The 72089-nt window shown below is 37.3% G+C and overlaps 1 long non-coding RNA gene across 2 annotated transcripts; it reads left to right on the top strand.

The window, feature by feature from the left end:
- Window positions 1-30052: 30052 nt before the first annotated feature.
- LOC119231313 (uncharacterized) lies at window positions 30053-47129 on the top strand. 2 transcript variants are annotated; one of them, XR_005121904.2, is made up of 4 exons: window positions 30053-30226; window positions 40344-40392; window positions 44216-44426; window positions 45987-47129. It is a non-coding gene; the product is annotated as an uncharacterized LOC119231313 (long non-coding RNA). The 2 variants fall into 2 exon arrangements; XR_005121905.2 differs by lacking the exon at window positions 44216-44426 and having other exon boundaries at window positions 45987-47128.
- The last annotated feature ends 24960 nt before the right edge of the window (window positions 47130-72089 follow it).

The following is a 72089-nucleotide window of genomic DNA, read 5'->3' as shown; positions in this document are numbered from 1 at the left end:
TTGGAGACTCAAGCTTCAGTCTGGGGCATGGTCTCATTATGTATGCAAATTAATTTACATAACCAAACTACTTAATCATAAGAACATGCATTACTACTATAAAATGGTTTGATAATGAACACAACTGATAGATAGCAAGTACCAGGTTCAACAGGTAAAGGCTAAAAAGGGGTTTCAGAAATGGACAACCCCTCACAAATCCTTAGCTAAGAAGTGACACATTGTCCTTTCTATGACTTCTATTGGCTAACATAAGTCACATCGGCAAGTGGGATGTCAGTGGGGGTGGGGAAATGCACATTTTGCTAGATGGGAAGAGGTGTGAATAAATAGTTGCTGAACATAATACAATCAGTCACACTCATCAATAGTGCAAATTAAAAATTAACATCAAAGGTGGACCGGTTAATCAGATATACTGCAAATTAATACAGACATCAAACAAGAAAGTACTGCTTCCAGCAGGCTAAATACAAATGGCGAAGTGTGTTATTAGAAATGATGGATGGCACAATTCTGACTTCTCTCAGAACTGGAGCCTTTTTTTTTTTTTCCTTTTCAGGTATTGAATTTTCTTTATAAACCACTTCTATAAGCCATTTTCTATTATTTCCATTTTTCTATATTCCACTATAGAAGGAAATCTAAAGTATTCTGAATGGATAGTCCTTCTAGATTCTCACTGCTTCCCTTTCCTATTTGAATTATTTCACCTATATCTAACTCAGCGCTAGCCTTTTTTTTAACTTTAGTGAGACTTTTCAAAGTACTCAACGTAGCTTTTGTAGAAGCAACAATTTCTCTATAGTTGTATGTGATTAATTTACATAATCAAACTACTTAATCATAAAGACATATATTGCCACTATAAAATGGTTTGATAAGGAACACAACTGATATATAGTAAGTACCAGATTCCACTGGTAAGAGCTAAAATGAATTGCAATTGCCATAATGTTTAGATTTCCTTCCCGTTAATTAAAATGGGAATTGAAGTGGTTAATCTAGTGAGTCACTTAGGTAGAGAATATATACTCTAATTTTAATTTTTATGTCTTTGATTGCTAAAAAATGTCAAATATTTTTCAAAATGTATTAGCAATATATATTTTCATAAGGAATTTACTATTTTGTTTATAAATGGAAAAACATTTTATAATCAAAAAATTCAAATAATATTATATACCCAGTTAAAGGAATGATCTGAATGAACTTCAAAGCCAAAATATATCTTGAAAAGATCATATTAATGATTCAATCATCAGCACCATACTTTTCTTTTTTAACATTAGTATAGTTAAGTTTTTAAGTCATGTTTATTGAGATAATGTTGGTCTACAACACTGTACACTTTAGGTGTACAAGTTCACACCTTTTCAAACATCTGTTGTCACACCATCTCCTCCACCAAAGCTCTAATAATCTCCCACCAAATTCCACTGGACCGCTCTCCCTTTATTTCTCATTCACTCCTCTCTCTTTACATCCCACCTCACTTTTCCAACAACCTTAGTTCTACATTCATATTTCTTTTTTTTATTTTATATATTTTACATCATTTTTCATTTTTACACAATGTATACATTTTCGTCGTGGTTATAGTCCCCATACAATTCTCACCCCCCTTGTTTTCATCCTACTCCCTCCTCTGCCCCACCTCCCCCCCATACTGTGTCTCTGGTTCATAGTTGCTTGTTGATTTTGATTTTTACTTTATTATAATTAGTCTTTTTCCTGGTCCCTTATTTAGGTTCTCTAAATTCCTGCTATGAGTGAGACCATCCAATATTTTTCTTTTTCTTTCTGGCTTATTTTACTGAGCATAATCCCTTCCAGTTTCATCTATGTTGCTGCAAATTGCATGAATTTACCTTTTTTCATTATGTATATGTACCACATCTTTTTGATTCAGTCATCTATTTTTGGGCATTTGGGTCTCACTCATATATGGACTACAAAGAACCAAAGCAAAGGTACAGACAAAAAAGCAAGCCAACTTTTCGTTTGTACCTTTGCTTTGGTTCTTTGTAGTCGATGTATGAGTGAGACCATTTGGAACTTGTCTTTCTTCTCTGACTTACTTCCCCTATAGCATTTTTTCAAGTGCTGCTGGCCATCTTAAGTTTGCTTTGGCGGAAGTAACTACTTAGTTCTTCAGCCCATTGTTTGATGGGGTTATTTGTGTCTTTTTGTTGAGTTGTGCAAGTTCCTTGTATATCTTGAATATCATACAGCTGCCACATGCATGCTGTACAAATATTTTTTCCTACTCAGTAGAGTGTCTTTTCATTTTAATGGTGGTTTCTTCTGCTGTGTAGAAACTTTTTAGTTTGATCTAGCTTCATATGTTTATTTTTGCTTTTATCCCCTTTGCTATTAGAATCAAGAACCCCATAGAATCACTGAAAACATTTTGGAGTGTTTAACCTACATTTTCTTCTACATATTTTATGGTTTCAGCTCTAGTATCCAAGTCTTTGATCCATTTTCAATTCATTTTGTGCATGGTATGAAATAGTAGTCTATTTTCCTTCTCTTATATGTTGCCATGAAATTTTCCCAACACATCTGTTGAATACACTTTCCATTCTCTATGTTCTTGATTCTTATGTCATAAATTAACTGTCAATACATGTGTGTTCTTTTTCTCAAATCAAGTCTAGTGGTTTGTTCTATCTTTATTCCATTACCGTGCCATTTTGATTACTACCAATTTGTAGTATAATCTGAAGTATAGGTCATTAATACTTCCTCCTTTTGTGTCAGAATTGCTTTGGCTCTCAGGTTCCTTGTGATTTCATGCAAGATTTACTAATGTTTTCTGTGTTTCTCTGAAGAATGCCAGTAGAATTTTGATAGAGACTGCACTGAATCTATATTGTTTTGGAAAAGATAGACTTTTAACAATGTTCAATCCATGAGCAAGGAATATCTTTACATTTCCTTATATCTAGCATTTTTAACAATGTCTTATAGTTTTTGTTATATAGGCCTTTCACATCCCCTGTAAGATTTGTTCCTAGGTATTTAGGCTTTTTTAATGCAATTTTAAATGGTATTATTTCCCTAGCTTCTCTCTAGTGCATTGTTTGCATGTGGAAATGCAACAGACTTTTGTACAGTGATTTTGTACACTGCCATTTCACCTCACTGATTTACTGCTTCTAATAATTTTTAGTGGAGACTTTGGGGATTTCTATGTATATTATTATGCAGTCTGTAAATAGTGATACTTTCACTTTTTATAATTTGAATTCCTTTTATTTCATTCTTCTGCCTAATTGCTTTAGGTAGGAATTTCAATACGATGTTAAAGAGATGTTGACAGTGGGCAACCAGGTATGCTTAGTTGTACTGTTGTTTTCTACAGGATTTTGTTTTGATCCATTAGTTAAGGTGAATTCTCTGATTCTTCATTGTGTTTGATGCACTTTGTTTTTGTCTTGTTTGTTTGTTTCCTGTGGATTAAGCTAAACAGCTTTCCTTCACAGCCTTGCTATGAAGGTCATGTGATAAAATTGAAGGTCATAGGATGTTAGCCTAATGTGTTGGCCTTGATGCTGTGTGAATTTCTATTGCTATTGGGCAGAGCATCTGCACTAATGTGGAATGACTAATCAGGATGACTGGAACTCAAGAACCAGTGCAAGGTCATAGTTTAAAAATCTAATCTACAGGGTAGGGTTTGAGGTAGTGGGAGACATGGAGTTTGCCTCTATAGAGTATGTAGGGCACAAGACTCTTTTAGAGCTGTAGTTGCTTGAGCTGAGGAAGGGCTCTTGTCAATTCATGTCAGATTCATCCAGAAAGCCTTCCCATAGGTTTCATGCTGTAGTTGATCCCTCAAGTGCAGTCTAGCTCTGGTCTTAGAGGGATTGCAAGCAGAGCTGTTTTTTTCCAATGTGGCTCAGACAAGAGCAGAGTGGCTGGGTAGTGTGGTCATGCTGTAGGCAGATAACATGGGTGGTACCATGTCAGCAGCAGGCAGGGTGCTAGTCCATCTGCAGAGCTCAGACAGGAGAGGGGTGGTGTTTTGTGTGACATAGAGTTAGTGGAAAACAAGACCATCATCTATTTCTAGCAGACTCCACAGACAGAGATTTCCCTGCATGCTGGGCATCCCCAGCAGTTACTATGGGCAAATAAGCCAGAAATTCCACAGGATCACTGTAGAGAAGGGGTGGAGGAATGTCAGAGTCACCTAATAATAATTCCTGGGCTTACACAGCACAAGTTAGTTCCCCAGCCAGGGAGCAACCCACATAGCGCAGCAGACCTGTCCTGACTCGCCCACTGCTCCCCTTAGCAGTGTATTTTACTCAATCTGCCTGTTCTGCTCCCCACTCTATCTCTGGTGAATCCTCTCACCCCCCCATACCTCTGGCCTGTACCCCAGTTCTTGTATGAATAAATAAATATTTAAAAAAAAAAATTCCTGGGCTTTCTAGCTCTAATCCCAACAGGCCCTGAAAGCAGAGTTTTTCTCCTGAGACTCAGGCAAGAGCTATATGGTCAGGGGTGTAATGGGGTTCTACAGGCAGGCACTCTGGCGGGCACTCAAATAGAATGGTACCATTATGTGGTAGGTATTCTGAGTTGTACATATATGTTGGGTTTAATAAATCTGCTCATTCTGATGAACATTAACGTAGAATAGGTATCTGGTGAAGAGGACAACGACTCATTAACAGGAACATTTCCTGAAGAACCCCAACTTCTTCTCTTGCTCTGCTCTTTCCCTCTAGCTAAATAAGTAGTTCTTTCCTTTTTCCCTAAAGATCACTGGTTGGCATCAGGACTTCTTTCATGTTGCTGAAGCTATGCTAACAGTAAAGGTCAAGAGGCAGTTTGGAGATCTGCTAGAATCAAGAATCCATAAGCAAGGCTATTCCAAGAGCAGCTACTATTCCTCCCCAAAGAGGGAGGCAAGTGTCAGACATGGAACTCCTGCCAAGTTAGGTTACATTAATCTGAGTTCTATCTGACTTTTCTAATGGTAGGTAGCAAAACTGAGCTTCCAATTCATCATAAATTTCTCTGGGGTAAGAACTGGAAAAGAGGAGCCGCAGTGTCAAGCTATTTATGATGATCAGACTTGATAGGATCAGGTCAGCCTGAATACATTTCTGTTTCACCTCTCATAGATTATTTTGCTCACTACATTACTGAAAGCCGAGACACTAATAGCCCTTGTATTAAAACAGGGTCAACCAGGTCTAGGCTCAGAGAAAAATGAAAGGTCTGCAATTTTAAGATGGGTTGCACATCTTTACATAGACTAGAAGGGATAGTTAATTACTCACCTAATAGAGAAATACTGATTTTGTTGCTGGAAAGTTTTGGATGACAGAATGACTATTTCCGTTCTTTGTGTTTATCACAAGTAACTAAAGCTGGTGAATGAAAGGAAATTGGGGTGGGGGAATCAGTTTCAAGTAAAGCTTAGGAAGCCATTTCCACCCATGAAGTAATTTAGAAGTGAAATGAGTTTCTATATAAGCTCATGACAGTCATTTCAATGAAAAGCCCTCTTGGGAAAAGTATCTGCCCCAATAGTCAAGCAGTAGCTGATTTTTGAAGTTTTGGAAATACAGTCCTTTAGAGGCCAGGTATCTTCTTGCTCAAGAGGTAGTCAACAAGGTCATTTCTTTCATTTCAATGACTACTACCACTCCAGAAGAAAAAAGGAGGATGTCAAGGGATTTTAGAATTGCTTTGCAGGGATCACCTATGTTTTTGCTCTAATTAGAGTGCTTCATGCATATTATATTGGGGAAAAAAAAACAATTTAACAAACAAAAGTGTAAAACTCAAAGGATGAGAGGGAGTCACTAAACAAGCCCATGCTTGGCTGCACCCCACACACTACTGGGCTAATCAGTGTTCTCTATCTAAATCCAGTTCTGTGAATTTCTTGGAAATGAAAGTGCTTTATTGTTAGAAGTCACACAGGTTAGTGCTGTCAGGCCACACCTCTCTTCTAGGTGCATTTGTCAGAGAAACCATTGTGAAGACTTTAGGAAAGCCTGACATCAGGCTAAGGAAACTCTTGACTCAGGCTAAAGACCAATGTTTAAATAACAGCATCTAAAAGAGAGAGGCTTTCCTTTCAATGTTCTCTGTGAGAACTTAATGATATGTGACTTTGTTATCACTGCATTGCAATAAAAATCAAATCAGTGTCCAGTGTTGCCTAGCAGTAAAGAAATTTCAAGCAATAATCCTTTGCCAAAAAAATTACTTTTCTCTCTCTTTGTCTTCTTCAATTTGTATTAATTACATCTATCTTGATTGTCTGGTTGGCATCCACTTGCATTCCGGAATAAATCTCTTTATGTCCAGTTTATTTTGAACTTCTCTGCAAATTATGTCAACCATCATTTCTTCATATAGTCAGTTCAGAATTCTGTGAAAATACTTGCCATAGGTGAGTTATTTAGACTCATGCTCTCTGTTCTACCCACTATTCAGGAAAACGTTTCTCAAACAGAGATTTTCAAACTCTTGGGTTTCCAAAAACATATCCTATAGTTTAAGAAAATCTCCACAAGCATTGTGTATGTGTTCACTTTGATGATTATCTTTTAAAATATTAAATATCAGCATAGTCTTGATTTTCTAGATGATAAATTTATATCAAGTACAGATCCATGATTTATGTGTCCATATTTATTTTATGTTATTGATTGGCCTAAGGGGGCAAGTTCTAGTTCTAGGTTGGTGTTGACTGAGTTATTAAACATTTGGTTGACATTAAGAGAGCATAAAGTATGTCAAAGTGACAATAATGAACCTACATCCATCTTTGTCCTCATGTTATTGGGTATTGGGTGTTCTTTTGTAAGAGTCATGCATAACTGAAAGACATTTTTAGAGACTAGGACTAGTTCTTTAATAGACTGAGAAAGATTTGTCATCATGAACATAACACTAGGAAAGGAAAGGATGGCTTGCCCTATAATGGATAGAGGAAGGTTGTATTACCAGACAGGGGAGTAGACTACTGGAATTTTGACATAAAGACAGGGAGTTAGCACATCTAGCTGTGCTGGGGTGAAGCTGTGCAAAGGAAACCCTTGCAAAGATGTGGATATAGGAGAGCATATTCTCTGCATAACAGTTAATAAATTTTAAAAAGAACCTAAGTGATTAACTGATACTTTATCCAACAACCACTTGGTAGTCAGTTTATTGTTATTATCTCATATGCATATGGGGAATCTGCCGGTCAGAGAAGTTAAGTGACTTGGCTTGCATCACACAGCTTACAAGCAGCAGACCTGGAGTTTGAAGCCATATGATTGCTATTTTACTGATCATTTTTACTAAGCACATTTTACTAAATGTGTAAATTTACATTTAGTAAATGTAAATCACATTTTCTACTCCAGTACTTAAGATGACTTAAAGAACATTCTGCTTTCCTAGTTTATCTCTGTCCTGGTTACCATCCAACCATGTAATGGACACTATTAGGTAAGCAATTATACAAACCCAGATGCTTTGTGAATTAAAAACCTGTTGGAAAGTTAATGATGAGCAAAATCCAAAAGACCAATATACATCTAGTGTCTATTCTATTTCAGCAACTTTAGGAGAACTGAGCTGACCAATGCAAAAGTGCTGAGTTCTGTGTAGAATATACTTATATTACCTCCCATTTTACCTGTTCCATTCTGCATGTTTATTTGACCACTCTTTGCCCATGTGCTGGATCCTTATTCTCTCCTCCAATGCCCTTGATTTAGAAGATGTGCTATATACTGACTTTCCATAGCGAACCTGATATCCTTCTGTATATTCTGGTATTACCTGGTATATTTGACCTCTTGCACAAAGATTACTGCTCTGACCCTGGGAAACTGAATAGAATGTGCACTTCCTGCTGGAATGAGCCATCAAGGATATCATTTACATAACCAAATGAAAAACAAGTAGAGGTAGCTCTAGAATGGAAAAATTTACTGAGTTCTCTTTGGGAAGACACAAATATCTGCTTGGCTAATTGGCTTTGAGTCTGCCTGGAAGATTTCTCTTCTCATTCTTATCATTCTTGGTGTCATCATATCATTTTAGTGGATTTCTCATACATAAGTCTGAGTTTTCATCCTGTATCCATTTTGAGGCTATATTCATATCTTGTGGACTACCATCTCCAAAAATAAGTCATCAGAACAAACAAAAGCTTTACTTCCATGAAATTTTTGTGAATGCTATAGGTATATTGTAAAGCATGTGGAGGGAAATAAAAAGAAATTCAAGTGATACATTAAGCAGAAAAACTTAAAAGTTGTTTAAGTATATTAATTCACTCACCAAAGTTCCTCTCTGGTGGTGAACCACCTAATTAATTTCTTTTCTTTTTCCCTCCCCTTTCCTCCACAGTCTTAAAAAACCCTTTCACTGCTTAGGACATTCTGAGAAAGTCCTGTGGTTATACAGTCATGAACTTGGGGACTTTGTACTTCTGAGATGACCCTCCAAACTAAATTATCAATTACTGAACAATATTGGGTATGTAGAGTTACAGGGATGGCAGCAGTGCTGGAGAGGATTCTGGTTTTAGAAGAAACAGAAAAATGGTCCATATCTTATTACACTGATATAGAGAACAAAACTAATTGCATTCTCAGATTTTGATCTGCCTTTTGATAATACAGAAATAAGCTTCTTGATATTTTAATTAACTCACTCTAGGATTTTGTACAAGAACATTCAGACTTAGTAATAAGAAACCATCCAGTGCCTAACCAGCACAATAGAATATAGATGGAAATAAAGGGATGTCTCAGGAACTAAGGATTTGCCGGGGAGAATTCTTGGCACATTTAGTGTGCTTCTATGCACATGAGGGAATCTGGTCCTTAAAATAACCCAGCTAGGTAAGTAAGACAGGTGGTATTATATTTACTAGTAAGAAAGTTAAGGTTTACTCAGGTTATAAAACTAGTATGTGGCAATTGGGAAAGCTCAAATCCATGAAATCAGTGGGTGTGAGAGGCTCAGATAATCACGAATGTTAGTTACCAACTATTATTGGCTTTCCTTCTCCTGGACACAGTAGGTTTGCCCTTACCGACCCTACTTGAAAACAGGCAATGTGACATGCCTCAGCCAAAGAACATGGGTGAAAAATATGGATCATTTCTGGGAAGAAACTTTGAGAACTGTGATGGATTCTCTTCATTCCTGGCCATTGTCTATAGTGATGGAGGAAGCATGTCCCAAACTGGGCCCTTCAAAGGTCTCATCCCTGAGAATCTACAATAAAAGGATACTTCTACCACTCCCATTAGATACATAATTTGGAATTTCTATGATATTTTGTGACATTAACATACTGTGATTTGGGATTTGCTTGTTGCCAGAGGTTAGTCAAGACTACTCTGAATTATATACTTTTGACTTCTACTCTTTGTCCCTTCTCATGCAAAATCTTCATATAGTATAATGAAATCCATAAAAGTCAATGGGACTATGGATCTGAATCACTGAGTCTAGCATCTTGATGTTGTTACACTGGCTCTTACCAGTACCTCTAGGTAATTAAAAGAATTATCCTCTTTATTTATAGAATAGTAATTCTTTCCTAACATGAAAGAACAAGAACTTTCACTATAAACAACTTGTCAGTGGAAAATACAATGTAATACAACATAACTAAAATCATCTGGGAATCACCAATTTTAAATATTCCCCCATAGAGATAGGCACAGATAGGGCACTCTCTGAGAAGAAAGATGGTAGCATGGGGGCAATGAGTTGTTAAAGAGGAAAAACCAGACATGTCAGCTATCACTCATTTTGGGGAATACATGTGTAAAGCACATAAACTTTAAAATTAGACAATTTCAGCTGTATATAACACTAGCTGTTTTCATGGCTTTCCCTCATATAGTACCACCATTGTTTCACTAAAAAGAGATCATAAAAGAGGGCCTCCCTGGTGGTACAAGGAGTTAAGCACGGCACTATGAAGCTATCTGCAGCCTCTTTAGCGCGGGTTCAATCCCAGCCGGCCGGCGAGAATCCCACATGGCGCAGCAGACCTCTCCTGTCTCGCCCACTGCTCCCCTCAGCAGTTTATTTCAGTCAGTCTGCCTGTTCTGTTCCCCACTCTGTCTCTGGTGAATCCTCTCACCTCCCACACATCTGGTCTGTATCCCAGTTCTTATATGCATAAATAAATAAATCTTAAAAAAAAAAGAGAGAGCAATCATAAAAGAGAAATTTCATAACACATGGGACCATTTGCTGACAACACTGCAATCACCATGACAAAGTCCTAGGGAGAGTCCAGTGAAAACATTTAATTAGACTCTCACCTGGGGAGTTGAGAACCTCAGCATCAGGTGCTAATCTGAGAATCTCTGGCAGTAAATGGCTTCGATGGTGTATTCACACAATGAGGCTTAGGTGAAAGCTACTATGGAATGCTCCTTGACTCATCCTATGTTGATCACTGCTACTGTAAGCAATGGATACTTAGGTTAGGAAATGGAAGATATATTTAAAATTGCTACCACAGTAACAGGAAAAAGTTCTCAACCAACACTAATGTTACCAAAGAAAATAGCACCCTAGAACAGGAAATGTGGACAAAGAGAGACAGATTCTGAAAGTGTAGAGATATCCCACAGGGAGGGGGGCGGTCCAGGAAGAATCCAAAATTAGTAACACTGCTTAACAATTTTCCTAAAGCAAAACCTTAACTTTTTATCATTAACTTTTTATGAATTTATCTACATAGAACCTCTACTATGCCACTCCTCCACCTGTCTAAGCCTGTGTCACCCAGAATCCTATCGCTCCTCCCCATGCCACACCTACACCACTTTACATGTCTTTTTTTCATGTTCTTGTTCCTCCTCTTCCATTATAAGTGAAAATCAGAATTAATAAATAGTCGATACATTCTAGTACTCAATGGAATAATACTCTGATTTAAAAAGATGAAATAGTGCCTTTGGGGACACTCATTAGTTTTGAGGTGATCAAGTGAAATAGTCAGAAAGGGAAAGATAGTTATGCATATTTGTGGAATAAAATAACCAAAGAAAACAAACTGGAAAAAACCCCACAAAAATATTGCTTAGAGTCTGAAAAATACAGTGTTTACCAGACGGGAGGTGGGGGGGCGGAGGGAATAGAGTACATTTGGTGGAGGGTGAGTGAAGCATGTGCACTTGATGCATGATGTTGTACTCCCCAAATTTAAAAGTTTTGTAAATAAACAGCAAATTAATACAGTTGGATTTAAAAAAAATTAAAAATCATATTCCTCTTTCTTCAAGGCCCAACAGATAGCCAGGGAACCTTTTTCTGATTCCATTTGTCTCCATTTCTCTTGCCTTCACCACCTATATGTTAGTACAAACCATCATCCCCGCTGCATGGTTGCAAGATCCTTCTAATTCCCTTCACCCTGCACTTCAGTAATTGTCCCTGCATGGAGTAACCACATGATATTTTTAAAGTATAAGTTAGATTGCACCAATTCCCCTTCCTCAACTTTCTCTTATTCTTCATCACACTCTGTACTATCTTGACCTGGGATGCTCACCAGAATATCCTATCGATTATTTTTTTACAAAATAGCAAAGTCTGGGGCCTCCCTGGTGGTGAAAGGGGTTAAGTGTCAGCACTATCAAGCTATCAGCAGCCACTGCAGCATGAGTTTAATTCCCGGCCAGAGAGCTAACCCACGTGGCACAGCAGACCTCTCCCGTCTTGACTATTGCTCCCTTCAGCAGTGTATTTCAGTAGATCCACCTGTTCTCCACCCCACTGTCTCTGGTGAATCCTCTCACCCCACACCTCTGACCTACACCCTAGTTTTTGTATGCATAAATAAATAAAAATAAATCTTAAAAAAAATAGCAAAGTTTGGCCCCATCCAGACCAATCTAAGGAAGTACCATTCACCTGGTAAATCTCAGCATAGCCAGATGTGCAAGCCTCCTCTCTGCATGGCTGGGCCTGTGCCACCTTTTGGGTTCTACAGCACTTGTTCCTCCTGACCCTTGCACTGCTCTCTCCTTGCCATTATCCAGGTTCAGCTTAAAGGCCACCTCCTCAGGAGGCCAGCTCTGAGTATGCCTCTGTAAAAATGCACTGAAGCTTGCTTTTTCTGTTTGAATTTACCTTGCTAACTCATGTTGTGACCTATCCTACCCCACTCCAAAGACCCACAGGTCTCTTTCACTGTGCCTGGCCCAGTATTGGCAATTTATTCAGGAAACATTTCTGAACTAGCATTGAATTAATTTCCAAGGCAGAACTAATTACTTCCTCTTTTATATACTTGAAGAACTTTAAAGATTGCTCCATTAAAGCTCATGTCCTTAATTTATCCAGTTGTATCTGTGCCTATTTCCTCTCTAGATCTAAGATAGTTGAGTGTGGGAGTGATGTCTTATTCATCTTTCTATTTTTATTCCCTAGCATTGCACTAAATATATGGCAGGTACTTAATAAAACTAAAATATTACCTTTCATTATTAAGATCAGAAAATTATGAATAGTGGCATACCAAGGATGTACAGTTCATCCTGGTTCATCAGTAATCTCAACAATTATTTAAAAATTAGACTCAACATTTTTGGAGGAGAATTTTAACACAGGCATTATTTAGAATTACTGGCACATGGTGATCATAAAAAGCATATGGAGTTAGCCACATTTATTACTGATTTTTAATTGTCTACAGATAATATATCCCCTGGCGTCTGCTCTCCATGGTGACTACTATATCTTGCCTTTAGTATGTCACTATTTGGGGAAGCACAAAAATTCCAATGCACAACTACTATCTTCTTCTATCAGAGCCTCAGAAAATTAAAAGCTGACTCCAAAGTAGAGGGGTCCTCTTGGCTAAGTCTTAGCAAACAATTACATATGCATCTGAACTTGAGATTCTGGTAAACCACAATGAAGCTAATAACCAACTTGTTACAAGCCTGTGGATGTTTCCATCATAAAGAGAAGCCCAATTCAGCAAGAATAAAATAATACTATTTGCTACACTGCATTTAAAGAAGCAGCTCAGAGTTATTGTGTATGTGATTTCATTTATACCATTGGGTACTTTTTTTTAATTATAAAAGTAATACAATGACTGTTGTCAGAAGGCAAACAAAATAAAAATATAAAAAATTAATCATCTCTTTCTTAAGCCTCCAGTCTAGCTCTAATACCCCAAGGTGATCTATGTTGATTTGCAATTTGATACATATCTTCTGTACCTTTTTCTGTGCTCTTACAAGAAAGAGAGATAGAGATGATAGGACATAAACATATACACATAGGCAATTTCATGTTTTTTATATAAATTGGGTTATCCTATACACATTTCTATAAAACTTGCTTTCTGTCAAGAGTATATCCTATTTTCCCCTCTGGGCCATTACATATAGGTATAACTCATCTTTTAAATTCATATATTCATTCATCAAATATTTATTATGACAATCTATAGACATCAGTCTTAGACACTGAGGTGAACAAAAGAGACAAAATTCATGCTTTTATGGAATTTGTATTCTAATGTGGGTAACTGATCATAAATGTATAAGAAAGTAAAATCACAGCATATCATATATATAGGGCATTGAGTATTATGGAGAACAAAAAGCAGGGGGCTCCAGAGAAGGGCTGTGGGGGAGACCTGCTACATTTTGAAAATGGTCAAGGAAGGAGTGTGAGCAAGGCCTCTCCAGGCAGGCAGGACAGAAAGTACAAACAGCACTACCAAAAATATCCTGATAACCTAATGCCAATTAATTATATGCTAAGGTGTCTTGAATCATTGGTCAAAGGAGTAAACACACTAAAACTTGCTCCAAATCACTTCAGCGGCAATTTACATTCCTATCTACAATATATGAGAATGGCTCTCCCACCACAAACTGATCAGCACTAAAAAATATATGATCATTCTTTTTAACGTTCACCAAATTGATGTTTTGATTTTCATTTTTCTGATTACTGGTAATGTTAGGCAACTTTTTATCTCATGTTTTGGCTGAAAATAGATTCTCGGTTCCAGCTTTTACAACATTGTGCTAACATTATCATCTAAGTCTGATTTTTATGCACTGAGCAAAGCAGGAAAGACTCCTCCACATACCACAATTAAACTCAAAAGCCAAAATCAGCAACCCCTGGAAAGTAAGCAGATAACCATCACATACATTTTGAGCAATGGCCTGGTGGTAGGGGTTGGAACAACCATAATGGCACAAGACTGCGGGAGACATTTTGGCTGAGGACTTGGCCCAGGGGAGGGCATCACAGAGGATCCTCACCAAACAACCCAGTTACCATAGACCCATAGGAAGCTTAAACCCTTGAATCACTGGAGGCAACCTCCCAGGGCCCTGCTCACCATTCCTTCCTACTAACACCCTCACCTACAACAGCACCTTAGCCATTTGACAGCTACAAAGGCAACAACAGTCTGTGAAATCATAGAGACCTAAAGATTTGGGGTAGAAACCTAAAATTATACACAGTTTCTTGCAGAAGGTGTATAAAATCAATCTATTAAGAAAAGGTAACTCCCTACTATACACCATAAAAACTGAAAATAAAGAGACAAAAAAACATCACAATGCTAGAGTAAAAAACCCTGAGAAAAAGCTCAACCCAACAGAATTGCAGAATATGAGTTTAAGGTAACTGTTACAACCATGCTTGTTGAATTCAGAAAAACAATAGTTAATGTAAAGCAGGAACTCAATGAATATGAGACTGGTATGACTAAAACAAGTAGAGCTGAAATATACTATAACTGATTCGAGCTGAAATATACTATAACTTATTCTAAAAATACTATAGAAGCTTGCAGCAGCAGACAAACACAAGCAATAGGGATAATCAGTGAGCTTGAAAGCACTGTTGTCAGGAACACACATACAGAACAACAAAGAGAAACATGAATAAAATAATGAAAACAGTGCAAACTTCTTTGGGATAACCTAAAGAGAAATAAAATCTGTATCAGGGGTTCCCAGAAGGAGACAAGAAAGAGAACAGCATAGAAAATTTACTTAAAGAAACAATTGCTGAGAAGCATTTCAATGTGGGAAATAAACCAGACCAACAAAATTATATCAGAAAGACACACTCCAAAACACATTATAATTAAACTTTTGAAAACCAATGACAAAAACAGATTATTAAGGGCCTCCCTGGTGGCACCAGGGGTTAAGCACTGTGAAGCTGTCGGTGGCCTCTGAGGTATGAGCTCAATCCCCGGCTGGCCAGGGAGGTACCCACATGGCGAAGCGGACCTCTCCTGTCTCTCCCGCTGCTTCCCTCAGCAGAGTATTTCAGTCAGTCTGCCTGTTCTACTCACCCCTCTGTCTCTGGTGAATCCCTCACACCCCATACCTCTGACCTATACCCCAGTTCTTGTATGCATGAATTAAAAACCTCAACCTCTGGGAAAAAAAAAAAAAAAAGATTTTAAAAGCATCAAGAGAAAAAAAAAAAAGAGTGCCTATAAAGGAACACCTATTAGATGGTCTATGGACTACATAGTAGAAACTTTACAGTCAATAGAATACTTTCCCTTACAAGAATACCATTCAAGCAAGAAAAAGAGTATGAAGCTCTATTGAAAAGCAACACCTAAAAGAGGACATTAATACCACGTCATACCTGAAAGAAGCAGTAAAGGGATTATTTTAAAGCAACAAGAAAATAAATATCTAGGCAACAGACATTCAAGTTATATAATGTGAGGAGGAACAGAGTAAAAATATGGCCCATCAGAGTGAGTTTGAGATCAGATCAAAAAGGAACCACAAAATTAACCCACCACATATTAACCTCAGCAAAAGCTTCAAGCAAATCAATAGACATAACACTTAAGACAATGGCACCTAAACAAAACATAAAAGAGAATCTTTTTTCTTCATCAATAGATAACACTTGATAAATCTTGTTTCTTCATCAATAGATAACACACTGATTTTCAAATGTGCATGCAAAAAGTTGTAATTGATACTACCCAAACTTCTAATTCACCTGGGCAGAACATCAATGTAATTTATCTTAAACACATGGAACAGTTACTAAGAATCTAAAAACTTCAAAGCGGTCGGTAGAAAGTCAGAATTTAGCCCTGGGAAAACAAAAAAATACAAGCACAATCTCAAAATGAAGGCTTGTTTTGTAAATTTAATAGTATTAGCCATAGCAAAAATTTCTCTAATCACTATTGTTTTCCTCAAAGATCAATGAAAAGATCACTATGGTTTAGGAGAGTAAATCTGGCATCAAAGGACAGGACGAGTGCTAAGTAGCTAGAAATAGAAATCAATGGCACTTGGGTCCTAAGAATGAAAAGAAACCCAATCACTGAAAGCAGAACTGCAGATCTGAGACTTCCTAGGAACACAGCTTGCTTGACACTGATTGTTGAATATTCACTGAGAATTCACTAGTGCTCAGTGTCACTAAGAATCTACCCCATGTCCTACCATGGTAACATCACACACATGCACACAGAAGAATTCATCCCAGCATAGAGATCAGTTCAGAAGACATCTACTGATTTTTTTCAGAAACTCGCTGTATCTCCTGTCTAATCCTCCTATGTTTCCTTATTCATTCTGAACCCCTTTTAGAATGTCTCTGAGCCCCTGGGAAATGTTCCATGAATCCTTGACTCCTGCTACAGATTTCCCTTTAGGCTTACCTAGCAAATGAAATCAACACACTCCTTCTTTGAGTGATTAGTGTCTGATTCAGAGGTGACCTGGCCAACATCAGGCTTGGGTCAGTGACTGTGAACCATTGTTCCAAATGATTAGACTTGACTTTTCCATGTTAAACTGGCAGATGATACTTGCCTTTGTATTCAGGCTTCATCCTTTATAGCTCTATGACCCTTGGAGTGTTGTTTATCTTCTCTCTGTCTTCATTTTCCTTGATAAAATGGGCAGACAAGATGAGGGTCTCTTAGGTTTCTTGCTAGGGCTATGTGAAATAATCCATGTAAAGCTTTTAGCATGGTATCTGACACCGGAAAGTATTTAATAAAAGTTAGCCATTACTATTATGCAGGCTATTGTTATTTTTTGATATTTACTGTTAAAGTGTTTGCAAAGATGAGCTCTTAAACCTGGAGTTTCAGTCCAATCTGTGCATTGAGCTGCACAGAAAGGCCTTAATTTTGCTCATCAGGTGGTGATTGATGCTTGTTTGCTAACACTGAAAATGCTGGCAAAGGCAGAAAGGAGGTCTGGCAGAGTAGTTGCACTAATTACCAAAGGTGCAAATTCAACATGTAGCACTCTTAGGAGACATAATGAGCCTTTGCTGAGGTGAAACGGGAGGTTTGTTAACATTCGTTGGAATTAGATACTATAATTGCTTAGCATCCCACATGTGAATGATTCCTTGAGAAACTGGAGAAAGCAATACACTCTGCCTCTGCATGACAACAAGAGTCCCCTTCAGCTGGCTGATAATCAGGGAACCAGAACATAAGGGTAATATGGTCAAAGTAACAGTTGATTAGATATACTGCTATCTGTCTTCAAACCCTGCAGGGAGAAACACAGGAGTGTGATGAAGGAACAATGTCCTTTATCAAGGAGAACCTATAGTGTGTCTTCATTTGTTAATGAGGGGATTGGCAGTTGGTCAGTCCCACTGCTATTTGGTTAAAGCACTGCAGCCAGGAGGTGTAGGATGGAGGGGGGTTGAACCAGGCGATCCATCAACCACAATAGGATTTAGAACACATTTTGATACTTGCCTATAAGGGGCATTATGCATTATTCCAAACAGGCTCCAATAAATCATGTTTAGAGTTTTTAGATTCTAGGACAGATTTCATGATGTTGACAGAATGCTATTTATTTAACATAGTAATTAAGTCACTTCAGTTGTTCCACAGTGCCACCTGTAGGCAAACAGATGCCCAAGGCACACATTTATACAGTTCTACATGAGAAGTGTGCCAGGAGAGAACCACCAGACTCCAACACTTAGCAAGGTCTTTTAGATCAGACAAAAGTCTTAATCCTAACTCTGGCTTTATTACTGGTGTGGATTTGCACAAGCCTTTCAACCTCTCTGAGTTACCCATTGTCTTTCCACCTCCAGGGACAAGAATCCCATTTTTAACAGTCTATCCCATCTTTGGAAACTAATAACACTAGGGAATTCTTTATAGAGTCACCCAGCTATCACTTTATTTATTAGTTCAATTTCTCTCTCTTGGGTATATTAAAAAACAACTCATCCTTTACCCGTAGAGTTCTTAAAATATTGGAAGACAAATACGGGGTCCCTTCTCATATTTTACCTTCTGCAGGCTTATAATTATTAGTTGCCCTTAGGATCATCCATATTATACAAATAAAAATGAACTCTTAACACTAGCATCAGTGGTACTTCATGTGCTACAAACATTTCTCAGAACTTATTTCTCTTATCTCTTTTGTGTGTGTGTTACAGTGGATCTGAGGTAAGTGCATTGTCCAAGATGACATAGTTAATACTATCTTTTAAAACCAAATTTAGATATCATCATATGCCTTGAGGCAGTATCCCACTGAAATTTTATGAAATAAATACTTTTCCAAATTAGTGTAAATTAATAACCCTACACATAATGTTAAACACTCCTGAAACCCCATCAGGTCCTTAGCACATCTACCCAGACCTAAGTTTAAAACTCCTACTTTAGGGCCTCCCCGGTGGTGCAGGCAGTTGAGCACACAATGTGAAGCTGTCCCCGGTGCCTCTGCAGCACCGGTTCAATCTTGGCTGGCCAGCGAGGGTCCCACATGGCATGGCAGACCTCTCCTGTCTTGCCCGCTGCTCCCCTCAGCAGTGTATTTCAGTCAGTCTGCCTATTCTGTTCCCTGCTCTGTCTCTGGTGAATCCTCTCACCCTCCCGCACATCTGTTCTTGTATAAATAAATAAATAATAATAAATAAATAAATAAATAATAAAAAACCTCCTACTTTAAAAGAATAAAGAATTGAGTCTGAATTCTATCCTCTTACCCCCAATTTCATTTTCTGTTCTTCCTTGGCAAATATCCTAACTCCACAAACTCTAATAAAATAAATAAATCCCATTGTGGCTATTCTCATACTTGTGAGAATAGCCACCATCGAAAGACAAAAAATAACAAGTGTTATTGAGGTGTGAAGGACAGTAACCCTCATTCATTGTTGATGGGAATGTAAATTAGCCCAGCCTCTATGGAAAACAGTATGGCAATTCCTTAATCTCCAGTAATCCCACTTCTGGGTATTCACCCAAAGAATATGAAAAACATAATCCCAAAACACATATGCACCCCTATGTTCATTGCAACATTATTCATGATAGCCAGGAGAGAGAATCAACCCAAGTGACTGAAGATGGCTGAATGGATAAAGTAGATGGGATATATATACGCAACAGTTATACTGTATTTTGTCAGTCCGCCTCTTCTGTTCCCCGCTCTGTCTCTGGTGAATTCTCTCACCCTTTCATGCATCTGTAGACCCTGTAACCCTGCAGAGCCTGTACCCTGTACCCTGGCTTTTGTATAAATAAAATAAATCTTAAAAAAAAAAAAAAATAAGAGAAGAAAATTCCTTGGTTTTCTTGACCTACAAAACAATCTGTTGTACACACAATAGAGTAAGAGTCAGTTGTACACACAATAGAGTAAGAGTCAGCTATTTTTTTTTTTTTAAAAAGATGCAATCATGCCATTTGTAACAATGTGGATGAACATTGTGGGGACTATTCTAAATGAAATAAGTCAGTCAGCAAAAGAAAGATAAATATTGTATTTATCCATATAGAAGATCTTACTCATCTGGAACAAAAGAAAACAAAGCACAGGAACAAATAAAATGATACCAAAAAAAACCCAAAACCTCAGACTCTGACAACAAAATGTTAGTTGCCAGAGGGAATGGAAGGGTGGCAGATGCCAAGAGGAATGGAGACATGGTAGAAGAGAGTCAACTGAATTGTGGTAGACGTTAATTAGGCCTTTGGTGGTGGCAAGGTATGGTATACATATTTTTGAGGTGTGAAGCTGTGCTCCTGAAACATGTAATATGGTAAACCAATGTTACTTCAATAAAAACAAATAAGGGGCCTCTCTGGTGGTGCAGGCGGTGAGCGCAGTGCTGTGAAGCTGTCCGCAGACTCCGCAGTGACGGTTCGATCCCCACCGGCCTCAGAGCAACCCACATGGCCAGCAGACCTCTCCTGTCTCACCCGCTGCTCCCCTCAGCAGTGTATTTTGTCAGTCTGCCTCTTCCGTTCCCCGCTCTGTCTCTGGTGAATCCTCTCACCCTCTCATGCATCTGTAGACCCTGTAACCCTGTAGAGCCTGTACCCTGTACCCTGGTTTTTGTATAAATTAAAAAAAAAAAACAAATAAGAGAAGCAAATCCCTTGGTTTTCTTGACCTAGAAAACAGGATGTTGTATTTTCACACTAACAAATAGAATTGACTGCTGAAATGTCAGAAAGCTATTCCATAATTTTCAGTCACACAGTTCTTCTGTCTGGGATACTGTGGAGATTTTAAATCTAGCTACAGGTGTGCAGTAAGTAGCTACCCCCCAGGCCTCTCTTCCAGGAAGACTCAGCACTTTCCACAAGAAAAAAGAAAAGAGAGAGAAAAATATTCTTGTCTGGTAAGAAGACAGAAAGCTCAAGGTCAAGAAGGCAGGAGATGTGTGAATCTAAAGTTTTCAGAGGAGAGAAGGAAGGATGGCCTTTGGAGCTATAATTTTCAGCATTGTGATGGCACCACCACCACACATCATCACTATGCAGCTATTGTATTTCAGGCATTGATTTTCACGATGAGGTACAGGGAATAGGCAAACACTGAATTTTCATTAGCTCCTTGGGGAAAGTACGCATCCTCCTCAAACCAAACTGTCCAGAACATATTAAGGGATAATTTATTTAAGCTGGCTCAATGGAACTTAAAACAAATAGCAGCAATAGCAGTAAAGCATTTCTAGATGAGTCATTAACTTGAACTAGATCATGTCCATGTTAAAGAGCTACCCAGTATAAACACTTCTCTTTTCTTTACTTAAAACTTTAATGGGGAAACTATTGTTTCTTTTTTCTTATTTTGTATATGCTTTAGACAAAAGGGCATCATGATAAATATGGAGGGTTAGGAGATAATGCAGGGCTGACAATGCCTGCAAGAAATAGAGAATATCCTGAGCATTTTGTCACAGAATAGATCAGAATTTCGTATTTTTATCTTAGAAATCAAAGTGCTAGTCACTGATACCATATCATTTACACAGACATGTGAGTAAGCTTTGGAAAGTACACTGAGTGACATAGATCATCCCTGTCCATTTATCCACCCCCAACTTGGTACTATGATCATTTCTGTGGCATTTCTCAATCCCTATTTGGCACTAAACTGCCTCCTTTATTCTCCCTATAAAGGTACTCGCTTCCTGAGGTCAGAGCTAATCCTTATCCACCACAACATCTATATGCTATAAGTCATTCTGGCTTGGAGACATTAAGAGTAGATGTTTCTGTGCAGTGTAAATTTTACATAAACCCCAACTGACTGATTTTTTTTCAAAATGGAGATCTCATTAATAGTGCAAAATAAGACAATGCTTTATAAAAGGACATTAAGCATGAAATTTGTTAAAATTCAGTGAAATGGGTGTTCTGAAAATCCTAATATAATTCAAAAGTGAAGAACGTAAAGATTTAGTGATGAGGTAAATTACCATATAGAGTCTACCTTCCATAACGCATATGAATGAAGCAGTAAAAATGACATCAAATTCAGTGTTCCTAGTTCCTGGGAGAAAAATCTGTAATATACTGAAAAAACTACAGATATTATTCTGGGCATTTTGGCACAGAAAATATCAGAATGTAATACATTTTGGAAAATTCTGGCATAGAAATAAGGTTTGAAAAAAACTTGTAATAGAATATTGCATGATTTCAGGAAGTTTTAATTATACAAATGATTAAAAAATAGAAGTATAAAAAGCAAGCAAAAAATCTCAATGTTTAAACAGGCTGACCAAAAACAAATTAGAAAATCCTCTTCTGATTTGCTAAACATACACAATCTCAAACTGTCAGCATCAATGGACATATCCTTTGACGTAGTATTCTCTAAATCTATATTGACCATAGGTAAATTTTCCTTTCCTATCTTAAACTTCCCCTGGGAAGGTAACAGCATAGGTCAACCCTTTGGATTGTTTACATGCAGCTACATTTTAGCTTTTTCACTTTTTTTTCTAAATACTGTTTTCATTTATTTAAATAAACTTTACTGAACTACAACATAAAAAAATAAAATGTACATAAAATGCACCTATTTTAAGTGCACAATTCAATGAAGTTTGATGAATACATTCAATCATGTAAATGCCATTGTAATGAAGATATAACATATGCCCAGCACCTCAAAAAGGTTCAGGTCCCTTTGATGTCATCCCCACCCTCAGTCCCAGATAACCACTAATCAGTTCTCCATCGTTATACAAGAGTTTCATTCCTTTGTGATTTTCGCATATAAAATCACATAGCATGGCCTCTTGAGTCTGACTGCTTTTTTTTTTTTTTCTTTCCAAGTTTCACCATCCCACATATGTAGATCTGGGTCTTTACCAGGCCAAAAACAAAGTGAAATAATTCAGAGTATTGACCATCTCTCACCAAAAAATTCTGTCTGCTTTAGCCATTCTCCAGTTCCTTTAGGTAGTTGTTATACATATTTCAGATCTCTTGTTTATTATCTGAGAGATGATCAGTATGACAGGATCTTTCTGAGCTACTAGAAGTGGAGCCCACTTTTATTTTTAATAACTAAATTGTGACAGTTTGTGATGCCTGTGGTATATCTAGTGAAAATTGATTCTTCTTAATTGATTGGTTCTTGGATTATTGTAAGTCCTAAAAGTGATGCCTTAAACCTGCCTACAAACCAGTGTGTTGGCAGCCTTTGCCATGAGATTTCCATGCTATGCATCCCTCCTATATGTTCACTAACTGCAAAGCCCCATGGGGAGTTCTTGTCATTGAAACTGCCTGTCATGTTGCTCCTAAACAAGCTCTAAACAGAGGCAGAGAGATGGCCTTGTCCATCTTTTTACTTGGATTCTAAAGCAGTTCAATTTGCATCCAGAGTCTTATAAGGGATCTCATTAAATCTGTTTTGACAGCTTCCAGCATCATCTCTTTGCCCAGATCTCATCTTTATTTCTAAAATATGGTAATCAAATATTAATAGAGTTCAGTACCTTAGCCATGTAAAACATAATTCTTCACAATAATAATAATAACTGCAATCTATTGAATTCTTCACTGTGTGCTAGGACCTACTTGAAACAGCTAGAGAGCAATACTTCAGAATTTGATCTCTGAAGCTGAATTGCTTGGGTTAACACTATTTACTGAATTTCTTTGTGCTTCAGTTTTGATCTGGAAAAAGGGGTGAGGGATTTTACATCATATTAGGAAGGTTAAATGAGGTGACACACTCAATGTACTTATAATTATGCAGATGTATAGTGTCCGCTCAGTAAATATTAACGATTACTTTAACTGGTCATTAAAACAACCCAATGAGATATATTTTCTTATTTTCTATTTTAATGATGAGAAAAACTAAAATAATAAAAGTTTTCTGAATAAGTATTTTATTTCAGATAATACATTTTCCATTTCTAAAAATTTCATTACCTAACTTCATTTAGTTTTGAAGAAACAAAACTAGGATTTTGAGTCAGGCATTCTGGCTCTGGAATCCACATATTTAACCACCTTCCTGTTTGAAATGTAGACCAAGTCCCTGGTTGGGGACAAAAGCCATGCTGTTCTCCTGGTTTCCCTCTCATCCCCAAAGTTCACATGTTATTAACTGATATGAAGAGATATTTGGAAAGACAGGGGGAGGGGTGAGGAGATATCATCTGGCTTCTGCTAAGCCAACCCAAATTGTCTTGTAACAACTGTGATTAATTGTACTAAAAAATCTACTCTATCTCTTAAAGACTTAAAGTTCGTTCTTAATCTTCAACTTTTTAACTTTTTGTTTGGATGTTAGGAAAGACATCAGGGTTAAATTACACAAATAATTAGATAAATGCTGTCTGGGTTGAGTTTTATCTCGCAGTGTAACATTATATTGTTTCCATAATAGCACTGCTCAGATAATAAACTATTAATAGGTGATTACCACATTGTCTGAATGTCTATGATTCTATGTCATATTTAAAAAGTAAATATTAAATTTATATACAACTATAAGGAGTAATAACAATGGAAATCTATTTTATTCACTTTGCATCAGCAAAATTTACCCTTCTATTTAAAAATTCAAGGTACTGTTTAAATATTATAGAATAATAACATTGTAAAATAGAACACAGACATTTTCTAATTATTTCTCCCATCAAATTTTGCATAGGAATACTTTTTGCAATTTCATAGGCATATAATAATCTAGTTATTATTTTAGATTACTTTATTATTAGAAGACTTTGATCTTTAGAAAATTCTTTCTATATTAAGGTAAAATCTCCCTTCCTATAATTGTCACTCATTAGCCTTATGTTTAACTGCAAAAAAAAAAAAAAGTGAAAATGAAGTCTCCCTTTCATGTTACAGCTATTTTAATGTTTTAAAGTCATTATCCTTTCTATCCAAGCTCTCTTGGATTAAATATCCTGTATATGAAGTTATTTTTAGAACTTTCTTAACACATAATACCCCCTTATATTTGAACTCATGCTCATCTATTTCCTTTTTAAGAGGTTGTGATTAGATCTTAACACAATAAAATGTGTGTGATCAGACAAGTACAGAATTTACTGGATCCAAACTTCTCTTAATCTGGAACTCTACTTGAGTTAATGTGGATTCTGACACCTTTTTTTTTTTTTTTTTACTTGTACCACTAATCTTGCTGGTTCACACACATCACTTATATTTCCTTATGTAAGGCTTAAATATTGCTTAACTAGGATAGCAACTTATTAAAATGTAATGATTTCTAGGAGCAAATCTACTATTTGAAGCAATATACACATATGTAGGTATTTAATACATACTCTCACTTATATGCAAGACATAGGAATTTACACTACTAGTAAAGATTGAATAACAGATATTCAGCCTGAGTTTAGTTTTACCATAGTTATTAAGCATTCAATTATTGTGTTACTTTTGTGTATGCTCTGCTAATATAAATGTCAGTGCCCCAATTTTTACTTTCTCTGCCCATCATTCAAACAGAATAATTTAGGTGAGAAACCAGTCATGTTTGTCCTCTAATCAATGTTCTGCTATGGAATTCTACTCAAGAAGCTTACCAACAACTTCCTTTTGACAGAGGATAATACTAGGTTAATTAACACAATTATACCCAGTCAACTTATATTTGTGTTATTTCCATAAACTGCTGGCAGTCATGTAAGCTCATTCTCAGAATGTTGGGTGAGTGGGGTAGGAAGGTGAAGGCATTGGCATATTGGATCCATAGAGCCTCAGCACAAAGTTGACTCATTTTTGCCAGGCATTTGAAACAGCTGCCTGTCTTCACCATGCTGCCTTGATTTTGCCTTCTGCATTGAATATGACACTCCAAGTTAAGATCCTTCCTTTTTGCAAATAGTGGTAGTTTTTTTTTTCTTTTTTAATCCTATGTCCTTTTTAATTTTTTTTTTCTTGAAGGAAACACTGTATTTTTTAGGAGGATAGGTTCAAGCCTCTTTAAATACATGTTACCACACCATGCTTACCCCCAAAGTACCAAAATCCTTCCATCACAGTCCACTGGAATCACTCCATCTTGAGTTACCACCAACTCCCTTTACTCCTAAGTCTGTCAATCCTGTCTTCAGAATCAAAGGATTTCCTTTGGTTTGGATTTGTCTGTTCCTTTACTTTGTTTTTGTTTCCTTTTTTTTTTTTTTGTGGGACCCTCGCCGGTGGCCGGGGAACGAACTGGCACTGCAGAGGCTATGGGCAGCCTCGCAGCCCAGTGCTCAACTGCTGCACCACCAGGGGAGACCCGTACTCTGTTTCTTTACATTCCTCATATCAGTGAAATCATTTGATACTTGTGTTTCTCCTTCTGACTTATTTTGCTTAGCATAATCTTCTTCAGTTCCATCCATTTTGTTGAAAATGGCAAGATTTTACCTTTTTATATAACTGAGTAGTATTCTATTGTGATATATGCTACATCTTCTTTATCCAATAATTCATCCTTGGGCAATTAAGTGATTGCCCTTGCTCATCCCTTGTCAGATGTCTGACATGCAAATATTTCTCCGATTCAGTAGTGTCTTTTCACATTAATGATAGTTTTTTTCACCATGCAGAAGGTTTTCAGTTTGATATAGTCCATGTGTTTACTTTTGCTTTTGTTTCTCTTCCCACTGAAATCAAGTCCCCAAAGATATCACTGAGGCCAATGTTGGATACTGCCTTTGTTTCCTTTCCTTCTAGTTATTTTATGGTCTCAGCTCTTATATCCAAGTTTTACATGTCTTTTGAATTAATTTGTTTGGGTGGTATGAGATAACAATCTAGCTTTATTTATTTTTCTTTGCAAGTCTCTGTCCTAATTTTTCAATATCTATATTAAAATCCTTAAATTGGGACCCTGTCCTTACACACACACACACACACACACACACACACACTTTCCATCACTCAGTCACATAGGCTGGCTCCATTTTCTTCTTTCCCTATGCTTTACTTGAAATTCTACCTTAAGTCTTCGCCCACATCTGCATTCTGCTTTCCCTTCATTCCTTCTTACCATGTCACACTCCTTTTGGAAAGAATTCTATAATTCCAACTTAAGTTTCCTAAAATCTGGGGGAATGAGTTCTTTGGAATAAAGACAGGTGAAAAGCACTTCTTAGAAGAAATAATGTAAATATAGGAGCATCATGTATTTTCCATGCCTCCGGCTTACGATGAGGGAAAGAAAAGCAGCTAAAAACTCTCACAGTGGACTGAGAGTTGAGTGATCCTAGTCATCCTATCTTATGACTGATTGCACATCACTTACACCAAAGAACCTGGCATGTTGTAGTCAGATGAGGAGTATCTAGTCAACACTTGAGGAAATATCTTTAGGAAAATGGGTGAAATGAAGTTAGCAAAATGTACCTCATGATTGTACTACCCAATTTGAACTATATGAAAGGGCTTGGACGAGGATGTTAAGGGTAACTCAACTAGTATATGCACAGCAATTGATAACTAAGCTAGGTAGAAAATTACCTTGCATCACACATGGGCATGGAGTTATTGGAGTGGCCACAGTAAGTACCTACTATCTTTCATACTTGAAATTTGATCATGGTAAAAATTCTGCATGCTTGATAATAAGGTATGTTTTGCATAGGAAGTAGAAGTATCAAAAGGATCTGGAATGTCATATTCTAAATTATGAAATAGGAACTAAACATTTACACATAGTCCTGAAAAGATAGTGATTAGAGGGTACAGGGAGAAACATTTTGATTCCATATAGGGGACTTTGAAAACATAACAGGTTTTTTTGGATATTCTGGACCAGGGATATTCTGGACCAATCTTAAAAAAAGAGATGATCGGGCCCTCCCCTGGTGGCGCAGTGGTTGAGCACTGGGCTGTGAAGCTGCCTGTAGCCTTTGCAGCGCCGGTTCAATCCCCGGCCACCAGCGAGGGTCCCAAATGGCACACAGACCTCTCCTGCCGCCCACTGCTCCCCTCTGCAGTGTATTTCAGTCATCTGCCTGTTCTGTTCCCTGCCCTGGCTCTGGTGGATTCTCTCACCCTCCCGCGCTTCTGACTGTACCCAGTGCTTGAATAAATAAATAAAAATTAAGAAAAAAGAGAGATGATCTATAAGGGAACTTCTATTTTTGAGTTTCTGTGATTTGTGAGTCTATGAAATTTCTTGTTGGAAATTTAGAATTAGGAGCATTCCACTGTTAGCTGAACGATGATTTGGACAATAAACATCAGTCATGTCAAAAAATTGTAATACTTAAAAAGCAAATTATTGAACTCAACTAAGGAATGATACTCAGACTTTCTTGGGGAGAAACACAGTCAGCATTTAAACAACTTTCAAGCAATTCCAATGCCCACTAAGGCTTCAGAAGTTTCCATTTAAAATCTGCCAATTTCAGTGAGTAATAGGAACCGTGGGGTGGCTCTAAGAGGCCATTATCTATCCTTAGTTACTAACATCACCAGTTTGTGCCTTAGGTTCTCTGGCTTTCATACTTCAAAGACTTATGCTTTAAAGGAAGAGAAAATAAGTACAGAAGTCTCCGTGCTTCCTAGGTAAGATAGTTGCTGTCGAATGCCATTCATTTTCTCCTGATTTTCCAAATACATAAAAAGTAAGAAAATCTGCAAACAGTAGTGCGACATAGAAAATAATATAAAATGTAATATTATGTAAGCATCCCAAATGCTATTAATATCTGTGGCCATCTTATGAAATATTCACAGTATCTCTAACACTGAATAGCAAGTATATAGAAACATCAAAAGAATCTTCTCAGTAATATCAGAGCAAAAAAGATAACTCAATAGTCTAACTCTACATTTTAACAAGGATCTCAGGGATGCCTTAAAAAAATTGGATTTGGTCTCAAGTATTTTTAAAATTTCTTCGAAGTTCCTATCTGAAATCCTGCCACCTCTCTTGCTTATCCCTGTTTAAATCAAGAGTCCCAGCATTGGGTTCCAGTAACCTAGAAACGAGGACCATGTGTGTATCAGACCTCCATCACTACTCTTAGGAATACTGCAATCCATACAGGCCACGGTCAACTTTTGTTTAGGGGCTTCAAAACACTTCCTAGTGATCCTCTGTCCCTTTCCCTGTGAGCCAGCCACAGAGGTAGGTAGGGGATGGGCTGTCATATAGAGGAAGGGAATCCATGTTATCCAGTGTGTAAAGGTAACTCACCCTTCCCTCTCACTTACAGGAAACCGTCTCAAATATTTTCTTTCCTGGAGCATTTGTACCTTAAAATGAGATTCTTCAACATTCCATAATTTAACGGACTGAATCTATGCCGATTGGTTTTCTGAGACTGTCACAAACCAATGAAACTTCAAATTGTACTAAGTCAAGGACCACAAACTCAGGATATTCTCCGAGCAGAATTACCTTCTTGATCATGAGACTAGGCAAATACCTGATGAATGCTAGAGAAAAGCAATGTAATTCTATAGAACAAGCAGCAAATTGAGTGCCAGGAGAAATAGACTTTAGACCCAATTTTGCCACAAATACAGTGTGACTTGGAAAAGTCTCTTCCTTTCACCTGGATGCACGTCCTTCGTTTGTAAAATGAGTTAGTAGAACTCAAAATCCTCTACAATCCTCCCAGCTCTAAGCGTTCATGGAGTTTGCCTCACCCTTTTCATGGTAATCTTCCTCATGATGATTAAAGTAATTTCCTTTCAAGAAAAAAGGCCCATAAGCACCCAATATAAGTGAAAAATCTCATGCTTCCTAATTAGAATGTTTACAAGGGTCAAGATGGTGATGTCAATTTATTCACATTTTTTTTCCTGCATTTAGTAAAATGGGTGTTCAGCTACCCGCTGGAACTGCTTTAGCAGTAAATACTGGTTAAAAATACAGTTGAGGATTCATCTGCCTATTTTAGGGTTCTTGAGAGGAAAAGAACCAATGAGACATATAAAGATATGCAGTGATTTATTATAAGAATTTACTCACACAATTTATTAAATTGTCAAAATAAAAATTTTGAAAATACATTTTACTTATAAGGTTATGGGTAAATAGTCATTCTCTTGTTTAATCATTCTATAGTTTGGGGGAATATATATTAGTGTACCTTCTTTGAGGGTGATTTCACAACAGTCATGCACCTCAACTATTTGGTCAACTAAGGGCCACAAATGACGGTGGTCCCAAAATTCCATTGCTTAGTGACATCATAGCCATCATAGTAAGAGTATTTACAGAGAGAGCAATCTCATATATCTCTATGATGTTTGCATAACAATGAGACTGCCTAACAACACATTTATCAGAATGGATTGTAAAGCACACATAATATGTGTGCATGTATCTATATATATCTCAACATTTAAAATTCACAAACCCATTGGTGAAGCAATTTCTCTTTTAGGAATTTGTCCTGCAGATATTTGACATGAAAAATCATTATCTATAATAGCAAGGTACTGGCAAAGCCTAAATGTGTGTTATTAATATTATAAAGTAGAATAGAGGTTGTCAAGGGATAGAGGGTGGGGGTAATAGAGATTTAGTCAAAGGATTATAAATGTCCATTTATAAGAGGAATTCTGGGAAGTTAATGAACAATATTGTGGCTGAGTTAACAATACTGTATTATATACTTAAAAGTTGCTGTGAACATAGATTTTAAATGTTGTCATCATAACAATAAAACAACAAATAGTAAGCATGTAAGGCAAAGCATAAGTTAACTAACCTCTTTGTGGTAAGCATGCCAGAATATATATACATGATGCTATATGTCAATTGATCTCAAAAAACCATTTAAAAAGACTTAGAAAAGACCAAAATAGAAAACAGAATGTATAATATACATATTTCTTATCATACATCATAATTTTTTAATTAATATATGTCCTTTTTTCAGTCTGTATATGTTAAGGGAAAATATATATTTCTATATTGAGAGAATAAAACAGACTATCCTAATAGAGGTTTCCATATTGGAATTGGTCAGAGGTAACAGACTTTTTTCCTTTTCATTCACTCCATAAATTTTTGGTACAATGTGTAGGAATTGCTTTAAAAACTTTGTATCTCATAAAAGCAAAGATTGCCATAACAAATAATGAAGTGTATTCTCTCCCTACAGCTATTTTTTTACTTGAAAATACTACCTTTTTATTGAGGGTTTCTAAAATAACTTAAAACACAGAGCTTCTATTCCCCTTTCCTCAATATAAGTTATAGGATAAAGTGTATTAAAACATGGGTCCTTGCCCTTCCAAATTCCCAACTGCGTCATTTTACTTGATCTTGGCAATACAAATATGAATCAGTTATTTTGTTTTTAGATAGAGCAACAAAGAGGCAGCAAGGTTAACATACTTATCTCTAGTGACTATGCCAATATTTTGTAAAACTGCAGTTTGAACACAGGTGTTTTTCTATTCCAAAGTCTCTACCATTTCCAGTCTACTAAACTCCCTCTTCAATTCTGTCCAAATACTTTCAATGGCTTGGGGTTCTGTCTATCAAATATGGTCTGAATTAAAAGAGCTGCTTCTAGAAGTTACCACCACCATGATTATAAGAAGACTTTTAACTCGATTGGTATGCATATGGCCTTGCTTGGTTAGATACTGGTAATAATGAGGCACAATCACTGCCACAACATCAACAATTACAAGATCTCTCTGTACCACCAATGGCTGAGTCCTAATTATACGTTGGGATCTGTTATACATATTGTCTCCTTGAAGTACAGCATAGTGACATTTCCACTGGTCATGGTCTTATAGACAGAACTGTGCCCACCTCCCACTCATATACTGAAGTTCTAACTCCCTATACCATAGAATGTGACTATATTTAGAGATAAGGCCTTTGAAACAATAACAAAGGTCAAATGGGGTCATATGGCTGCACCCTAGAAGGAGTGACAGACCTCAGGGATGTATGCACACAGAGAAAAGGTGTGTCCAAGTAAGGACACATCAAAAAAAAGGAAAGACGCCTCAGAAGAAACCAAACATGCAGATACCTTGATATTCGAATTCCAGCCTCCAGAATGGTGAGAAAATGAACTATTTTCAACCATCCAGTCGGTGGCATTTGGTTATGGCAACCCTAGCAAACTGATATACACACAAAACATGACAAATTTCTGCAAGATTTCCTTGCTTCCCTTAAAATGATTTCAAGCAAGGAACTAATGCAATTGAAAAATGAGTCTTGCAATTCTAGCAGGACACATCCTCCTGCTTTTTGGCAGTGCCTATGGAATTGAGAGGTTTTCTTTATCCACCCAGGAAGTAGAGAGCTATTAACTTTGCTTAATTCATGGCACAAGCATCAAATTGGAGTTCACATCCATTGCCAGTCAAGATCTGTACCTTTTTAGAAAGGCCCATCATGTCAAATCAAAGGGAAAAGTCTAAACAAATGAAAATCAAATAGAAAGGAAGTATCTGTGATGCATGAATGAGTGAATGGGTAGGGATGGTATAGGTACGTGCAAAATTTTTATAGAAAAATCCATTTTCCATTTCTGAATGATGAAATAGATTCTTAAAAGGTAACCCTTTCATTAAATATGGTGAATTTTAAAACCCCATTCAAAACAATTATTAAAGGCTAAATGGAAATCATGCTATTTGGAGAACAGGCTACTCTTATCTGAAAGCTTACAATCGGGGAAGGCTCAGGCAAATTGTTAGAAAAGAGAGCCTATCAAAGAACTTTCATGGAAAGATATTGAAAATCAAAGTCAGGGATATTTTCCCACAAATAAATGGAGAGTTTGTATGGGAAAAGGAAGCTTATTTTAGGTCAACCTGACATCAGAAGCAGCCTGTTCCCTAGTGCTATTTTAGATAAATAATATGTTTTTATTCAGATACCTTAGAAAATAAAGAAATTTACTGGTTCAGTCTGGTAATATAAAACAGAAACAATGGCAGTAATTCTATTTTCTAACCTCTTAAGTTAAAAGTTGGTCTAGGTTTCCCAGCTGCACAGGTGTCCACAGTTCTCCGTATGTCAGGTTAAACAGGATGGGGACTGAAAATTGGCAAGTAACCACTGCTCTACCCAAGCAGCTCTCAACAAATAGAACCAAGTTTTAAATTAGAGAAAGTATTTCTCCCACATTAACACCCTTCAAGAACAGTAAGTATTTCTTGAGGGCTGACTGTGTGCCAGTTTTTGTGCTTGGGAAAATAAAAGTGAAAAAAAGTAGTTCTTATGCTCAAGAAAATAAGGGAAAGATTAAGTACTGAATTAATCTCAGTGCAAAGCAGAATACACATATCACAGGAAGGTGCAAAAACTGTGCAGAGAAAAATCCGAAAAGAAAGATGTGGCTCTGATTGCATGATGTAAGCAAACTGGAAAATGTTTATAGAGAATGAAAACTCTGAATGGCACTTAAGGAATCAGCAGGGCTTGCAAAGGTGAAGGTGAAGTCTATTTATGGGGAGAACAGAATAGGAGTAACTTGGTCATGCAAATGTGAAGTTCCTATTTGAGGAAGTATACAGTCTAAATTGGCAGAAGTTAAACATAATTATATAATGTGTGTGTTTTTAACTTAAAGGTCAGTAACAAAGACATAAAACCAAGAAGCCAGAAAAGATAGATTTAACTAAAAAAAAAAAAGATGCAGGTGGAGAAAGATGCCAGAAACATAGTTAAAAGACAAATGCCTGAAAATGAAAAGCTTTGCAGTAATCATGTTATCAGATACTATGTCACAAAGAAAATATTCAGAAATTCCAGGTTGTAGAAATTTTATAGGGAGTCTCAGGAGATCACACTATCATAAACCAATCACAATATAAGAAATAAAATCAACTACTCAGACATTTTAAAACATTCTCCAAAATAGCTCCAGATACTAAGATGCAATTAAAAGTCAAATAACAAATTATTTATACAACCATAAAGGAAAAGGCATAGCAAACTTCAAGGGCTGATCCAAATCCATTTCCTAAAAACTTTAAATACTCTATAGTTTTATTACTAAAAAAAAAGTTTACAGATTTAGATATATGTACAACAAGAGAAGTTTTTTAAAAAATTATAGAATCCAAAGAAAGTAGAAGGTATGGGTAACAAAATCTAAATGGAGGGATTAATAATTTTTTAAAAGATTTATTTATTTATTTATACAAGCACTGGGTACAGTCAGAAGAAGCGCGGGAGGTTGAGAGAATTCACCAGAGCCAGAGCCAGGAGCAGAGCAGGCAGAAGGGCCGAAGTACACTGCTGAGGGGAGCAGCGGGCGGCAGGAGAGGTCTGCGCGCCATGTGGGACCCTCCTCCGGTGGCCGGGGAGCAGCCGGGGATCGAACCGGCACTGCAGAGGCTGCGGGCAGGTTCGCAACCCAGCGCTCAACCGCTGCGCCACCAGGGAGGCCCTATTTATTTTTTTAAAGATTTATTTATTTATTTGTACAAGAACCAAGGTACAGGCCAGATGTGCCGGAGGGTGAGAGGATTCACCAGAGACTGACGAAATACACTGCTGAGGGGAGCAGGGGCAAGACAGGAGAGGTCTGCCAAGCCATGTGGGACCCTCGCCCGCCAGCCGGCACTACAGAGGCTGAGGACAGCGCTGCGCTCAACCTCCTGTGCCACCACGGGAGGCCCGGGATAAATAAATTTTTAAAAGTAGACTTGATAAGACCAAAATTGGTATTTCATAAACTATTCAAAAAATCCTAACCTATTTAAATTAAGACAAAACAAATATATCCAATATTGAGCAGTGTTACAAGTATCTGTGGTCTCCTTTTTGAAAGAAAAGTTTAAGCACTTCAAATAAAGATTCCTAAGTCCTATTATATAGGACTAGATATATATATATATATATATATATATATATATATATATATATATATATAATATAGCAGGCATGGAAGAAAGGTTTTTTAAAAAATAAGCATAAAGATAATTGTATGCTTTTAGATATGCAAATAAACTACAAGCGGAACTAAGTTAAAAATCAGAAGCTGACCAGGAGAAAGACTAATCAATATGAAGTAAAAATCAAAATCAACAAGCAACTATAAACCACAGACACACTGGGGGGGGAGGTGGGCAGGCAGAGGAAGAACTAGACTCAAAATAAGGGGGGGGTGCAACTGTATGGGGAATATAACCAAAATGAAAATGCATACATTGTGCAAAGATGAAAAATGATGTAATAATTATATAAAATAAAATATTAAAATAAATCAGAAGTTGACTAAAAAAATCCATATATTCAGAGAAAAATAATGGTAGAATTTCAAAAAAGAAAGAAAATAATAGAAGAAAATATTGGGGGTGGGGAGGTAACCATATAAGCCTAAAAGGAAAAGATCTTTATAAGGGCAAAAACCATTTAAAAAACATGAACGTCATAAAAATATAAACCTTCTGAATAAAAATTATGCCATAAACTGAATGACAAGATTTTTTAAAAGACATACTATTTATCAACTTACCAAGTTGATAAAGATAACAAAGTGAAAACATCCCAAATCAGTAAAGTTTCCTGCATTTTCTTTCAGCAGCTGAGTTAAATATAATTTGTGGCATTTTCAGAGGGCAATTAGATGATAGAAATAAGAGTCAGAAGGGAAGTTTAGTCTGGGGACAGAGACTCATTTATTGTTGCTGAAGATATTGTTACAAATTGTGTATTTTTCTGTGTATATGTGTTGAAGCATTCATATTTGTAAGTTTGTTGGATTAATCATAGTTTGGCCAGGAAAACAAACATTAATCAGAAGAGGCTTAACAAAAGGGTTGGGGTTTTCCAACCTACTGAAAGAGCCAAAGGGTTACAGGTCAGAGAATACAGCCCCTGGTTTTCAGGAGAAAAAGGATGCTCCACTAGGTTCTGAAAGGGATGAGTTGCAGGAGGTCCAGGAAGAGTCCAACCTCACACCTGCTTTGTCCCCACCTGTTCCTCCACCACAGCCAGAGGAGGACTTGTCCTCCAAATCTTGTTTGAGTGCCTCTTATTGGCGAAATCTAACTGAAACTCTCCTGGGAAATGACACAAGTTAGAATTTTGGAAGGAAGTACAGATGATGCTGAAGTGACACATTTGGATTGAGAGTATGTGTATGTGTGTGTGTATTTTAGAGACAGCAATTCATTCAACATTCAATAATTATTTACAGAGCATCTAACATATGTCAGGCATTATGTTAGCCAGTCAAGGGAGTATAGAGTCTAATTAAGGGAGACAAATATTAAATAGGATAAACGTAGCATGTGGAATTCTAGATGATGACTGGTGCGAGAGAAAATAAAGAAAGGGAGCAGATAAAGAAAAGTGTCAAAGGGCCACAGTTTAGGTAGTATGGTATGAAAACTCTCTGTGAGAAAGGCATATTTGAGTAGATAACTAAAGGAGGCGAGGAAGAAAACCATCAGGATGCTCTGGGAGAGTATGACTTAGGTCCTGGAGTGTTCCCAGAAAAGGAAGAAGGTCAGTGTGGCTGGAACAAGCAAAGGGGAATGAAAGTCCCAGAGATCAGAAAGATAATGTGGGGTGAGATGAAGCAGGGACTCGGAGGCCACTATAAGAATTTTGGAGCATATCTTGAGTGAGATGGAAGTCATTAGAAGTTTTGAGCAAAGCGGTAACATGGTAACATATGAGACTTACACTGTCAAAGATTACTCAGGGATCAGGGAATGGGAGAGGGGCAAGATTGAAGCAGAGAGAACATGCATTTCCTGTTTTACTATCTGTGTTCATGCCATGTGAATATCAGATGGTTTGCTTACATGTGGAATATAGAGACACTGAACAAAAGGTTAATAAAAAGATGAAATTTGGAAGCTGAGCATAGATATGAGACATACAGTATGGGAGGGGTTAGGAAAGCGAAGGGAAGAGCACAAGGGATTACAGTCATGGTTCACGGGTGATAAGGTGGTTGGAGAACCTTGGGGGCTACATCTGAGGGGAGAAATCAAGTACTATACAGAAGTGAACAATGATGTTAAGAGAACAATTACATAAATTTAGGGAAAAAACAACTTGTGTGCGTATAGTGGACATAGAGAGATATTGTTGGATTCTGGATACTCTCTAAGTGTAGAGTAGAAGAGTCTTAAGATTTTACTGGGATGTATCATTTACTGAGGATGGGTGACTACAAGAGGAACAGTTTTGCGGAGGAAGATTTGGAAATCATTTTTGGACACCTAAATAAATTTTAGGTACCAGTTAAACATCCAGTGGAAATGTTGAGTGGCAATTATAATCCAGGATTAGTTAAAATGGACTTAATGTTTTCCCAGATTGAGTATACTTGAGACAGGATTCTTCCATATTATACACTTCCTTTTCTTAGAGCCTTAACTTTAGAAAACTTGCCATTGTAAATTCTTGTTCTGCCCCTTAGAAATGTAAACTTTCTCCCAGTCCTCTGTTATAAATATCCTTCTCCAGACCTGGGAGTCATCCTTTTGAAATGCAATAATCCCGAAAGATAGTACCTCCCTGTTTTAGTTTCTGTGGGAGAGTAAAGTCTAACTTTGACCATTGCCAATTAGCAGGCACCAATGGCCTACTGCAAGTCTTGAATGTAATCTTTCTTGCCTGTATAACTCTGCCTAATTTTTCTTTGTGAGAGGAAAGGTATCTGTGCTGGAGAATAGCATTTCAAAGTCATCAGTATAGCCATTAAATTTTTATGCTTTCCACTCAAATTTCCTACAACTAGCATAAACATATTGATTTATTTTGCTTAAATAGTCTACTACTAATACAAATATGTTGATTTATTTAACAAACCTCACAATATTGTTTATCCAATATAAACTGTCTCTAAAATAATTTTTTCTTGCTCCTCGAACCGAATCATTTGCAACTTCACAACTGCAAGTGCTGAAGCACTCAAGACCCTTTCCAAGGATCTAATGGGTACAAATTTGATTGATGGGCTGATGGGAGATACAGAAGTTTTGTATCTTCAAGTTCTGCTTGAACTCTCCTGCCTTGCCCCTCTCTTCTTAATATTCTAGATCTTTTGTTTTATGGTTTCAGATTCATGTCTTCATATGTTATCCCCCATCGAGAGAGTGAGCTCCCCACCCCAAACATAGAGGGGGACCCAACAGGCAATATTTAGCTAGGGTAAGGTGGTTTCCTATGGGTTTTCCATAAAGTCTAGAATTGAGGCTATGGGCTTTGTGTAAACATTCCAAGAAGCTAATATGCCAGCTTTTGCATCAGGCAACTTGAATTTGTCCTTTTAGTTGAAGAAATATATATATATATATATATTTATATATTTTTTCATCTAATAAGTGGTTTAGCCTAGGCCATTCTGAGTAGGGGTTCCAAAAGTGGGACTAGTTAAAAATGAATAAGTCTAAGTTAAAAATGATAGTAAATTAAAAAAAACACATATATAAAAGAATGAGGATATCATCACAAGTTGCAAAAGTAGAAAAAAGGCACAAATATTTAAAAGAAGGCCAAATGCAGACACATATTTTCATGAACACTCACTTGGTAAGACACAGTATTAAGGTCAGTCAAATTACATACTTAGGGCAATTCTGTGAGTGCATGCAAATTTGAACAGCTGTTTGGAAGAGGTTCAATCCTATTTGGTGGACAGATGGAGAAAATGGTACTCACTAGTGGCCTAAGTTGCTTTGACACAAATTGATTTCCCTATTGTTAAACTTACTTGCAATATCAATTGCAATTTGACAATTTAAACCTATTCTTTGGTTCTAACATCCTACGGAAAAACTTTTCAAAATCTGAGATCCTCATTTGAAACAGTATTACTGTTACTGTAACCAGAATTAAGAAGTAGGAAACTGTGGGTCACGTATATATTCCTATTGTTTGAAGGAGACTGTTAGTCACCTTTATTTCTGATTATCATTATGTGGAGCTGATCTCCCCTACCTTTGGAAATAAAGGAGATGATTACATTTAATTCACAAGCAGGGATTTTTAAGATGCATAATGTTGGAAGAAACAGCTGTTTCTCTTTACTGCAGCATTTACTTTCTTTCATTGCATAGCTGGGAGATGGCTCTAAATGTTGAGTTGAATGAAATACAAACCTGTTGTTTGCTACTATTTGGAAATAATTTTTCCCTAATTGCTTTTATAGAACAGAGTAAAATGTCCTTAAAATAATGTCTCATATGAACAAAGAAAATAGAATATACACAGGAAATGAAGGCCATTCAGCTGGAAAATGGAAATTAAATATATGAGAATTAATAACACAATTGAAAAGACTACACTACCAGAGTAGCTTTTAGGGAAACTCCCAAACAAAGGTCTAAGGGAGTAAGTCTCTCTTTCAAAATTACAGATCAAGATATGTAGTCTTCTCAGTCCTCTCAGAAAACCTTCTCTAATAACCAGCATTATTCAGATTAAAGGAATACAGGGACACTGCTTTGTTTTTGCAACGTTATATGAATGGATTCCATGGATAGACTATTTTGTTGCTACAGTTGTTGCATTTAAGAAACTGATTTTCCCTTCTCACTTTCTTTAGCTAAGCATTATCTTGTCTCATTACATGTCTCCATACATACATTACTTTGCATAGAACTCAGTGCCATTCTGCCTCATTTTGCTCAGTCCATTGGTATCTGGCCTGGGAGGCCACATTTTTTTGCAATTCTTTGATGACTGATGCTCCCCCATTTTTTCTTCTACATAATATTTAGAAATCTACAGACATATATCTTATAAATAAATGTTAAGAGAAATAATATCAATTCTGCCTTTAATATTTTAATGATTCTCCATTTCCCATTTAATTAGCATTCTTAAGAAAAAGAAAACTAACATTTATGACCAATCATTAGGTGACAAAAACTTTCCCATAAACGCATTAAATCATTAAATGGCACATTACTTGTCAGTAGGCCCTGTGTCTCCAGAATCTGCATAGCCCCCATGTTTAGCTCAGGGCCTATGTTAGTCCAAGTTCTACAAAGCAAAAGAAGCAATAAGATGTATATGATAGAGAAGGAGACTCACACAATTATAGAGACATGATCTGCAGGCGAGTGGCAAGGTAGCAATGCAGGAGACAGGGCTGTTTAGTTATATTCTGAGTCCACCGGCCAGGGAACCAGCATGGCCAGTGGTGCAGCTCCTGTCCAAAGTTCATCAGACTTGAAACCCAAGAGCCAGTGGTTCAGTTAAGTCATCCATATCAGGGGCTAATGTCACCACCCAATAAATGTTTGTGAATGAATGAGTTTTCCAATATATTCTTCAGTAAAGCTTTGGGAAGACATTTTCATGTTCATGTTAAGAAAGAAATGTGTATTCAAAAGATTTGATGTTATATGCTTAGGCTCAGTGTATCAAGGTTTAAAACCCAAATCAATTAGGTGAATCAGGTCAACTAAAAGAACAGTGTTCTAATTCTCATATCTTCTTAGAATGTGTCTCGATGAAAAAAAAAAAAAATAGAGAAACATGAGTGGGGTCACTGAATGAATAATGAACCAAAAGGATTTAAAGCAATAGTGAATGCTACCATGGCAATTTGACTCAGTCAATTACTGACCTAAGTTTTATTTTTTTTCTTTTCATTAGGGTTAACAAAATGGAGGTTATACTATGAACTTCAAAATTTTCTTTTAAAGTGAGTATATTTTTATTAGGGTATTAGGACTGATTCAAAAATCTGATTCTACCTTCTTAAAGAAAACAAGTTAAAATGCTAAATTACATATTTTTAAAAATCTTTTTAAAAACATACAAGGACTAGTAATAAGTAGTTTATTACACCAAACTATTTATGAAAGTGAAAACTGAGAGATCCCTCACAGGTTACTTTTAGCCTAAAGTTATTTGTCAAATTTGAGCGATGTGATTCTAAGACTCAAGGTTAAGAGACGATGGATAACAGAAAAAAACAACTCAAGTATAAAAGGAGAATCCTCCACTCTAAAAATGAGACTCCAGAGTGCTACTTCCTCAGGAGCTCAGAATGTCACAGGTTTTCCCCCAGCAAGGAGAGTTCCCAGGCACAGCAAGCACAAGCTGGGGCCTCATGAGGATGTCCAGTCAAGTTCATTCTACTCATATGTTCCAAAAAACTTCAGACCAGGAACTTGTTAAAGTGCTGTCTAGACTGGTTATGTTCTAAGAACTTGGCTAAAACAAAAGCAAATTCTTTCTGGAAGAATGTACCTTAAATTGAGATTTCAAAAAATGCTCAGATAAATAATCTTCCAAGGAAAGTGAGCCATTGATATTTAAAAAAAAAAAAATTACTGAGCACACAAGGAAACAAAACACCATGTGCAAGAAAGAGAATATTAAAATCCTAAAATCTGTATATGAATTTAGATACTAGAATTCACATATGAAGACTACTAAATAGCCTTGTATTACATGTTGAAACAAATGTAAAACAAGCTTGAAAAAGCTGCAGTAAACAGCAAACAAAAAATGATTAACAAGCAAATTTGAATAAGAAACAAACAGAATTTCTAGAATTATAAAATATAATTATTTGATGAATAGGCTTCTAGCTATAATAAAGTAGCTTGTGATGGCACACTGCTCTAATAACAATGAATAGACACATCCAATAAAGTGTGAATATCTGTATAAAGGCACTGGGGAGTTGCTGATATTACCAGGATATGCAGAGACATTCCAGAGAATGGAAAATTGCAGCAAAAAAGTAGTAATATCAGGCAGCTACTTCTCTACTGGAGTCATTGGCTGGTGAGAAGTGGGGAGCAAAGAGTTGGAGGTGACTATTGGCAGAAAAATATAGCAGAGTATTTTGGCAATGTTATTAGGTCAAAAAAAACAAACTATGGGGCTTAGGAATCCCCTCTAATAGGAGAGGAAGCCCTGGGAGAAGACATGCAGGTGCTTAGAGAAGACATTTGGAGGTTGGACTCCTGTGCCCTGAAATGGTCAGAAAATGGTGGGACATGAGCCAGCACCTTAGCTTCTGCTACAGACAGCACCGTGCACTGTTCAGATCCACACATGTCCCTTGTGAGGGCCACTCTGTCCTGTGACCAATTCTTTAAGGTGGGCTAGTTCCAATTTCTGAAAAGGAAGCCTTGTAAAAGGAGACTGGATAAGTGAGTCTCCACTGCGCTCTTTAGTCTTGAGGCAATGCTGATATTTACTGCCTCTTTTCTCTCCTGCTCATTATAGGATTCCCTGTAGTTGGTCTAGGGTACTTGCCCAATGAGGTTACATAGATTGTTCCAAATCAGCCTGAATCTCTAACTGAGCACTTGTTATGTTTATTTACTTCAACTTCCTATTCATGGTTACCAGTGAGCATTGAAGCATCAACAAGTAGCCAAAGTAAATCTCTAAGTTCCAGTTATATTTCTCCCTGCTGATTCTGTGAGGCCTCAACCTTTCCTCCTCTTTATAATCAGGTCAATTGCTTCTACTGAGAGAGTAACACCAATAATTTACTGCTAATACACTGAAATGAGAAACCCTGACTGACCCGGTGGGATGTATATAGTATATGTCTAGTGAAATCCTTACTGTCACCCTAATAGAATGTCATTCCAGGACCATGACCTTTGATGAGCCACACTCATGAGAAGATGAGGCACAATTCAGTCAAGAGGGTCGCTGAGAGTGATACTGAAAGGAGCCACTCCTAAGTCTCCAGAGCACAGAAGTGCACAATGTATTGATTCAAAGGAAATACTGCATCTTGAACGTCAGCGCGCCAGCCTCACAAGGCTGTGCATTTCAGCACACTTTTCTTTCAGGCTGGCAGCTTCAAGGTGTTACAGTATGAGGCAGGACTAGTGGGATGCTATGGCCATATATCCTCTGCCATGCCTTAGTGATGAGGTGGGTCAGTTGTCATGGAAACATTATGTGAGATCCTACATCAGTAAAACAGCTATCCTCTGAGTCTTTCAACAGTGAGTAGAGACACTGCAAATAGGAATGGGAAACTTATTCCTAGAATATGTATCAATTCTACTGAGGATAACTGCTGTCAACAGGAGTTTGGAAGCATTTTATTCCAATCAACTTGATATCAAAAGGCTATTTCTCATCAATGGATGATATAATTCTATGCACACAGAGTCAAATAGCTCCATCAGTCTCAGTGAGTAGAGATCAAGCTGTTGTCCATAAATAAGCTTTAACCTTGAAAACATAGCTATTCTACTTGTAGACTTACTGTGCAAACACTGGGGTGACCAACTAGTCTATCTACCTGGGTGTTAGATGTTGCACTCCAGGTGTATCTCTCTGATAGGTATTTATGTATTATCAGTAACTATCCATTCCATAGATGTCCACAGATTCATACACATGCTTTTCCCCAGACTTCACTAAGCCTGATCTTCTAATTCTGTTCCTTCTAAGTCCCTGCCTAACCAGACAAGTATTTACCATTGCCACGGAGTCTGTGCATGTACTCATTTCTATCTACTCTTCTCTACATTAAGTTGGTGTCCCAATCTACTTGGTGAAGCTCTGCCCACTGGGGAGATTCCCCTAACCATCACCTTGCAGCACTCTCTCTTAGACATCAGCAGTTTATTTTCAACCATATCAACTACTATGCTGCTAAACCCATGAAGGAGGCCTGAGGGTTTTTTCCTCCATCGAAACCAAGCAGTCCTTGAGAACAGGAGAAATAAAGAGGCAGAAAGAAATACCTGTAGAAATAATGACTGAAAAATCCCACAAAGTGGGGAAAAAAATAGCAACATACAAATCCATGAAACTCTGTGAACCCTGAGGAGAATAAATATTAAAAAATAAATATATAAATCTAAGCAGCTTGTAATCAGTTTTGGAATCTACCTATATGACAGAATATCAGAGACTTTGCTGTTGAGAATTTCAAATTAATTTTGATTCCTCTTTTTACTCATTGCTCTTGGTTTACCATGTTTTGTTTTTCTTTCTGGAAGCTTTTCTTTCTTCTATTTTTGTCCCCAGATTTTTGAAATTTGAGATGATGTGCCTTAAACATATTTTTCACCCTTTGTTCAGACAATTTAAAAAATCGATTATCTATTTTAATCAGAAGACATGATATTTAGAACTTAACTTTTTTAAATGCTTCTAATTTCTTCCAAGCCATTTCTACTATTTTCTCTTTTTTATTTTTTTTTTCTGGATGTGAATACACTCAGTCTGATCTTTTTCTTTATATGTTTTTTTATTACTTTAGATCTCTGTCTTTTCATCTTACCTTCTGGGAGATTTCCTTAACTTTATCAGCCAAGATATAGATTGACTTTTTCATTTTTTGCTATCATATTTTAAATTTACCATGTCTCTTTTTCTGTTCTGTGAAAACTACTTTTTATAGTATGCTTTTTCTTGCTTCATGAAGCAAAATCTTTTCTCCTTCTGAAGATATTAATGATTTTTAGAATTCTAGTTATTGCTGTTGCTCTTGTTCACAGTTTGTTTGTTTGTTTTTGTCTTCCATGTTAAAGACTTCTTCAGATGTCTAAGGATGTGACCGCTGGCTACCTGTTCATGTTGAATAATCTGGCACAAAATTGGAAACAATAAAAGGCCTTTAGAAGCTTGTGATTACCAGCTGGGCTAGTTGATTTGGGGTTTACTCTAGGGTGACCTTCAAGTATTTTTCTCTGAAGTTGGTGAGATTCCTCAAGGAAGAGCCTCAATAGCCTTTCTGCACATGTAATGTTGGCTTTCTAGTATTCTGAAATTCCTTGTATTTAATACATTATCCCTTGTATTTAATATATTATCCCTGCCTTCAATTATGCTTAGATTCCTATGTTCCTAGAGTCTCTGAAGTTTTACAGATTAAACCCTCAGTTCTTTGCCAGCATTGGTGAGAGTCAATAACTGGGAGGGAATCTAGCAGTTAAATACATCTTTTAAAAAACTCTCAATTTGAACTGCTTTTTATTACACACCACCTTTATCCTCACTTTCAGTGGTCCCCAGTGCCTTCGAGTTCCATTATGAGGTTTCACAAAGCAAATTAATTTGCTAATGAACATCAAGTAATGCCAACTTATATTTCTGTTTTCTCAAGTTGACAGATTCAGTCTTCATCTGTCTGTCTACCTGCTGTCTTGTTCCAAAAGTTTGTTGCTGATGTTTCCTGTCCTCTCTTTTGTTCCCGTGTACTGATGCTTTTTATTAGCTGTTACTTTGGTGGAATTTCAGAAGGCAGCAGAAAAAAACCATGAATTCAAATCACCCTCATTAACTTTACACCTTTGTGTGCTTTTAATAATATATTAATTTGTATTGTTGTACAAGTGCATAGAATTTTTGTAGAAACCATGTTATCAAATATTTTAAAATATAAATGCTAATACAAAATCATATAAATTTGTTGTCCCAGTAAATAAATGTGAGAGTCGGAAGTGACTCTTCAATATGAAATACATGACTGGCATTAGAAAGAGATTTTCTGTGTTCATTTTTCCATTAACAAGCAAATATTCGGGCCTCCCTGGTAGTGCAAGGGGTTAAGATGCAACCTATGAAGCTATCCACAGCCATTGCTGCACAAGTTCAATCCCCAGCCGAGGAGATACCCATATGGCACAGCAGACCTCTCCTGACTCACCCACTGCTCCCCTCAACAGTGAATTTCAGTCAATCTGCCTGTTCTGTTCCCCACTCTGTCTCTGGTGAATCCTCTTACCCCCCACGCCTTTGGCCTGTACCCCCGTTCTTGTATGCATAAATAAATAAATCTTTAAAAAAACAAGCAAGTATTCATGATGTAATTAAATTTCAAAATATAATAAAAGAAACATTTATACAAAATATAATAGCAAATTTTGTCATGAATAAAGCTAAATTCGGGAGGAATTGGATGAGCATGATTGGTAGAACATATATTTTGAAAGAGTGAAAAACATGCAAGAATTTTAAGGTTTGTAAAAGACAGGATTATATTTGGCTAGGGTTTAACTATACCACAGGAAATCTATCTTTATCAAAGTGACTTTCTGTGGGTACACATTAAAATTTTTTAGCTAATACAAAAATCAAATTGAGAAAAATCCATCCAGGACACAAGAAACATTTATACATGATTAATCTGAAGAGTTACCTCAGTGTTTTATATAAGATGTTCAAATTTATAAATTTATAAATTTAGTGTTGGTGAAATACTAATTACCAAGACTTGGAAACTCATACTTTGTAAAACCTCAATCAAAAATGGCTTGGCAATATAATCACTTTTTTTTTTAATTTTCCCTCTTTTTGTAGGCACTCACTGAGTATCAACACCATAGCGAGCAGTATACTGGTATTGAGAGACACAGATGCCAATCATTGACACCAGATGTACCAATTCTTCCCTGAAACGTCTTCACTATCCGAACGAATCATCTGTGCCCTGCCTTCCAACACGATAGGCAGACTTCCAACGACTCACTTTTTATGGACATTGGCCAGCTGCTCCAAGTTCAATCTTTTGTGCCTCAGTTTTACAGCACTGTTTAACTGCTTGTGGACTTTTGTTTTCTCCCTCTGATACTCTAGTAGTTTTTCTTTACACTCCTAAAAATTTCTATGCCACAAGAGCTGCACAGAAGCCTTACAAATGCAATCAAGTCTTGGCAGGAATGCTTTGTAGTGATCATTTACCCATCGATTTAAATTATGCAATTCCTACAAAATTTTTCAATTTATTCAAATCCTTCTGCAATTATGTTGTTCTGATTTCTTTTTAGATTTGAACAAAGATAACCAATGTATATATTAACTTAATTTTTCTTAATGGGAAAATATTACTAAGCACTTGCCAAAATTTTGGAATTCTATATTCATATCTCATATGCTCCTTCCAGTTCTGTGAGGTAGATAGGGAAAGTTATGTAGCACCAAGAAGAGAAAGAGCCAGAGCATTTGGGTTAGAAGTCTGCTTATGCCACTAATTAGTTGCATAACTGTAGGCAAGTCACTCATTACCCAAGAGCTTCGAAAGTCAAAGTACCCACCTCACAGACAAGTATTAAATTATGTTAAAACCCACTTATTTGTAATAGCCAGGTAAACATTCCTAATTATTGTCCCTATTTCTCAGCATACATGATACAATTTTTGGATAAATATCCTATATCCACCATGTTGTGTTTGAAGGACTTTGGATTCACATCTTCAGCATGTTTTCTGGATAAGTATGCCTTTTTTCAACTTTTTCTCATGTGACATGGTTCTAAGTCATTTATCAAACTTGGTCCACCCCTCTCTTCTGAATATACTAACTGGAAAAGAAATGTAAGTGATTTTAGGCAAATATTACATCTCTAAAGCAAATATTAATTTTAGGCCTTTTGTGTTTTTCTGTTTTCCCCTAAAGAATATACTTTAAATCATTTTGTTTTGGTGATAAATACAAGTACTGTTCATCAGTCTCTGAAGATCTGATCTTCCTGCTGAGATTATAGAAGTTGGTATGGAGGCCAGGAGGAAGATGGGGAGACAGAAGGGTAGGAAAAAAGACTGATTTGGGGATTCTCCACTAAATGGATGTTTTGAGACAGTGTGCTCAACAAATAAGGATAATAAGATATAATGATAGACTTTGCATGCCTACTACTCAAAAATTCCGTAAGTCTTATCAATGAAAAAGTTGACCAGTTGAAGACATAAGAGAGGAGTAAAGTCTGGTTACTTCATGGCTAAATTCTATCACTTCCACATTCATATTTCTGGGTAACTAGTCAACCTGATGAAAAAACAAACTCTCCATGCACCATTTATGACTTTAATCTCTGCTGGTGGAAGCAGAATTTCAGTGGATGTGCACACACACTCACATGTAGAAGGAGAGAGAGAGCAGTGCATTGGTTTAATAACTAGCTCTCTAAATAAAAGAACCACCTGAGTTATGGCATTTGCCAGTTTCTCTGCTTTAAATGTTCCCACTATGGTCAACTTCAAGCTACCAACAGGATGTCATTGATCATGGAGTCAGGAAGGGTTCACACAATCAACTCATCATAAATGGGAGAGAACCAGGTCTAGCACAGGACTGTGGAGTTTTTAAAACAAAAAGCAGACATGTCCCACTGTCCCTGATGCCTACATCACAACACACAATTAAACATAATGTGTGCTGTCAAGTGTAGAAAATGCATAACAAGGACAGAGATAAAAACCTCCTTCTGTCCCTCAGCTTATCTGGTCAGTGCTACCATTTGATCTACATCTAAAAAAGCTTCCTCCTTGATCTGCAGAAAATAAATGAAGACGACCTTCTTGAGGCTGAATAAAATAAATTATTAACCCCTGGGGCCACAAAAAATAAATAGGGAGTCTTTGTTCAAGCTAAAGAAAATAAATTAAACATAAAATATGCTATTTCAGGGACAAAGATTTATCATTTTTAAAGCTGGTTGAGGGCTAGACTAATATTGTAAAGTTCCAGAGAATAACTCTACACCACTTCCCTGAAAATCTCATTATAAGGCAACTACAGCCATCCTCTGAATTGCAAAATGCCCTAGCAGGAGACTGGTAGTTTGTCTCTCTATACCTATTCTTTAAGGAATAAACTGTCTTCCTTCTTTATGACAGATTATGTCCCTGTTCTGTTTCCTTCCTAACTTTTGCATATAAGCAGTAAATTGTCCTATTTCAGTCAGAGACAACAGGTCTGAGAAGATGTTCAAAGTCATCCTTCCAGCTTCCCAGATAGTCTCCTCTGAAAGCATTCGGGAGCACCAGATGACCCACCCACTATTGACATGTGGTTTATGATTATTTCAGTGACTGTGACTTCGAGAGCTTAACTTTATTTTCTTTCCATTTTTTCCCAATATTTTTAATTTTTCTTTTCATTGAGATAAAATTGGTTACACTATACATGATTCAGAGATACAGGTTCCCACCTCCTTAGATGTCTGTCACCACATCATACCTGTGACCAAAGCACCCACTGTCCTCCAATACAGTCTATTGAGTCCCCTCCCTACTCCCCACTTTCTGTCTCCCCCTCTGGTAGCCTCAATTATACAGTATGATTTCTAGGGTTTGTTTCTGGTTAGGTTTCATCTGACCCTTTGTTTGATAGAGCTATATTTCTCATGGCACCTGTAAGACAATGAAATAACTTAAGTCTGAAGACTCGAATATAGGGCATATCAATTTGAAAAAGGAATGCGTTTAATCACTATTCCCTATTATAAATTTCCCATTCTCTATAAAATACCACATAAAATAAATGTAAGAAAAATTGCAGATTTTTTTGTAATTTGATCCCAAACTGAAAAGAATTTGTAAATAAATTTTATTTGAATAGTTTGTTATGAGTCACAGGTTTATTCCAAAGCATGTACTAAGTAAGCACTTGGCATATAGTGGCAGCTACACTAGTTGCTAGAATAGTCTTTCTCCTCTTTGTCTACATGAAAGAATAAATTGGGCATTGTTTTTAAAGTAGAAGGTAACTGGGCCTTACTTCAGAGAAATCAGATTCACCCATCTGGAGACGAACCAAAGACACTGGCATATTTAAATTACTCCATGACACACATCATTACTAGAGATACAAGAGGGAAAGAGGTCCAGTTACTGCCCTCATGAAGCTGGCCATCTAAAAGAGAGATGTCTTCATTGGGCTGCCAAAAAAAAATAATACCATGGAAAAATAACTATGTGTGTGTGTATATATGTATATGTATATATACACACATATATAACACACTATATAGATATATATAGCTATATATAGGTGTATGTATATAGGTATATACACATACACACACACATATATAGCTATATATACACACATATATAACTATACACACACATATTAACTATAACACACACTATATAGGTATATAGATATATTTAGGTATATAGCTATATATAGGTATATGTATATATATATATATAGACACTCACACAACTACATAGTTATATATGTGTAGTTATTATATAGTTATTATATATGTCTATATATACATATATACAACCTGAGTCTGGTTGCACCAAAGAGCAAATATTGAACACTATATTATAAATACAGATGGCTACTTTCAAAATTCTCTTTGAAATATTAAAAATGACCCTAACACATTATCATGAAAACATATGCTGCCATGAGAATGTTTAGTAAAGTACCATTAATTGGAAGTTCACATTACTGAATGACCTCATCTAATTGAAACATCATCAAGAACAAAATATTAGTCATATTTTTGCATGAACATAACACACACACACACACACAAATCATGATAGATATTCTAAGGCTAAGGTTCATACATTTAACTAGATGAAGGTTACTATATATCAATAGAATGCCAAGTTCTTCATTCAGAATTTAATTGCCACCTTTATGTTCCCAGCCAATAGCAGATTAATGGGTAGAGATGCCTGGTATGAGATACCTGGTCAACAGCAGATGCTGGTAATAGTCTATGTTAAGTGGTAAGGCCAAGTGATGAGGCCAAAGGAGGCTGAAAATCAGACATAAAAACATGGACATTTCCGAGTGTTAGGACCTAGCTCACCAAAGGATTATAAGTACTTCAGAAGTCCATGAGGGACTGTGTTACTATAACTTAAAGTATCCAGCAACTAATACTGATCGTGTATCATTTGGTATTTCACTTGAGCTTACCCAAAAGGCAGAGAAGCAATGACTGTGTACCATTTGGAAAAGATAAATTAAATTCATTATTCTTTATTCAGTATAGCAAGGAGGCTTACAATAATTGGAAACATCCTGTACATTTAAATAATTTTAGTACCTGTAGTACCTGCAAGTTAAGCATCCTTCAGTAACCTGAAATATTAACTCAAGTAAAATAGTTGTTTTTGAAATCAAAGTAAATATGATATCTACCTCTTGGTAATAAAACAATGTGTGCACTGTGTTTGGCTTTTATTCCCTAGGCATATTTCCTCCCTGGGTTTTACAGAGACTACAGTGTGATAATTCAGTTCTGACTCTGAAATCCAAGCTCTTTCTAATATGCTAGAGCACTTCTTAAAAACACGCATAAGGAAATTCAATGAGCTAGGAATACATCTTTGATATAGGTTGTTTAAATTCTCCTGAAAAGATATGAACTCATAACTACTAAATGGGCATAACACTTTTATGTAAATATTCCAACCTAGAGACTTAAAGAATTACATAAATACAAGCAACTTCCTGAAAAAGTCCTCAAACCGTTGATTCCTTTATCAATAAGAACTGTAATATTTCCTTTGCAAAAGGGTAAGCAACTCTATAAACTGGTTAGAGAAATCAGTTGCTAAAGGTATAAATGTAGACTTCAGTCATGCCTAGTCAGAAATCACATTTCCTTGCAACCTAAATTTTGGTGTCCTAAAAATTTGCAGTTGTTATGCATTAAAGGGTTTGACTTAGATGGAGACCAATAAAATTAATCAGAATTTTCCTATGCAATTAGGTGTGCATAAGAGACCATCATCTCATTCTATTTGTTAGACCTTACTAGAATTTCACATGGACTATTGGCTCCCTGCATACTTCTTTAAAACAAAGTTTTCTACTAATTATAAAAATGTAACCCATTTTGTATTCACATAAAACAAACAAAAATAATAATAGCTGTGATTCCTCCACTCAGAATCAATAACTTTTAACATGTGAGTATAATTTAAGTTAGCCCAAATCATAGTTTTATTGTCAGTGAAAATATATTAAATAATATTTCTCCATGTTACAATAGGGCTTTTGCTGACATCATTTTAAATGCTGGATTCCGTTTTATCTAATGTCCAGTTTCTGAATTTATGCTGTTTCCAAATTTGCTGCAAATTTCTTAGCTTCCATGAAGAACATAGTGTTAAATGAGGAATCAATAAAAGACTTTGAATGATACAGAGACACTAGCTGTTCAATCAGTCAATGTTTATTTAGCATCTTTGAAGCGGCTCATGCTGAACCAGGAACTGTAAAGGATGAGATAGTTCAGCAGAAGGAGAATGGGAATGAGGAGGGAGTACCTTGGTGCTAACTCAGGTCCAACTAATCCCTGAGCTCAACTGTAAACACAGTCATAACACCCAGTGCCCTATATGTAATGCTAAACAAGTTATCAAATTGCTCTGAGTTCAGTTCCCTATCATTAAATGTGAATTAAGTGAAATAATCCATATAGATCTCTTAACAAGGTCCCTAATTCATAGAAAATGTTTCCTAATTACTATTTTTATAATTACTTGCTATACAATTTGGGGCAAATTAACAGAGTATAGTTCTCCTTAAAGCTCCCCTGGGGACCAACAGAAAATGTGAAAAAGGTTCCAAAGAAGGAAGGTCAGTGAAACTCAGTGCCTTATAGGAAGACAACACATAAATTATCACTAACACACCATGAGATAGTCATTGTGCATCACATGTGTGTCTCTGTGTGCATGTGTACACACCTAAGGAGTATCTTTTACAACCTCCTAAATAATTCTATGGAACAGATCACATTTAGTCTTCACTAGGCAGATATGGAAACTAAGGATAGAATGTCTAAATAACTTTCCCAAGTTCATTTGGTGTGCATAAGAGGCTGTCATCTCATTCTATTTGTTAGGCCTGTAGTCTGACCTTAGGAGGTCAGTACCAGTCCTAGGGGTTAGGAAAGAGAAGTACAGACTTCAGTACTTTCTCTGTTCTTTTCCTTATTGGGGACCCCAGCTGTTGGCACACCCCAAAGCCCCTGTATGGAATTTCCTCTATCAAGGTTGTGTCTGTACACCTTTTTTGCTCTGCTGTCCCCTCTGCAGTGCCCTTGGCTGAGCTGGAAGCCCTGTTGTTTGCCCCCAATCCTGGGTCACCTCCAGGCATTTTTTTTAAAGATTCATTTATTTATACAAGAGCCGGGGTACAGGCCAGATGTGCAGGAGGGTGAGAGGATTCACCAAAGCCCTGCTATGAAGGGAACAGAACAGGCAGACAGACTGAAATACACTGCTGAGGGGAGCAGCGGGCGAGACAAAAGAGGTCTGCTACACCATGTGGGTATCTCCCCGGCTGGCTGGGATCGAACCTGCAATGCAGAGGCTGTGGACAGCTTCACAGCGCTGTGCTCAACCACCTGCACCACCAGGGAGGCCCACCTCCAGGTATTTCTGTCCTTCCACCCTGTAGGGACAGGAATGGCCACTGAGCAGGTTTTCTATGATCCAGCAGACCAGGTAAAGGAGGAGTCAGAGTCCTCAGTGGCTTTTTTCAGGTCTTTTATTGGGGTTTACCAGGTACACAGCAGGCAGGGGAACTGGGGGGCCGGGAGGCTGGCAGGCCTCCCAGCCCCCAGCAAGTCTTCACTCTATCTGGGCTCTCTGGCCTTCTCTGCTTCTCTCTCGGCTTCTGCTGCTGCTGGCATCCCTGTGACGCCGTCCTTAAAAGCCCAGTCTTAGCCCAGGTGAATCCCATCTACCTATGCCCACACCCTACTCCAGGTGTCCGCCATCAGGCATGCATTCAGGACTGCAAGGATCCATCATCTATCCTGATGGCAGGAGGGCAGAAAAGCCTGATATTTTTTCCTTACCCTACACACCCCCTGTTCAATGAAGTTAATCTCCTCTGTGTCTCCTCTCATGTACTCTGTGTTGGTCTCTGATGTCCAAGGAGAGTCTATTTTCACCCAGAGCTATGGGAATCTCTTGGTATTGTGCTCCTCTGGTCAGCTGCTAGGTGTTCTTCTCAGGAGCAAAGCAAGGAAGCTTCTTGGATAGATTCTGTATTTTAATTGACTTTTGATCATCCCAGTCATTCATTCATTATTGATTTATTCATTCATTTATTTACTAATAAACATTAATGAATCCTTCTGTGTCCGCCAATGCAGACTGCTAGGTCTGTACAGATGAGCAAAGCCCCATCCTGTCTAGAAGAAACAAAAAACCAATACTAGAGATGCTTTTTAAAAATACCAGCAAAACACTAAGTCATATGGGGAACTTTATTCCCTAACAACAAGAGATAAATACTATAGCATCCAATCCCTGCCACCCATTACTGAATGATGTGAACAATTTGTGCTCAGAGAGATTTGTAACCATCACAAGGGAAATTGTAATAGAGCTTCTTTTTATGTTTCTTTCCAAAAGTATTACCTGTGTTGTTTAAAATGCATGCCATCACATTTGAAACACGGGCTATCACACTAACTGCAAAGAGAATAAACTGTTTTTGTTGGGCTTAGCACTTTTCTAAACTCTGGGAATTTATCATCAAAATAAAAACCCATTGTTCAGGGAGAGGTGAATAGCAAGAACATCAAGAGTCCTCCAGAAGATTATTCATTTGCAGTTCTATTTGGCAGGACGGCAAATATGTGAGCTTTTCTGTGCCCTGAAATGCTGAAGTCACAATGTTTGGTCTGATCAATTTTTGCCTCCTTGGCCTCTCCTCACCAGTCAGGCCAATTTACCATGCTGGGCCTGCCTCCAGGCTCTGCTCACATTTTTAATGAGGATATTGCCTGCATCCCCCCCTGCCTCTGAGATATCTTCTCTATGCTTGAATGGATTGAAGATCGTGTAGAAGTAATGGAATTAGGCTGTCAGCACGGCTCTGCTTAATATGTTTTTAGTTCGCCTTTGTTTGAGGGATTCATCTTTCTTAAATTCTCAGTGCTCTTCAGCACCACCGAACAGAATAACATTAGTGTGCACTTGTCATTATATCACTAGTTAGACATACCCTTCTTTCGCAGGAGAAAACTCAGAGCAATAGCACTCATTAGCTACTTACATTAAAGCTTTGACAAAAGCCAGGTTGGAGTGTGAAAACTCATTTACACCTGCTGGAAGGGGATCATTAGCCAGCTGAATGATGAGAGGAAGTGCATGCCCAGGACCAGGAAGGACAACCTCTTGTCTCAGGCTTCGAAGTTTCAAAGTTTTTAATGCCAATGGTGTTGAGCACTCAAGGATCGGATCCCAGAATCAGAATTAGTTCTATGACAAGTCTGAAGTGACAGAGTCCTGAATTACTTCAGGGATTTTCCTTCACTCTAACAGAAGGGCAAGGTCAAGAACAGGCTGTCAATTAGAAAGTAAGGAATATGATTATTAGCAAGCCCTTCTTGAGTAAGGAATATGATGATTAGCAAGCCCTTTAGCATGCTTTGCTTCAAGAGTCCTCATGGTATGGGGTGTTTTATTTTCCCTCACTATTTTTCTTCTGTATGAAGAGTGGAGCTACAGGAAAATGTAGTCACATTGATTGTTAAAATAGAACTAAGCTATGCATGATGAAGGACAAAGGACACAAAATCATAGACCATGTCGCTGAAATACCTGGATAGGTAGTGATCTAATACTATGACACCCTTGCCATCGAAATGGCAGGCTGCAGCCTGCTCCTCACTGCCCCTGAATTTCCTCCTCTCACCTGGTTCTAATTCTCCTCTTCTCAAATGGGCAGAGAGCAGAGGTAGAAGTACACTGTCAACGTTGCATCCATTTAGGCAATGTGATAGCATATTCCCTTTGTACAGGTGCCTCGAATCTCTCTAAATCACCCTCTTTTTACGTTTCCCACACACATGACTTTAAAGGGCAGAGGGCACGCCCCAGTGCTGAGGCCCCTATTTACATACTATACCTCTCATTCTGCTCTTCCCCTGTGTCTTATATAACCTGGAAGCATACAGGAGGAGAACAAATTCAGCTGGTTCTTAACAAAATCTGAGGAGCATGTGTAGCCCAGCTGTGGCTCCTCTTCACCTCTCTCAGAGTGTTGGGCATATAATGGGTCTTCATCCAAGTCCCGAACCCTTTAGCATCTCAAAAAATGAGGTAAAGAACCACTTAATATTTCTTCCATTAATCTGATTTAATAAAGAAGAACTAGTCCTGCCCCCTGTTGACAAGTTTAATGAAACAATACAACCCTTTTTCTGATTCAACAATTCTTTTTTTAAAGTTTTATTTATTTATACAAGAACTGGGGTACAGGCCAGATGCGCGGGAGGGTGAGAGGATTCACCAGAGACAGAGCGGGGAACAGAACAGGCAGGCTGACGAAATACACTGCTGAGGGGAGCGGCAGGCATGACAGGAGAGGTCTGCTGCTCTATGTGGGACCCTCACTGGCCAGCCAGGATGGAACTGGCGCTACAGAGGCTGCAGGCAGCTTCACAGTGCGGCGCTCAACCGCCTGCACTACCAGGGGAGGCCCCCAGCTCAATTGTCGACCAACAGAGTTGATGAACTAGTGGAGGAACTGAAAGCAACAGAAGGGCTCCCTAAGGAGACTTTCAGAAGAACCACTCCACCCCAAGGCAATTATCTGCTCCTGACGTGGTTTTTCAGAAATCAGAGCAAATCATGTTGAAGGAAAGAGAGGAAGGGGGAGTTTGACAGGTCTGCTTTCTCTTGGTTGAATAGTCACTGCCGTCCTGTTTAGTTAATTAGCAAAGCACAGGAAAGGTTCGCTTGCAGAATGAAGAAAAGTTACCTGGCCTGAAAAATATGCTTCCATACCCCCAAGGGTTTCTGGATTGTCATCACAGTCACCCATCTTACTTTTTATATTTTGAAAAAAGAGAAGTTAAGGGTTGAGGACAATGAGTTCTCTAAAGGGGTTTTGGCAAGAGTCTGGCTGTTATGCGCACAGACAGGTGCACTTCTCACAAAGGAAGGGGAGCTTTGATGAACTCCATTCATTTCAGTTTTAGAATATGAGTCTGCAAATGAGAAGCATATAGTTTTTCTCTGAAAGGGGACAAGAATATATTGAGGCAGCCATGCAAAGAGAGATTCTAAAATTGCTTTTATATAATCAATTTTCCCCAGAACTTAAAAATAGATAAGCTTAAAACCATGTGTTGTTATTTTTTATTTCTTGTCCCAAATTCTTACTTGCCCAGAGAAAACAGACCTCAGAGAAAACACATGTGGCAAATCATATACGATAGGAAATAACCCCATAACTCAAGAACACACACTGTAGTCAAAGAAAGTTGGATATATTTAGTATTCTCTACTAGCCAAGTAGAGAGTCCACCATGGGGAAGTGCAAGGTGTCTTGGCAACAGAGTAGTAGGAGGGCACTGTTGTACTAAGTGTGTATGTGTTAGGTGACCTGGGGAGGATTTAAAACTTGTTTTGCTCTGCACTGGGTACTGTTAGAAAGAAGAAAAAAAGTGAGTCTCTGTATTAGTCAGGTTTCTCCTAAAAAACAGAACAAGTAGGAGATATATATTCTACCTACATAGATAGGTAGGTAGGTACACAATTATAGAGGCTGAGAAGCCTCATATATACTGTCTAAAAGTTGGAGACCCAAGAAAGCTAATGGTATAATTAAATACTGAGTGCAAAGGCTTGAGAACTAGGAGAGCCAATGGTATTTTAGGTCAAGGGGTCCTTAGCAGATTAGATGGTGCCCACCCACAGTGGGAGGGGCAACCTGTTTTACAGAGCCCACCAATTCAAATGCTAATCTCACCCATCCTCACAGAAACACACAGAAATGATGTTTAATCTGGGCAACTATGGTCAAATTGACACACAAAATTAACCATCACAGTGATTTTAACACCTTTTATCTACTAGGTAGGGGGAAAGGAGAAGAGCTAGGCAGTTAGATAAAAAAAGCTGGAGGTGATGGTGTTAGGTGGGAGAGGGAGATGTTTGCTCAGTGCTGGGATTTGTGCCTCAGATGCTAAGTGGTATTGCTGTGACTGCCACCACAGAGTAACCTTGTCTGACACTGTGTTCTGCGATAGAATTTCTGTTCAGGAGAACACCGTGGCCCAGCTCAAAGGATGGTAATCAAGGACTGACTCTCTCTCTCAGAACCTCACCTCTTTCTGCCTTTGACCTCTGCTTTCCACATTCTTAATCATTCCCTTTATTCCTTAAAGAATGAGTCACTTGACTCAACAAACTGAACTAAGTCCCCATACAGATTTAAAAAAAAAAAAAAAAAAGGACTCAACAAAAAGCAATTCACCTCATAAATTAAAGAGAGAACTTAGTGCCTTAGAAAGCAAGGCTTCCCTGGTGGTGTAGGGGTTAATTCTCAACGCTGTCACCACTGCAGCCTAAGTTTGATCCCTGGCCAGGGAGGTAACTACATGGCACAGCAGACCTCTCCTGTCTCACCCGCTGCTCCCCTTAGCAGTGTATTTCAATAGATCTGCCTGCTCTGCTCCCCACTGGTAAATCTTCTCCCCCTCCATCTCTGGCCTACACCCCAGTTTTTCTATGCATAAATAAATAAAAAGAAATCTTAAAAAAAAAGAAAGAAAGAAAAGGAGCTGCCAAGATAGATCAGAGTTTAAAATTCAAGTCCACCATTCTCAATCATAAAAAAAATCTCTATTTTTCTTATATAAACCTTACTATAAACTATTTAACCTTTAATGATCTTAAATAAATAAGATATATTTTTTCTGAAACATAAAACAACACAGAAATAAGGATTACATGAAATAATGTTAGTATACACAAAGTAGCATCTGAGAAAATCTTCAAAAAATGAGTTATTATTACTAATAAATGATAGTCACTATTAATACTAACTAATAATGGCAGGTATTTCCTGCATCATTAATGAACACAAACAATTAAATGACAAGTTTGGTGCTGTAATAGACTGGCCAGTGACCTAGAAAAACTGCTGCAAAATAGCATTTAACGCATTCTCCCATTTTCACACACCCACCCACCCACCCACCCACACACACACACACACACACACACACAAAAACCCATGTCTGACAACTGACAAAATTGGCTATATTCTCATATATTTATCAGTGATTTATATTTCTCCTTTAGGGGCCTCCCTGATGGTGCAACGGGTTAAGTACCGCACTATGAAGCAATTCACAGCCTCTGCAACACAAGTTCGATCCCGGGCCGGCCAGGGAGCAACCCACATGGTGAAGCAAACCTCTCCTGTCTCACCCGCTGCTTCCCTCAGCGGTGTATTTCAGTCAGTCTGCCTGTTCTGTTCCCCACTCCGTCTCTGGTGAATCCTCTCACACACACCCCCCATCTCTGGCCTGTACCCTAGCTCTTGTATGCATAAATAAATCTTAAAAAAAATTTCTCCCTTATTCATATTCTCTTTGGCCATTTTTACCAAGTTGCATTTTTTCCTAAATAGCCAAGTCTAAAATAAATAATTAGAAAGGGGCCTTACAGATAACCATTTGATAAAAAGGTCTCTGCAGAGATACAATGACAGGAGTAGAATCATATTACGTGACGATCTGACTTTTACTTTACAGTTCATATTGTCATGTTGAAAAAAGATATGAAAATGAAAGAAAATTTTCATTTCAAAACATCTTACAGGACCAACAGGAGTTAAGTTTGACAGTAAAGTGCAGAAATCAAGTGGGTTGAGCCAACAACATGGGACTCCTATGGGCCATCTGGCTTCCAATAAATTGATCTTAGTGCTAACAAATATGTCACCAGCCATTAAAAACTCTTTAGCTAGCCATACATAAATTACAGCCCTCATTAGTTGGTTCAGTTTTGATATGGGTGGTTTATGAGGCACCAGACAAGAAAGACTATTCCTGCCTGACTTCCAAATGAGTTCACGTTAGAATATTGGCAACAGAGCAAGTATATTTCAATTATGTGTTCCAGTAGCACTAGAAGAATCAGTAGGAATTCCATATGGTGAACAAGTGGGCCAAGGAATTTTGGGTGACATCAGAGCACATGGTAACCTACAGGACTGTCCCAGTCCTACTGGAATCCTGCTACTTCATCAAGTGCTCAGCCACAGATGGGATTAAAAAAACGTTTTTCTTAATGATTTTCATGGGATATGGTTAATATATTTTTGATACTGAACTGTGGCCAAGAGTTGAAAAACAAAATGTCAAAAATTATAAATATAATAATCTACAAGAACAGAGTTTACAAGACACACATTTTTAATGACCTCGAATTTGAGGTGAAGGAAAAAAATAGTCATTTAGCCTATTGTGAAAAATAAATTTGGGATGTGAACTCAAATGATTCTATAGTTCAGAATTTCTGCAAAGTAAATTAAAAAGAATTTATTTTTTATTTCCTCAAGCATAGCACTTGTTTTGAATTCTGGGACATGAAATTGATAAAACAGTAAATTTCCTCACATAAGATTTTCATAGTTAGTGGCAAAACCAAACACATATAAAATATTATGGCACAGGTTAGACTAGATTATGGATAGGGTAGGACTGAAGTACAAAAAAGGCAATGATCACCTAGAAAAGACTTGTCAGAAATGTAGATGCTGCCAAAACCTCACTGAAAGCCCCTTTCTCAGCTGTTACACCCAAGCCTGGGCTGCTGTGAGCGCAGACTGATGACAATTTACAGCTTCCCTCTTCTCTAGAGAATGGCTTTTTTCCCCAATCAGAAATGCCTCCTTGATACATTCTAAGATACTCCCAGATCTTGGGCCATCACTGACACTAGCAAAAAGTTGTTTCCTTGCCCGCAAGAGAGAACACGTGCTGAGGCACATTTTCTGCACACTTTTCCCAAGGACCCACATGCAGGTGATACCATATTCCTGCTTAGCTCTTTCTGATCTGCCCTTTCTGAGTTACACCTCTTCTTCTGTGATCACTCTCAATAACTCCCTCCTACAGGAATTCTTCGGTGCTTTTCAATTCTACCTAAGACAGTAGTTTTCTTGTGGTACAACAGACCAAGCAACATCTTGAGGTACACGCATCTTTTCAGTGGAATAATGAATTTGCTACAGGGATGAAAATAATTTTTTCCATCAACATTTACCCTTCATCCTGTGTAAAGATAAATAATGTCTGGACTACAGTGCATTGAAAGTCTTTCATTTATGTAATAAACACTTGGATCTTTTTCCCGACAGAGTCACAGTACAGGAAATCTACTTAAAGGGTACTTACTTAGGGTTTTTGGTCCAGGCTTGTAAATTTAATCTCAAGTAGATGATATCTCTTTTATGTTTGGGAAAAAAGTCCTATTATTATCAGAAAGGCTTCCTTCTAATCCAGGAGCTCTTGATTTTTATGATACTAAGTAAATTAATAGCATTACCAGATTATACTTTTTGTGAAGCCTAAAAGCCCTAAACAGCTGGTGGGTATTCTGTTAACACTCCCAGGGGCTACTCTGAGCAGGATGGCAAAGTAGTTGTGCTTGGGTTTTTTTGCTTTGTTTTTCATTTTTGTTTTTGGAGTTTTTTTGGTTTTGTTTTTTTGTTTTGTTTTGTTTTAAAGATTTATTTATTTATTTATACAAGCACTGGGTACAGTCAGAAGCACAGAGGCAGAGCGGAGAGTAGAGCAGAGCAGGCAGACTGACGAAGTACACTGCTGAGGGGAGCAGTGGGCAGCAGGAGAGGTCTGCGCACCATGGGGGGCCCTTGCCTGGTGGCCGGGGATAGAACCAGCACTGCAGAGGCTGCGGGCAGCTTTACAACCCAGCACTCAACCGCTGCACCACCAGGGAGGCCCAGTTTTGTTTTGTTTTTATCCCAGGACTCCAGCTCTCTGTTTCTCTCTTTAGTGGATAGAGGGAATTTAAAAAAAAAAAAAATCAGTTAAGCCTGGATCCCCACGTACTTGAATGCCCAATTGAACATCTTTTTTTTTTTTTTTTTCAAAGAGGCACGTATTTTAATTAATTAATTTATTTGTTTATTTGTTTGTTTGTTTGTTTATACATGCACTGGGTACAGTCAGAAGCTCGGGAGGGTGAGAGAATTCACCAGAGCCAGAGTGGGGAGCAGAGCAGGCAGAAGGACCGAAGTACACTGCTGAGGGGAGCAGCCGGTGGCAGGAGAGGTCTGCGCGCCATGTGGGACTCTCCTCTGGTGGCCAGGGAGCAGCTGGAGATCAAACCCGTGCCGCAGAGGCCTCGGGGAGCTTCACAACCCAGGGCTCAACCACTGCGCCACCAGGGAGGCCCCCAATTGAACATCTTAACATGATGCACGGACACTCCAGACTTAGGAAATTATGCACGGACACTCTAGACTTAGGAAACTCACCTAATGTGAGCCTTTTCATCCTAAAATAACAGAGTGTTTTTAAATCAAGAATGCTAGAGACTGACAAATACAGGTTCTTCATTTCCTTTGATGAGTAAGTTGAACATCAGAGACGGGAAACCCTTCTTTGCTATCTAGATGCCTCAGAATTTCTCATGTGGTGGCACCAGGTCCCCTTTTCCTAGATTGCCAGATTTCTGTCCTTATTTTGACTTGCTAAAAAAACAAAAACTGACAAACTCATCATAGCAGACGACAAGCTAGAAACTTCGCAGCAAAGCTCATTAATGCTGATAGCTCTTTGACTGTACCAATCAACTTTGGCTGAAGATTAAGAAATATGCCAGATTTACTAGGAAAGCTGCCCACATTGTGAAGCTTTGTTTCTGTTTTGATGATCAAATTGTCTCACCTAAGACTTCACACAGTAGCCAGGTAAAATGATCTCAGAGTTTAAATCCCAATTTGTATCTGATAATATTTCTCAAGAAAATCTAATATAAGTTGCAAATCTTAAAGTTTTCAGGCCAAAAAATTAAAATTTCTGCTCTCCTTTAATGTGGCCAAGAAAACAGTATCCCAAGGACATTAGAGATGCTTAATGCATGGTCCCTAAAATGCATTTATCTGTTCATTCAGCAGATGTAAATGAGTATGATTAGGTTATCAAGCACTGTGTTGAGTCCTGGGATTCAGAAATAAAGTGCTCCTAGTGTTCTAGGAAGATTCACATATAGTTACAGCAACTGGAGTTCACACAGAAGATCATGTAGGCATATACAGGAATTCCAGGATTCCTATCTCAAGATACTTCCTAGCACTAAAAGGTAGTTTCAAGAAAATAACTGCAATGACAGTGTGCTAAAGGGTAAAAACCAATAAGACTGCCTGAATAGGTTTAGCAAAGGACAGGGGCTGGAACCCATTCTCAGACAACAGACAGGGAAATGTCACATGCACCCTGAAACTCAAGCATTCCATGCATAGAAAGGACAAGCAGATGGATCTAGAATTGTGAAAACTGCAAGATGAATTCAAGAATTACACATTGCTCTTTTCAACTGGAGTTAAGGCATAAATATCAATAACAAGAAATTAAGATGTATGTAAGAAGGAAACAAGTCATGGAAGAACCTATCTCCACTGGTAAGAAATTTGAGGTCTCTTTTATATCAGAAGGAAATCAGTGAAAGGTTTTAAGCAGATAAAACCTTTTGTATATATGTCTACACACATGTGTACATACACATATGTACTTGTGCAAAAAATTATGCACTTATAATTATGCTATTATATTGTATGCTATTATATCCCAAATATATGCATATTTCACAGCATCATCATTATCACAATTACACTATGAGTATTTTGCAAGAATACGAATTTTTTAATAGATGGTGTTTGAACAATTGGCTAGTCAAGTGGGAAAAAGAAGGAAATTGTATTCCATTAATATTAGAAATAAAAATCTACTTGATTAAAGACCTAAGCATGCAAAATAAAAACTTTAAAATGGTTATATAGGAGAACACATTTAAGACCTTAGGAAGAGGCATATTTTTTAAGTGAGATATGAAAAGACTGATATATTGGACTGCACTAAAAATGTCAAACTTTTGAAAAACACTACACAATATCTAGAAAAACACTAAAGTCAAAAGACTAGGCAAAGTCTGGGCAAAATAACTGAAAAACAATTAACTCAAAAGGCTCAGTATTCAGAATTGTAAAGAACTACAAATGAGTAAGGAGACAACCCGAGAGACAAATGGACTAGGAATCTGAACAGGCAGTTCACAGGAAAGGAAAGTGAAATGCCAATAAAATTGTGAAAGACTCTTGTCTTCACTAGTAATTGGCGAAGGCAAATTAAAACCACAATGAAATATATTTCATACCTACTTGAATGGACACAATTTTAAGTCTGTGCATGGAAAGCAAGAATTCTCACATCTTCTGGAGAGAATGAAGTTGGTACACTACCATCAAAGATGACTTGACCATATTAGCAAAACCAAAAATGTAAATATCCTCTCCTTCTGAATTTCACTTGTGAATATAGTAAGAAAATTACAGTACATGGAATAAAGGCCTCACAACAAATGCCATTTTATGTAGTCTAATTTTCAACAACAGAAAAATAAAAAAAAAACAATTCCAATGTCCATTTATAGAACAATAGATATAAATTGTGGTACATTTATGTAATGTCTTAAATACAATAAAGCAATTAAAACAAATGAACTGAAAATGTATTTAACAATATGGATAAATCTCAAGCACCTAATGTTGAACAAAATGAGTACATTATAAAATGATATGTCTATATGTGAATCCAATTATGTAAAGTTTTAAAATATGCCTATTATTACCATGTATGATAAATAAATATGTAACGATTTGCAAAACAATACGCATAGGTTCGCTAAATGCCAAAATTCATAATACTTCAGTAATTATAACATTTTGGACACTCAAATCGTATCAGATACTGTTTTAAGTGTTCACAGATATTTAATTTTATCATTTAATAACCACAACAACTGTATAAAATACTTATTACTGAGTTTATAGATAAGGAAATGGAGGAACAGAGAGTTTAAGTAATGTGTTCTTTCCATCTAGCTAGTAACGTCAATGCTGAATTTTTAACCCTACTCCTTTTTTTTGAAGATTTATTTATTCATGCATACAAGAATGGGGGTACAGGCCAGAGATATGGGGGGTGAGAGGATTCACCAGAGACAGTGGGGAACAGAACAGGCAGACTGACTGAAATACACTGCTGAGGGGAGCAACGGGCCAGTTGGGAGAGGTCTGCCGTACCATGTGGATAGCTCCCTGGCCCAGGATAGAACCTGTACTGCAGTGGCTGTGGCCTGCTTCATAGCTGCATCTTAACCCCTGCACCACCAGGAAGGCCCAACCTTACTCTTAAATAAAACATGATTGCAGTAACCTCTGAGGAGAGAGAGATGAGGATCCAAGGACAGCACATAGGAGGACTCAACTGATGTTTCATTTCATTAGAATTCTAAAGAAAACTTGTTAAAACTAAGCAGGGGAAGATACGAGTGCATTCCAGTTTTCCTTAACTGTCATTTATATTAGAAGGAGGAGAAGAAAAGACAGGAAATGACACAGAAGGGGAAGGATGAGGAGAAGGAGCAAGAGGGGGTGCAGAAGAGAGGGAGAGATCCTTGGTAGCAGGTGAGAGATGAGTTGGAAGGGGACAAGCCAGAAGCAGGAGCAAGTAAGAGTCTTTTCTAGGCAAGAGATTACAAATGTGACCAAGAGATTTACTGATGATGATGTGCCCCAGTAACTCAACTATTTTATTCATGAACAGTCTAAATGGCATGCCTCAGAGTTTACAAAAATATTTTATATATAAATATATTTCCATTTAAATGTTTTCCATAACCTAGTAAGGCAAGCAACATTATGATCCTCCCAGAAACCTAGGGCTGGGAGAAAAATAACCTGTTCAATCTGCCCACAGCTAAAAGGTGAAGGACCAGGGCATGGACTTATACCCACTATGACTGCTCTTCAGCCTCTCAAGCATGAATAGTTCAAAGAGCATCACATTAGACACATCTACACAACCGACTGATTTTAAAAATGTATGTGTGTGATCCTCAGGATCAGCCATATATTTGAACTATATTGATGCCAGACATCCAGACATCATTTTCTGTACTCCATATTCTTAGTATATGTGCTTGCAGAAACATCAATATTAATTTCAGCTCTAAAGTGGGAGCCAAAAGGAGCCTCCATTTCATGCTCATTTGCATTCACTTCTTGACTTTGCAGTTGTCATATTTACCAAATATTCAGTTCTTCTTTTGCTAGAATCCATCACTCCTGCAATTTGAAGTTACAAGTAGTTTTAGACTGCCTCAGAATACACTGGAGAAAGAACTGTATTGGTTTGACAAAGAAAGTCAAAGAGCAGTTTGCACTACCCTGGGTCACTAAAGGTGCTATCTTCACTATGAATATGTTGATTTTCTAGTTTCTCCACTGTGGGGAGAAGCAGGCTCAAGTTCAAGAATATTTTCTTTCCGGAAGTTGCTAAGGTTCCAATTTGACATCACTCTGAAAAAAAGTGACAGATTCTTGAACTAAAGTAACTTTTTTGCAGCAGAGCTAACAAATAGAAACCTCCATCGTACACAGAAACTCCAACATAAAGACTTTGATTTATGAAGACTGCCCTTTGTAAAAGGCTATATTGATATCTTAATAGCATGTTTCATAAGAAAATTCAAAATGTGATTAGATGGATCAAAATTTCATTATTCCCAAATTATTCACAAGGAGTGAAATTTACTAAAACAAGTATCCCTAAGACAGACCCAGCCATGGTTTGTTTTGTTTCTGTAATGTCTGGATTTCCCTTCATGTTTTGGGGCAGATTTACTATTTCTAGAAGCTACTGCTATGTGATCCTTCTGCCAAGACATGCCCTTAGCTTTCTCCCACCCTTCCCAGTTTTATGGGGAGGAAGGCTAATCTCAGTGAAAATTTGAATTGTAGAATATATTGTTAACTACAGTTGCATTACTATTCTTTTTCTCAGAAACCACCCCCTTACATTTTGTGTTTCTGTATATCTACTGGAAATTGAAGACTGAAGTAGAACAAGAATGCAGTTTTGTAATTCCATTCAATCCTTTTCTCCCCTTCTGCTTTGGCTTTGTGTAAATGGCTTTAAATTGAAAAGGATCTGTGGAATCTGATGTGAAAAAAGTAGAACCAACTTGTTTAATAGATACTAAAACTTCATTAACACCTTGGTTGATTTCACTGTCTGTTTTTGCTTTCAAATCTGAGACCATAGTAAGATCTTCCAAGTAGCCCAACAAAAAGACTTATAAATTGAAAATGGAAGGAAAATCCTTTTTTCCTTCCTAATGTTTAGTGTACACCTGTTTGTAGGATACAGAAAATAGGGGCCACATGAAAATAAGGCATTAAAGTGGAAATCACTTTTAGACAGAGGTGGAAAGACCAGCCCAAGTAAAACAGAAGATTGACTTGGGAAGCCATAGGAAATAAGGTTGGTAAAACAATTAAGAAGCAGAAAATGAGGAAAATTGCATGTCAGAATATGGAGTCTGTATTGTTCAGGCTGGATAGACATTAAATATAGTTTCATGTTATTTCTAATGAGGATAATGATCAAAAGGAATAAATGAATATGATAAAAACTCTAAAGACATGCATTCAATAAATTTTGGCAAGTAATTAGATACATAAACCATAGGCTAAGAAGGGAATAAACAACGATTAAGTGGCTGTGTTCCAAGATCTACTTTAAAAAATATTACCTAATTTAATTCTGATTTTCAAGACATTCAAAGCTGAAGTAATTAGTTGTAGTTAACAGATAACAGACCCGAAATTTAAGAAAATTAACTAAATTGCCTTAAATAACACAGCATTAACATGGTAGATACAGATTTTAACTCAAGTTGACCTAAAAGGCACCCACATCATCTTTTCACTGGGAACACTAAATGGTCTTCTAAAGTATCTTCCAATTTTGAAAGTCCATATAACAGAAAGGTTAATAGCAAGTCTGTGTCTGGAGTAAAACTGGCTGGGTTCATAGCTTAACTTATCATTTAATATCCAATTATTTGGGATATATCACTGCAACTTAAATGTCATACGTAAGGTAGGAATAAAAATATTCTCTAACTCAAAGGGTTATGTTAAGAACTAAGCACTTGGGGGCCTCTCCTGGTGGCGCAGCGGTTGAACGCTGGGCTGTGAAGCTGCCCGCAGCCTCTACAGCGCCAGTTTGATCCCCGGCCACCGGCAAGGGTCCCGCATGGTGCGCAGACCTCTCCTGCCACCCACTGCTCCCCTCAGCAGTGTATTTCGTCGGTCTGCCTGCTCTGCTCCCCACTCTGGCTCTGGTGAATTCTCTCACCCTCCCGTGCTTCTGACTGTACCCAGTGCTTGTATAAATAAATAAAATAAAATACACCATTATAATAGGAAAAAATATAAAGTTAATAGCAATATTTAAAAAAAAAGAAAAAAAAAGAACTAAGCACTTAAAACAATGTTTGGAAAAAGCATGCATTAATTAAATGCTAATTGTTCTTGTTGTGATTACCCAGTGCTTTGTTTAGGGAAAAATGTGTTGCTACAGTAAGACAGATGTGATACAAAAATACAATTTTGGAAAAAAACCAATTTGGAGAAAATTAAATGAATTTTAGACATGATGAGACTTTGACACTGTCATTGCATCTGTTTTAGATTTTCCACCAAACTACGGCGGGGTATCTTCTCTAGTGTGCTAGACAAAATACACATCCTTTTAGTTGTATTGAGAAAAAAAATTTCATATTTCATCCCTTTAAGTTGGCATGCTTTTTTATTCCCTCTTAAAAACAATGCAAAAAATATCATTCCATATTAAACACAGTTTTAAAGTATAATTCCCATTGCTTTGGCCTCCTCACTCAAACGAAAACACTTATAGACCTGAACGACTCAAGCCCCCAAATGGTGGATTAACAAAGAGATACTTCTGCAGCCTGCATCTGAAACTCTGTAGGGATCTCCAGGTCATCTTTGAAGACTGTCATAACCCTCTTTATAATCTTCTTAGGGATGAAAAATATATGTATCATTAGATAAAAGCTAATCCCATCAGATCTGAGAAGAACCAACATAGTAATAGTAAGGTCTCTAAACAAAATCATTTCAACCAGTTAATCTCTATATTTTTTTTTGCATCCTGCTGTGCAAGCATGCAATGGAAATAACTGCTATAAATAATTGGAAAAAAAGTCATATGGCTGGTTGATACCCAATGGGAAGATTTTAAAACAAATGTCCCCCATAAACAATAACAGAAATTTCCAGGAGGCAGAGATAAAGAAATGTAATCTATGCAACAGGATAGTGCTATAAAGATAGAATCAGAGAGAATCAAGGCCAGCAGCCAAAGACAGACAGTTGAAGAATGCACAGAATGTAGAAGGAAGAAAAAGTCAACAAATAGATATTCTGAAATTATAAAGGATTAACAGCAACATTTTGGTTGTAAAAGGTTAAGCTGGCAAAAACTTCAAGTACCCAGCAGAGATGCAGGAAAATGATAATTTGAAAAAGGTTAATATATGTGCAAATAGAAAAATTGGAGAAGAAACCAAGGTGACAAACCTGTGCCTCTTGTTTAGGAAGGCTGGCAGCACAACCAAAGAAGATGCCACAAAATTGCTAATGCAATTAAAGAGAAATGTACCTAGACTTGTAAATACACAACTAGTTCCTGCCAAGTCATCTTCATACATAGCCAAATATTGACTTTATCCCAGCTGTTCTCAGAATTTTAAGAGTGAATAAGTGAAGTGTTAATTAACAAGTTTTAAAAAATTTGTATTTTGATGTTCACAATCCAGATTTCTATTAAATTTAGACAAATTTCAAAGAATCCTACAGTATGTTCTATAGAGTCGAAGAGTAACAAATATGGGGTCTCCCTGGTGGTCTAGGGGTTAAGTCTCAGCACTATCACCACTACAGCCTCAGTTTGATTCCCAGCCAGGGAGCTAACTCACACATGGCACAGTAGACCTCTCCTGTCTTGCCCACTGCTCCCCTTAGCAGTGTATTTCAGTAAATCCACCTGTTCGGATCCCCACTCTGTCTCTGGTGAATCCTCTCACCTCCCACACCTCTGACTTACACCCCAGTTCTCCTACACTAAAATAAGAGAAATGAAAAATAAATTTAAAAGAAAAAACTTTAAAAAAATTTAAAAAGAGTAACAAACATGTTTTGAGTTAGACTTTTGAACGAAATTTCAAGACATGGTATTTTGCTGTAATAGTTGGTATATTTCTGAGTCTTAAATTTGCTGCTAGAAAAGTGGCTACAAGCTGAAGTTTCACAAATCTAATCATCCTTAATATGTGCCAAGAAATTTTGCTATTTAAAGCAATTCTATTTTTCTAGCTACATCAAAATTTAACATTAATTTTAAACAAATCTATATTTTCTCGTGCATATTTAGAAGCAACCAGCTGCTGCTATATATACAACATTTACAAATGCAACTTGGATATGCCTTAAAAAGCTAGCTTTCCAAGTCAGCAACACCAGAGTCAAACTCATCTACTTTGACCTCTTGTGCTTACCTTTCGTTCCAGCCATTAGGAGAATTCTTTTCTTTCTTGTGTTACTTTTGTTGGGGAGAGATAAATCAGACAATAAGTTTACTTCAACCCAGACAATAAATTTGCCTCAAATCTTTATGATACAGTTTATTAGACTTCTCCCACAGCCCATTCCTCCTCAGAAACCACAGGCATCTTCATGAAACCAGACCAAGACTGGTTCGATCATAACAGTTCTCAAAGCCCAATATAAATAATTAACCAGTGAAGTAAATGGCAGTGTGTGAACCAGAAAGGGTGCACTATTTCTAACAATACCAGGCAGAAAAACAGACCTAGTTTTAACAAAAATCTATATTTGAAAAAACCAGGAAATTCAGACTTTATATGAATAATCAGTTTTTAAATGTTAGCTATTAATACAATTTTTTTTAAAAATAAATTGATGAGCTAACACTGTAATTAATCTACTAAAAACAAAATTAAGCTACTGCCTGGATCTATCTATTTACAACCTGAAACAGCTCTTAACATCTATGTGGTGCTCAGTGAATTAGCGTCTCTGTGTTTGTCAGTTCTTCAGTTTTAAGCTGTTGTCAGTTCTCCAAAAACACCAACAAAATGTACCCTGTTGATTAACCAGAGATTAGTTTTTTCTTAACTTATCTTCAGTAAAGGAAGCAAAGGCAGAGTCTTAGTCATATCTAGAAGCGGGGAGGAAAAAGGTAAGATATTGACAAATTTTGGTTGAGGACATGGTCTAAGTTGATCTTTCAGTGTGGGGAGATGATAAGATTAAGCAAATCTGTGACATGATCATTTAGGAATAGTGGACAAGGCAAGGGGTAGCTTTAGAAACAAGTCTTAAAGAGCAAAGAATTATTGGATTGTCTAAAAATATGTCGACTTTTCCAACAACCCAATAGTTGAATGATCTATTGTCCTCAACAGGGGTATATACTCTGATGAAGGCCAATTGAAATGACCTACTTATTTGGATAAATGGATCTCTGGTAAATCCTTGAAACAAGTTATAAAGTTATCTTGAGTTTCACCTTCCTGGGCAAGATCTTTTTGAGTTAGTAAAGTCATATTACTAGGTAGCTTATGATTGCAAATGCTTTCAGTTCTCAGACCCCTTGTGGTTCCTCTTCAGGCTAAACTAAAAGAGATACCATTAAATATGAGAACAAGAGTGATTCAAATTTTCACAGCTATGACTTGTTATGATTACACACGACGCTCAGTGGAAGGACATTTCAGCTTCTAATACACATTACGTTTTCCTGTACATATTCGTTGGATCGTTGAATGGAACAGTAGCTGGCAAACAGCAGCTATGCACAGGCTTTTGCCTATGGAGATCAGAGAGCCAAGCATACTCAACGAATATGAAAAGAAGGGTTGAGATGTATAGCAGTTGCCAACTAGGAGGCAAGAATACCCAAAGTAAGCCAAGAGGGCATAGCCCAGCCAATCTGAAAAAGCCATAGACCAGAAAAGGGGTTAACAGCTGTATTAATTAACTTAGGAGGTCTTCTCTCTTTGCTTCTTGGATCATCTTATAATATCAAAGATCCCACAGAAGTCTGAAGAGATAAAAGCATAAAGTTCTTCCTTTAAATGTTTATGTTCCCCTGTGAGAGGCCAAATTACATTCAAAGAGATTCTGTTCTGAACAAATAGGCTGTTTTTTGTTTCCTAGTCCTTATCCAAGTTCTGTCTGTGAGCATTCAGTTACAAATTCTATCTCCAATGACAGGTCCCATGCTTTTGATACAGACAGAAATGTCTTTATCCAGGATTGAAAATTTTACATTTCTGGCTATCTGGCTCATTTTGGTATATGCCATCTAAAAACTACTTAATGGTCAAATCTAGTTATTCAGGAAACCAACACATTCCTGCCAAGAAAATGGGACAAAATGACAGAAATTACATGGTTCCCAAATGAAAACATATACAAACCCAAATGTTGGTTAATTTCATTTTTTATGAACACATTATTAAAACAGAGCCAGGTGTTATATGGATAGCATAAGTCAGTAGTCAGTGTTCTTTCTAGCATTCCATGAAGCTGTATTTCCCTCCAAAAAATACTGGACATATGTTCAATTCAATAATTGTAGGATTTATAAATCATGCTTATTACATAAATTATGGCTAGACATCATCAGAATTTTTATTTATTTTTTTATAGAGGCATGTTTTATTTATTTATTTGTTTGTTTG

The sequence above is a fragment of the Talpa occidentalis genome, unplaced genomic scaffold (assembly GCF_014898055.3).
Source record: "Talpa occidentalis isolate TD23 unplaced genomic scaffold, MPIMG_talOcc4v2.1 talOcc4.7, whole genome shotgun sequence".
NCBI classification, from domain to species: Eukaryota; Metazoa; Chordata; class Mammalia; order Eulipotyphla; family Talpidae; genus Talpa; species Talpa occidentalis.
Note: the sequence above shows the minus strand (reverse complement) of the source record. Positions and strands in the feature narration are given on the sequence as shown.